Consider the following 72,089-nt stretch of genomic DNA (forward strand, 5'->3'; position numbering starts at 1 on the left):
TCTCTACCTCCACCGCCCACGACGAGGGAAACAGATGAAGAATGAACAACACAACAATAGTGGAATCTCTTTCCTCGTTAATGAGAAACAATAAATGCCCAAATTCCACGGCATATGGAGGAGTTCAGGCTGGGAGGCGTTCAAAGCGGCCTGGCGGTCCTCTGCCATATGGTGTCACTAATTGCTGTTTTTCACTGCCACAACATTCAGGTACAAAAATAGAGAGGGAAGAGAGGGGGGGGGACTGCACCAAAACTAGGACGCAAGTTTGTGTTTGGATTAATAGCGAGGAAAAGCAAGGAATAGTAAGGAGCATTTTGTGTTATCAAGTCATTATGGGGAGGATTTCATTTTGATTCAAGAGTGAAGAATGTCCTCTTTTGACAGAGAGGAAGAGAGAGAGGTAATCAGATCTTGTGGGACAGAAACTACAGGAAAACACAGGTAATGAGTACACTAGATGAAGGCCAATTTTCACCTGAACACAAGAATGCAACTGATCTGAGGACACTTATTACATTACACTGACTAGATCTACGCAGTGGTATTTGGGATTGTAACAAGGACATTACTTATAGAACAAGGAAAGCATTGGTCTAGTTGAAAGAGGTTCACATGGCAAAAAATATATAATTTTAAATTGGAATTACCAAATTACATATTTGTTTTCTTACCATAAAAGAAGTCTATGGACAAGGACAATCCATACTTTGGTTATTTATCTAGCTACAGTGAACAACCTCTAACTGAAAGCATACTGACCAAAAATTGCCCCTGGATTTCATACATTTCAATCATCTCTAAGTAAGTTCAAACAAGTTATAGAGCTCCACTACCATCTAGTTTTAGTCTCTCTCAAATTATTTGGCCATGACATTTTTTAAATACTAAATCGGGGAAGACAAATGTTTGGTTAGACAATGCTAGCTATTAGGAGCATTTTGTGCTGTGATTATGGCACTACGACTGCCAATGGCCCCTTCTAGCACTACGACTGCCAATGGCCCCTTCTAGCACTACGACTGCCAATGGCCCCTGGCTGAGCATAGATTACTTTCTCCTGCTAGGACTGGTGGATAGATGATTCACTTACTTAGTCAAATGTATTTGTTGCAAGTTGCTTTGGATAAAAAAAAATAAAAAAAAGTCTATTAGCGGTTGGTGACAGTGCTATCAGATAAACAATATGTGGATTGTAGTCTGTCCTTGTTTATAGATTGTAGTCTGTCCTTGTTTATAGATTGTAGTCTGTCCTTGTTTATAAGGTTCATATTGCTTTTTTTTATAAGGTTTATATTGCTTTCAAGGTAAGGAAAGAAATATATGATTTTATCATTCGGGTGAACTATCCCTTTAGAAAGGCAATAGATAGAGAGAGTAGATTGAAGACAAACACAAATACGTTCTGGACTGCAAACCCAGTCTTCTCCAGATCTACTGACAGAGGGAAATAAACTCTGAAATGCTCTTTGATTCATACTGAAAGTCTCAAAGGTTCAAACATACCTTCATCTCACCTCTCAAAGGAAACAAATGAGAAACAGAGAATATCAAACCAGATGTCATGTCAAAATTAGATATGTTACCTCTCTGTAAATAAGATATCAAAATGAAAACAATTACTCATCAATACACAAGATTACATAGTCAAGATTACATAGTCAAGATTACATAGTCAAGATTACATTACAGTCAGCTGCTCGGAGCGGGAACGAACAACCACAGCGCTTTGATACCTGAGACAAGGAAGAACATCAAAATGAAATCCAATTCATTTGTACACTGCCAGATGACACTAATACATCCATCTGTATAGCTGAGTCATTTGAATTCCATCTAATCATGATCCTCTGACAGGTGAAGCTATCTATAATAGCATCACAGTACGATACGATACAATATAATGCCATATGATATGATATGATGTATGATAGCATGTGATATGTGAGTACTTTATTTACGGCAATCAGGGCAATTCATTTAGTGCTCGGAGAGGGTTACATTGTTGCGTTAAAGTGGAGGCTGAGACATGTAAGGGGATTGAGGTGGTATCTCTACAAAACACTGTATCTGTAAGGGGCAAACTATAGCAACAAGGCCTCTCTTATTTGTAAATGCTCTATGCCTCACGGCACCAACAACTGAACAGTGTGAGTTGTTTGCTGAATGAAAGAAGATAAAGCTTTTACTTAACTGGTGTCATAACACACCGACACAGCCGAAAACCATCTCCTGCACGCCTATTATCAGAACAAGTCGCGCTTCGAGTGAAATTACATTACAGTTCATGTGTTCCCCCATAGGCAGCAATGGACTGCTATGTGATTTATGAACACAGAGACGGACAGCGCTCTTTAAGCACAACTTCTTTATAAATACCTCATTGGTTTCTATTAGATAAGCTGGGAACTCATAAAGGTTTAGAAGTGGAAGATATAAGTCAGTAAAAGTGAGTATTGACCTTCCAGGTGTGGAGACCTACTCCAACCTCTTTAAAACAGCAATTGGATTGAACATCACCATATTTCTCCTAAACAAATGACTCAATTTATTCAGCGTGTGAAGGACTTAATTATCATGAATTAGTTACCTGCAGTAATTTAAGGCACTGTGTGTGTGAATTTGTTTGATTTGCTCTGATGTTAATGTGTCGCTGTGAATATGAATTACCTTAATGGGAAGATAAGAAATCTAAAATCAGAGCCTGAACCGACAGCGCAGAGCCACACAGATTAGCTGAACAGTGATGCAAGAGTGCCATGTGGTGAGGGATGCTGCGACTAGCTCTGTTAAAAACTGCCACCTCTGAAGCCACACAGGGCACAGCCATATTGGATCTCTCCAGCACCAGTGTCACCTGACTCTCCTACTACCTTAATAGGGCCATCAATCTGTTCCTGACACAGAGTTGGGAGTGTTAGGGACCAGCGAACATTCTGCAGCACCGGCTCCAAAGGCGACAGCAGCTCTGAGTCATGAGAGAACACATTAAATAGTGTGTGTGTGTGTGTGTGTGTGTGTGTGTGTGTGTGTGTGTGTGTGTGTGTGCGTGCCTGCGTGTGTGCGTGCGTGCGTGCGTGCGTGCCTGCGTGCGTGTGCATGTGCATGTGCGTGTGCGTGTGCGTGTGCATGTGTATGTGCATGTGTATGTGCATCTGTGTGTCATGATGGTGATGATGCTGTGATGAACAGCAGTGTTTACAGTTCGACAGTACTGATAGAGAGAGTTAGTAAACGTGTACTAATATGAACATGATCATGAATGAGGGAGAAGCGTGGTGGCTATTCATCCACATGGTACGTGTAGTAAGCTGCTAATATCATAGTCCACATGGCCATAATCAGACACTGTCAGCAGCAGTCCATCTGCACAGAGGAGAGATGAGAGGGGAGAATAGCCTTCACCCTGTCAGCTCCTTGGAGGATTATCTTAACCACTGTCTGCCTCTACACACACACACAGGCTGCCAGGGAGGCAGGCAGGCAGGTGGGCAGGCGGGCACACACACACACACACTCACACACACACACATAGGATGGAAACATGCAAACATTGTGGTACATACAATGTAGTGAAATACAGTACACGTACACACACTGGCACAAACACACACACACACACACACACACACACACAGACACACACATACATACAGTACACACACACACACACACAAATTAACCGACAAACAGATATCCCTTCTCTTACACACACACACACACACACACACATACATACAATTCATTCATTCAATAAAGTCCATTCATTCATTCATTCATTCATTCATTCATTTATTCATTCATTCATTCACATACACACACACAATGTCTCCTGGACATTACATATAGGCTGGCATACGCAGAGAATACTACTACTGTACTTTCCCCTGCACTGCAGATGAATCAATGGATGTACTTATGTCACATTAGTTCAGACAGATCAACACACGCACACTCACACACAGACACACACGCACACACGCACGCGCACACACACACACACACGCAGACGTGTAAACACAGACACACAAGCATGCATACATCCTTCATCAGAGACTAAAACTCCATCTAAGTTGACCTTCACCACTCTGCACTAGACATAACCTCATTGACGGCACCCTCCAAATACCTGCCTTGAGATTTAGCAAATTTCTGATTTTACATATTAGATGTTCTTACGATTTTAGCATCTGTGCTGCACAGATGATAAATACTGTATTCAGTAAGTTTACAATGACACGAAAACAATGTTGGAATCTAAGCACAGTAGACAGTACAGTAGCATACCTTTAAATCAATGCACTTATTGCTGTGTCATCCTTCCACCTTGACAGTGGGTCACCTTTAGAAGCACTGCGAAACTGAGCAGGAGAATGAATGAGTAAGCAGGAAGCACGTACCTTGCAGTCTCTGCATCACGTTGGCGATATCCCTGGCCGATCGCCCGTGGTGCCTAGGTGAGGATGCCATACAGCAGCCCTCCTGGGGGTCAGTCAAGTTACACTCTCTCCTGATCAGTCTGTCTCCTCCTCCAGAGGTTTACGGTGCTGATCAGGAACCAGATCTGAGAGTTGCTGCAGTAGACTCAGTCTCCAAACTCACTGGAGGCTATGCAGCCTGATCTGTTTCCATGTTGCTGTATTCCCCTCAACTAGTCATCCCTGTTCTAGCAGTAAGCTGCAACCTCTTACTCTCTCAAGCTCCTCCCCTGTCTGGGGTGTGTGTGTATGCGTATATGTGTGGAAGTGTGCATGTGTGTGTGTTTTTCTCACTCTGCCCCCTCCCTCCCGCTCACTCTCTCTCTCCTGCAGAGAGGCTAGCTTGCTGGTCTGTGTGCACTGCCACCTGGTGTCCAATCAAAGTGAGGCTCTTATGGAGCTGCTTGAGGTGATCGGGCCAATGGCAGACTGGATCTTTTGCCCTACTCGTTGATCTAGGCAGTTGAAGTGTGTGTGTGTGTGTGTGTGTGTGTGTGTGTGTGTGTGTGTGCGTGCGTGTGCGTGTGTGTGTGAGTGAGTGTACATGAGAGAGTGTACTGCATGTGTGTGTGTGTGTGGCTCGACCCTGAGATGGAGAGCTTGTGTGTGCGTGTGTGCGTGCGCGTGTGTGTGTGTGTGTGTCATCCCAGCACGTGGTTGTGTTGTGTTAACTGGTTGTGTTTCTATTCAGTGGATCGATGTTGTTTTAAATGCAGGAGGGAAGTGAGATGCGGCACGAAATGCCTAATCCCATTAGACAGACCCTTTCATCACGGCGGAGATGCTCTCAGGAGTATGAAAGAGACATGACAGGAACAACATAGTGGTCTGCTTGTAGCATGTCGCCAGAGATGGCTGTCTGTCCAGTGGAGCAGGTTACTCACTGGTGTGTGGATGAGAGAGAGAGACAAACTGATTGCGTCATCACTTAGCAACTGTTATCTGTTATGTAGCATAAGGAATCTGACACTGAGCTTCAGTGCAGTGCTCTGTCTTTCAGGAAACAAATGACTGAGATAATCAATCTCGGGGCAGGGTTGCGCGAAGCCCACAGATCAGGTCGCTCAGGTCCACAGCCCACATATCGACTGACCCATACACCGGTCCCACGGCCCACAGATCGACCGGCCCACCGGGAATTGTCCCGGTGCTCCAGATGGCCGGTCCACTACTATTGCTACCAAAAGTATTTCTAGTTTCTTTTGAAGCGTTCCTAATGAAGTGTTGAGAGAATATTCCACTTTGGGCACCCAACTGGTGGGGCCCTCATGACCTCTGACCTCATCACCACTGAGCTACCAAAGTAATGGTGAAAATTGTACCAGGGAAAAACAATGTTCAAGGGGCTTCCTCTTCCAAGTGTAACTTGAGAATGTGGGAATATCTCCCCCCCCTACCCCCACACACTTCCAGAACAGTACACCACTGGTATGCAGAGCATTTAGGAAAACTCAGTCTTCAATTCAAGCGGTTAAGTAGGATTTTTTTCAAGTCACTAATGGCTTACATTTAGGTGTGTTCACTCCTCAAAGTGAATAAACTTAATTAGACAGTCCAATAAGGGGCAGGCTAGAGTGATTGTGATTTGGTTCATTTATAAATGTACAACACCATGAAGTTAATTAATTAATTCAGCCTAAAGTGATTTGGTCAGTTAGTTCCAGTGTTTTTTTTTGCTATACCTCGTGTAAACCTTCTCTTTCACAATTCAGATAATTCAAACTGCATGTGTACAAAATATGTGTACAGTTAATAACAGAGTTATTTGAAAAGGCGAAAGTGTCGTGGGATTTGGATATACCGCAGACAGCCGGAGTTGCTGACTCCCGCATTTGAACGCAGCAGCGAGGCGCGGGGTGACCTCTACCAAGCTGGAGCCAACAGGGAGGGGGAGGAGGAGGAGGGAGACTGCAGTCTGCAGGGGATGGGAAGGGAATGAGCAGAAAGAAACACAGAGGTCGAGGGGAATCTTCGAGCTTAAAGGACATTTGTAGCCAAAACCAACGTCGAAATCCGTCTCTCTTATCTTATCAGCGCACACCCAGCGCGCTCTTGCACGCACAAAGCCCACTCGCGGTATACTCACTGGTAATCTCCGACACGCGCCGTCAGCACTTTGCTGAAATCTTATTAGAAAGTTCTCGTCGCAAACATGCACCTCAGAATCAACCCCTTTTCCGTAATAACATCTCAGACAAAAATGACAAACGGCGGACTAGCCTACTACACGTGGGCGTAATTACTTAGTGCAGTTTACCATCTCATTTCCATATCTCCCTCCCTACATGTCGTCAGTCAATGTAATCAGGCTATTTTATTTGCCAACCGTTTGGTTCTAGTTGAATAGGCCAACAAACAACGGAATAATTGTATATGGATGAATTGTACTTTTATATTACAGTATGTTGTTTAGGGATAAATATCCAGAATACTTGACACTGCAAGTTCTGCTCTTTGTTGTCATCGGTGCAAGGCAGCAAGCATCATGGGGTTATCATGCCATCTGCTGTCCAATACCAAGACATTTGAAGAAAGCTCACTAGGATTGGTCAACAAAGCTCGTGTTATGAGCCTGTGACCATTATGAACCATGCCTGAAGACATAATGAAAATCTCACTCTTTTCTTTAACAAGAATAGCATGGTCACATCCCATTGGCTTTAATATGTATTCAGACCCTAGGTCTCCTGCCTTCTGGAAGGACATATTTCCTCTCTCAAGTGCTTTAACCTACAAAGGAGCACCACAGTGTCACCTTTCTCAAAGAATATAATATAGGCACGTATGCAATCATGCATATCGGTAGTCTTAAGATTCACACTACCTCGTACCTGAGCAGTACCTACCATTTTGGAAATGGTTAACATCCTGGTAAAATCCCTACTACTGACCCACACCCTGCATCTATCCATCACACTGGCTAAATACCTTTTAACGATACTAATCAGCATTGGCTCTGAACTTTAGCAGGAACATAAATACATTATTTTAAAGAACACCCCCACTCCTCCACGTGTACGTGGACAAACCCCCTGGTTTTACAGTCCCTTTGTGATTGAACAGGACACAACGCCTCTCTGCATATAGACTGACAGGGCGTAATGGGCGTTTGCTGGTTCCTCTGGACGGGTTGAAGACAGAGGGCAACAATGAGAGGAAGTCCCCGTCGAGGCCCAGCCCGCCCTGGGCTCTGCCAGTGGAGAGGCTGAGGAGGGTGGAGAGATCCAGAGGGCCGTCGGGCTCCACGTGTTCTCCCGTGGGCCGCATTCCAACATGAAGACGGCCTACCTTGCCTCCGCCCCTTGTTGACTCCACCTTGAAAATATTGAGAGGGTTTCGAAGGTGTGTAGGCTAATTACTCCTTACTTCTCATATAGTCTAGGCACGGTTAGCATTGTGTTTCTTCTTAACGTCAAGAAAGGGGGTTAGAAAGGGCACAATAAAGGTACATATGTAGCAAGTGTTGTGTTTAGGACGCAGCCGTGGTTCTCTCTATCTTATCGGATCCCAGTGTTTTTGCTGGACCTCTGCGCCTGAAGCTGGCCGATGCAGGCACCGCTGATCTGGCAGTGACTGTGGAAAGACTGAGGTTTCTTACAACAGCGGCTGGAAACCAGAGCCGGCTCTCAAATGCTCAAATAACCAAATATGTAAGACTTGTTTTGCACAGGACAATATAATCTTAGGATGTGTTTGTTGTATTAGTAAAAGTTGTCATTAGAGTTAGCCACCATCTGGCCATGTTGTTGGTTGCTCAGCCTCAGTTCAGACCCAAGATTGTTATTGAGGGTATAGCACTTGAAGGAGCAGTCGCCTGTGGTCGCTGTGGTGGAGCAGAGAAAATGAGGGAAAACTGTAATGTTTATCATTTTTGGAAAAAAACTATGAAACCTGAGATGGAAGCGGACTGTCCCATGACGAAAGCAAGGACAGGGGGGGTTCGGAGGCAAGTTTAGGGAGGTGATGATGGTCTGGCCTGGTCTGGGATGGGGAGGGGGGTGACTTTGTTTCTCATTAATCAAAACTAAAGGAAATGATGGGAGAGGAAGTGATTACAGCATTCCCCCTCACCCCTCCAGGAACTCTGTCCTGGACAGATAAGAGAGCCTGTTGCTAATTTTACGCAGAAAAGCAGGAAATGTGACAGTGAAGTTTTTCCGCTTCCACAAACAAGAGAGTCGGCCAGCCTGGCCTTGGAGGGAATCCTGTGTGGCTCTGAGCTGAGCTCTTCTGACTGAGAGAGAGAGAAAGAAGGAGAGAGAGAGGGAGAGAGGGAGAGGGAGAGAAGGATGGATGGATAGAGAAAGAGAGAGACAGTGAAAGTGAGTGAGGGAAGGAGGGAGAGGCAGGGAAAGAGGAATAGGAAGGGATAGACCGACAGACAGACACACAGACAGATAGACAGACAGACAGACAGACAGACAGACTGACTGAACAAGAGGCGAGAGGGAGGTATAGAAAGAAGAAAGAGAGAAAGAAAGAGAGAGAGAGAGAGACGGCCAGGAAGCCAAGGAGAGACTGGATGCGTAACTTTCTCTCCTCTTCTTCTCTGACACTGCAGAGAAAATTATGGCTGAAAACAACACAAATCTCTTTATGGAAATACTTCAGTCATTTGATGTTGGTGAGTTTTTTTCACACTCTCTCTCTCTCTCTCAGCTGCTTCTCTGTTGTGCTGTCTCTCTTGGCAGTGCTGTTTTCTTAGGAATTTCTGATTCTAATTCTAACTCAGTCATATGAGACCTTGAACTGAATAATTTCTGAGGTAACACCGCAGTCATCATATCTTATAGAACCATACAGAACTATATTTAAAGTGAGGGAAGGAGACATCAAATAAAATAAAATATTTCAGTCCTCTCTGTTTTTTTCACCCTCGGTCCTCTCAAATGCCATTTCCAGATGATCAGCGACTCGAGTCTGCTTTTCCCTCTTCCCAACAGAGGGAAATCTAAAAGTATGTAGAGGGAGCGGAGTTGGTTTACAATTCATAAAAATGAACCGTATCGAAAGGAAACTGATTTGTTTTTGCTGGCAGTGCTCCGCTCAGAAGTTTTTCTTCCTATTTAGCTATTGCATTCTCTCTCACAGGCACATAGGGGGACCATTGGTTCCTAGGGAGAAAGAAAGACACACAAAACACGTACTATCCTTCTCCTGTGGGAAAGCGATGCAATCAGTTGGCTGTCTCTGAGTCCCTGGAGGTCTCGCCCTCGTAAACACCACAGAGGAAGGGCTGTGATTATTTTGTTTCGGGTGTGTGTGTGTGTGGGGGGGGGGGGTTGCCATCTTGCCAGACTGTTGGCAGGCTTCATCGGGTCATAACAGAGGGGGGGGGTTGATATTAGAGTGGCGATACAGTGCAGATGAAATGCATTAGCTTAATGAAGTGCATTACTGACAGCTTTGATTAAGAAGGATATTGGGGGGGGGGTTTCATTGTAGCTATGGAACTAATGATTGATGGGGAATGACTTTTAACAGCCCACCTCTTACCCCTCTTGTTCAGAGGCCCCAGACTAACTTGTCTGCTGATTGATGTGGTAGAAATTAATTCTCAGGAGACCAGGATGTCAGATGGATACAGGTCTTTATTTATCATAACAAAAACCTGGAGTTGCTTCTATGTGTGAGAACTCATTAGCATTCCCTGCCCTCCTCCTCCCTCTCTCTCTCTCTCTCTCTCTCTCTCTCTCCTAGTCCCTCTGATCATAGCCTTCTGTGTATCCGTCGCGGTGGGCCTCCTCTTGGGGGCGCTAGTCTACGTGCTCCTGACCTGGATGTCCCGCCGCAGGGCCGGCTCGGCCAGCATCACCCGCCGCCCCCCTCGGCCATCGTCGTCCCGCACCTCGCCGCGCGCGCGCCCGGGCTTCAACCGCAACAGCAGCTACGACCGACGCAGCAACAACAGCCTGGTCAGCGCCGCCTTCAGCTTCCACCGCCAGCCCTCCTCCCCGGACCAGGCCGACCCCCTTGGGCGCAAGACCAGCTTCAGGGCCTCCACCTTCCACCCGCTCCTCCAGTGCAGCCAGATTGCCCGAGAGGCGGAAGAAGGGAGCCAGACCACGTTGCCTCGCACCCCGACTATGACCACCTCGGCCGGGTCGGCCCACCATAACGTGGCCCAGGCTGCCACCCCACCCAGGCCCGAGTCCTTCTGGAGCAGTAGTAGTCTGAGGGGGTTCCATGCTACTCAGACCCCACCTCCAGCATATGAGAGCATCATAAGGGCCTACCAGGAGACCTGCACCTGAGAGGAGTGAGGGATCCCAGTGTTTGGGCTGATATTGATTGACTGACTGACTGACTAAAGCCCTGGGTTATCAATGGGTTTGGTGATGGGGAGATGTTGGACTCTCGAGGGAAGAGATCTGCTGCCTATAATGTGTCTATGCTCTGAATGTGTGTCTTTCAGACAAATGTGTGTGTGTGTGTGTGTGTGTGTGTGTGTGTGTGTGTGTGTGTGTGTGTGTGTGTGTGTGGAGTGTGTAGTGGTTCTGGGGTTGTGAGAGAGGGAGAGGTGGCCTTGAAATTATGTTTATGTTCTGATTAGAAAGAGAGTCAGGGACTCAATTTGTTGTTGTATACAATGGTGTGTGTGTGTGTGTGTGTGTGTGTGTGTGTGTGTGTGTGTGCGTGTGTTTGTGTGTGTGTGTGTGTGTGTGTGTGTGTGTGTGTGTGTGTGTGTGTGTGTGTGTGTGTGTGTGTGTGTGTTCACGAGGATAATGCTTTTTTACATGACAAACCCCCCAATCGACACATGTAACTGGAGTGCTTTCAACTTGTAAAGTGGGATAGTTACCTGCTCTGGGTAGAATATCATGTCTGCATGCAGAGACACAAAGCATACAGGGTGGTGTACCACATCCTAGTTAATCTGCAAAACATCAATGATTGTTGTCATGTACCTGTCCTGTTTTGTAAAATATTTTGGTTGGAATTTACTGGACACTGATCATAGAATAAAAAGCTGAAAATGCTTGTATCGTTGGGGTTTTCTTTAGTGTCAATTGAAAATAGAAAATAGCTGTACAAAAATGCAACCATGGAAGAAAGCTGGGCTGTGTCCTCCCTTGATTATACCCTTCTGGTACAAACGGATACACCTCGGACTGACTCACTCTCGCTGTTTCCTGAGGAAGGGGTTCTTTCAGTGGGCTGAAATATAATGTCAGGACCCCAGGTGCCCAGTTACCAGATGTAACAGAGAACACCACACACATACACACACACACACACATTTTAACCATTTATTTATGTCCACATAGAAAAAAGACATAGAGGGACACAAATACTAACGTTGCAGTTACTACACAATCACAATTCATGGACCAGCGTCATAACTTTCTTTTGTTTTTTTACACATTTCAGGGGTACAAGTAGCAGCGTCTGCCAATTACAGCAGAGACAGAGCAGTACTTTGCAAGGCGTTTAGCCTTCTTTTTGGGCATCCCCAGTTGTTGGAGCCCTCTTACGACCAACCTGTGTGTATGTCCTAGGCTGCCAAATATGAACACAAGCAGTCTGCATCTGCACCCTAGTTCTGAGATGGTATTCAGGAGAGGTTGGTACTTAATGACCGTGGTCATGAAGGCTTCCTCTAGGCTAGGGTCAAATGTGCAGGCTACCTCCAGAACGAACACCTCTCTAGATACTTCATTGACAACAACAACATCTGGTGTATTGGCAGACAAATGTGTAAAAGTTGCTGGGTTACTGCAAAGATGGAACATGGTGGGATTGACACAGGAATGTTTGTACATTCTCACTGAGGTTGAAAAATTTGATATGTCCTTTACTATCAAGTCCACTATTCTATCATGACGTGCTATGTACATTCCCTTGTAAACATAACAGCCGTTCAAGATGTGAGACATTGACTCTGTGACCTGTTCAGTGGTGTGATGCAAACAATGAGGAGCCTGAGTAGGAAACCAGATAGATAGGTTGAGTCTAGTGGGAAGGACTTGTAGTCTAGCTTTTACTGTGAATGTGACAATGTCCTCATTGAGCGCGCTGTTCTTGAAGAATGAATGAGAGACAGAGTCAGGCCCGGATTAACCCCCGGGTGACCAGACTTGATGTGTGCCCCCACACACACACACACACACACACACACACACACACACACACACACACACACACACACACACACACACACACACACACACACACACACACACACACACACACACACACACACACACACACACACACACACACACACACACACACACACACACACACACACACACACACACACACACACACACACACACACACACACACACACACACACACACACACACACACACACACACACACACACACACACACACACACACACACACACACACACACACACACACACACACACACACACACACACACACACACACACACACACACACACACACACACACACACACACACACACACACACACACACACACACACACACACACACAGTTGGGCCTAATGCCGTGGTATAGCCTTTACACTGATGCTCAAATCTGAATGCAACTCACATCACAATGCAACACGACTTTCTAAATATAGGCTAATTATTTCCATCATAAATGGCCTGAGACTACATGCTAACAAAGGGGGGAAATGCACATACTGTATACTACAATAAAACAAGCTCAATACCAACCAAGTCCAATAACGACTGTTGCAGGCAAGAATAAGAACATATTTTCTGTCCGCATTAATGAAGCGTACTACAGGTATTATGGAAATAAACAGCGCCTCTCTCTTTGCCGCTCTGCTCACCTTCGTGATGCTGTATCAGACGTAGGCTATATCCCTGTGCATCACACAGTTTACCTCAGCCACAGCCTCATATTAGCCCCAAATAAGCAGAAGTAAGCCTTACCTTTAGCAGAACTTCTTTTTTCTTGATTTTACGCAGGCAAAGTCGTTTACTAAATCCTCAAAGTCCATCTCTTTGACCAACTCGGATTCAATTGCCAGCAGGGAATCTTATTCTTATCAGGCCTCTCTTATTGCACTATAGTTCTCTCTCAAAACGTTGTCAGTCCTACAACTCCATCTAGTACTGGACAGTGGTTTTAGAGTCCTGCTGATGTTCACATCCTTCTTTTTAAATATCCGGCTCCATCGGTGAGGGGATGCTGCACAAAACGCATACAATGACTGAAGTAGGTCAAAGAAATCACTCGCATCCTTACAGCTATTAATGCTGTTTACACCGACAACATGAAGGGAATGTCCAGCACAGGGCACGTAATGAATCAGGGGGTTTGCTTTTTGAAGATGCGCCTAACCCCAGGTCATGACATGAACCATTCTACTCCACATTCAGCAAGACTTGCTCCAGTGTGGCTGTGAATGGGCTCGCTCCCTCGCTCGCTCTGCTGCCCCCCCCCCCCTGTTAACTTCGGTGCTCATTTTAGGCCTAGGTGAAATAAAACAATTCCCAATTGTTGGGCCATTTTTAAGAGTGGCCGTATGTCTGGAGTCTTTGCCTTGCTTAATGTTTCGCTTGGCAGAGCCACTCAGTTGTCGCCTGTACATTTGGATTTCTTCGTTGATAGTTTGGCGGCACTGCGTCATCGCGCACTTGTCTGTGACTGGGGGGGGGGGGCACTTACACCGAACTCGCAATTATTTATCTTTTTATACATGATAGCCGAAATATAACCGTTAGTTTTGTACCTGTGTGGATGTCTTCCAGTAAATATAGCTTATATTTTAAAAATGTGCCCAAAATATTTTAAAGGTCTATTCATTGTCCGAATAATTTGGTGCCCCCCCCATTGGCTGGTGCCCCAGGGAGTTCACCCGATGCAATATATGGATAATCCGGGCTTGGACAGAGTGGTCAGCAGAGGGAAGACATGCAAGTTTTCCCTGAAGTTTTAGTCCAGTCCAGTGTTGCTGTTGTCGGTGTTGTTGTAGATCCAAGAGGGTTCGCCTGGCCCCTGCAGATGTTAGCAGGTGACTGTTTCCACCATATGAGGCAGTTGCCCTGACGTGAACGAGAGGGTCAGTTATAATGTCCTCTGAGACCCTCACGGTCCCAGAGTCCGGCCGCACCCACTCCAGGGACACTCCTGTTCGGATGCAGAGATCGTTCACACACACACACACACACACACACACACACACACACACACACACACACACACACACACACACACACACACACACACAGTATGATAAAAACAATTAACATAAACCATGCTCAAGCCCCTGAAACTGAAACACTTGACCACCAAATACATACTGCCAGACAGACTTCTGTCTGGTTCTGCTGCATATTGTGATTTCCTTTCAGGAGCATTACGGTAGTTGAAGTTTTGTAGAAAATCTTTTGCGTCTCTGCCTTGTTTACGGTAAGTGACGTATGCTTTAAGGGACGGTCGCTCCACCTCTGTTTATTTGTTTCCCAGCGCAGTCCGCTGTCAGTCGGAGGTTACTAGGGAGGAGAGAGAAAGAGTCCTCCAAACCTTCTAACTCTAAATAAACCTCCGCTATAAGGTAAACGTGTATAGTATCTAGCAAACAACTTGCTATATTCATAATAGACAACCCTTAGTGGTGTCATTCATTGATGCGAAGGCAGCTAAGGTTAGGTAACTGAGCTAATGGTTGAGTAGCTGTTCAGATGTTAGCCGTGAACACACAAACAGACCATCAGGTCATTTGTTTTGTTTTTATATTTCATGAGCAACTGGTTAATTGGGGAAATATGGAAGAGAAGAGTATAGTTAGCTGCAGCCCCGAAGATAACTTAAGAACTTCCTGTGTTTTGCAATGTAATTGTCAGTGTCTGAAAATCATGAATGAGATGGAATAAATGAAATGACCCTTTCAACATGCTGCACCACGTACACACACCACGATGAGGTTCATGTCAATGTGCTGTCATGCTGTCTTCATAGGACGTCTGCAAGTTGCATAACATGTACAAGTTACATAACATGTACTGTACACTGATGGAATTACTGCACAGAGAATGTAACCTAGGGTATCCAGAAAGTTTTGGGGGGAGTCACATTTTTACTTTTAAACACAAAGATACCTACTACATGTCACCACAAGCATATTTGTGGATTATGCCAGTAATAGTAGTCGTAGTAGTAGTAGTAGTTTAAACTGCATTCATTGTCGCAGGATTTTTCTGTTGTGTTTGTGTGTAGATAGAGGATGTCTGTGGCAGCGCTGCGTATGATCCGCTGTCGGAGACTCAGTACCACTGGCCCCGGAGTGAAGAAGGTGTTACCATGGAGGGACATCAGTAAGTTGTCCCTGGATGAGCCCCCTAAAAAATTACAATCAGTGTCAGAGTTACACTGGTGGACATGACCACTGTCTTTTATCCACGTGAAGGCAGATACTTGTCACACATGAAGGCCTAATGTGTGTTAATCTAGGCCTATGCCCTTGAACATCACTCATCATTATATCTCTCCTATTTTGTCTCCTTTTAGGGAGAATTGCAAAAGTGACCGGTGCAGTTGTGCTTGGGTAAGTCAAGTCTCAAACAACACAAATATTTGATTAAATGATCTGATGATCTGATCTGGTTGAACTCTATCTATCTATCTGTGTCTTCTCTCAGGGGCTGTGTTTTCATCACGTATGAAATGGTGACCTTGAACAAGGCGGTGACGATCGACACGCAGGCCATCCTGCAGGAGAAGCACAAGTCCTACATCTACCTGACGGCCACCACGCCCTCTAGAGAGCAGGAGAACCTTGGCACAGGTGCAGTACAGCATGTCGTTCACCTGGACTTTATGACAGGGAGGGGTCTTGTTCTCTGATAACGCCACTGAACATACAGTACATGACGTCGACATGGGATTCCTGGAAAAACAATGGAACTCTGAGACTCAATGTTTAGATATTGTATATTAATATAATATAGTATATGAATGTGTATATTATATGGTTGTTAAATATTCTGTATTTCCTCTCAACTTTACATTCAATCCAATGGCGTAAACGAACATTTGATGTAAACAAACATGCTGTATGTCCTAAAATGTTGTATTTGCCAATAGTTATAGTGCATGTTTTGAATGGCCGAGACTTTCACATGTGTCTGTGCAACAGTACCCACATTGGGTGCTTGTTGACCCATAGCAGCTGAGTTTTCCTCTATGAGCAAGGGTTGTTAAAAGGTTTATGTCAGCTCCAGGTGTCCAGAGATGACTCTCTTCCTTCCTTTCCTTCCGCTCCCCACCTCTCTCTCTTTCGCCTGCATAGGTCAGGCTGTCTGTTCCCTGCTCTCATTTCCACCGGTCAAGGCTGCAAAAAAACAGAGTTTTAAGCCAAGGCAGCTCGGGAATGGTTTAGAGAATCAGCTGTGAACACTTAAACACTTATAGCAGAACTAAATATATTGTAACCTAATTTACAGAATTATACTTAGTTACAAAATAAAGTACTGCTCCAAGGCATACCTTTATTTACAGACTAAGACAGTCTGACATCCTTTCAATCCTACAAACGTTGTCTGTCTTTAGTTTGTAAATAAAGGTACCGTGCCGTGGTGGAGCATTTGAGTGTGCGGGCCCTACTTGGATTGTGTACAGGAATAGCTTATTAGTCAGGTTTAAAGTATGCTGCGATGAAAAGCAACATATTTTCTACTTTCTTCTTTTTTGCTGTTTTACTTTGGATAAGATTCTGTAACCATGAAGTTTATTATTTTGGAACTGGGTGTGTTAAAAACATGGTAGTTACTGATTCTACCCTCCTCCACATGTTTGTTCCAGGGCTCACATATAAGGCCAGGAGAGAGCTTCACAAAGCAGCTCGAAGATTCCTGGAAATTTCCTCTAAGGTTCTTCTGAGGCCGTTGGATGGTGAGGAGGAGAACATTCTGATCGTTCTGGAAATGGAATGATCCTGACCAAAACAATAAACCTTTTCACGCACACACACACACACACACACACACACACACACACACACACACACACACACACACACACACATAGAATGCATGTGTAATGTACCACATGCTGTCTATTCTGATAGTACTGGAAAGCAGAAGTCAGTGAGGCGTTCGTTGGGTAAAGGTCAGGTGTGGAATTCAGACACACTCGGCTGCACGTCACTACTAGTTCTGTTTTTGAGCCACCGTGTACTGTACACCACAGGAAACACCTGCCCCTAGCTTCCTGTGTGTGTGTGTGTGTGTGCGCGCGCACGCGCGCACCGTCCGTCCGTGCGTGCTTGCGTGCGTGTCCATATGCATTCCTGTGGGTATGCATGTGCATATTATTGTTCTTCCATTGTGTTAGCCTGCTTCAGTCAGCGCCAGTCACAGGTGTGCTCTACCCTGACCCACCCTCCCCCCTCCTCATCCTCCTCCTCAGGGCTTACAGTGATGCAGACATTATAATGCCCTTCTGCCTTCTTTAAGAGGAGTGTGTAATGTGACATGTAGACATAATGCATAGTGGTTTACATCATGATGGTTCTAATATTAAACTGTTGACCTTTCGTGACCTTCCCGTTTGACACATGATAGCAGCCCAACTGATGATACCAGGTTTGCAATTCTGAAGTAAACTAATACATAATAATCTGTCCATAATAATATGTAGTTGTACAATAGTTAGGTGGTAGATGGACATTCTAGAATCTGTGTGACCCCTAATCACTTAAGTGTAGTTATATATGTGTTAGACCTAATATACTGTCAATGACAACCATGGATATTGATGATGATGATGATGATGATGATGATTGTGTGTGCGTGTGTCTGTTTGTCTGTCTGCCTGCCTGCGTGTGTGTGTGTGTGTGTGTGTGTGTGTCTGCCTGTGTGTGTGTGTGTGTGTGTGTGTGTGTGTGTGTCTCAGAGCACCTGGGTTACATGGATGCGGACCCCCACGAGGTTGCTCTGTGGGTGCTGCTGAAGAGGACACGCTCAGCCACCAAGGCTGTCAGACTGCAGGCTATACAGGACCTAGCAGACAACCCCCACTGGCAAGGTAATGCCCACAACCTTTGACCTTTCAACTCTCACCTTACATTTTACTCACCTCGGAACTTCACCTCTGAATGTTGACGTAACTGTCAACTATCACTATTCAGTATTAGAGATACTTTGTGCATATGTATGATTGTTTGTGCTATGTTGGAAAAATTGCAAAACCAGATTATTTAAAAAAACATAGAACACTACAACAAAAAACACATACTTTGTATGTAAGCAGTGGGTTTGATTATGATTGGTCCATCCCCCTGTCCGTCACAGACTACCAGTACCAGACAGCAGCCCAGGCCATAGACCAGCGGACGGCCCTGGGGTTGGCCCGCACCCATCAGGTGGACATGCGCTTCTTCCTGTCTCCGCCCATGCTTCCAGAGGTGGAGAATGTACGTACCTCTCTTGGCGAAATCTGGCGAAATAATATAGAGTCTGTGGAAGTTCTCACCTTTGTCTGTTTGTTCTACCGTAAGATGATCAATCTTTACTGTCGCAGAGGGGCAGAGTGTCTTGGACACCCAATAGTATGACATGTGATAGTATGTGTGTAGTTTGCGTCAGAGGTTTGTGTTTTACGGTGTGTGTGTGTGTGTGTGTGTGTGTGTGTGTGTGTGTGTGTGTGTGTGTGTGTTACCTCTGTTCAGGGTTTCTCAGTGGAGGATGGTCTGAGGCAGCTGTTGGCCACTCTTCCTCAGTCTGAGGTGGACAAGTGTGTTCAGTATTTCACTTCGCTCGCGTTGAGAGAGAGCAGCCAGTCCCTGGCCACACAGAGGGTAAGGTGCAAGCAAACACACTCTCTCTCTCACACACACACACACATACACATACACATACATACACATACATACACATACACACACTCCTGCATACACATACCATGTCTGGGCGATCAGGCAAACACACACCTGTCTAAGATGGAAAACTTGATCTTGATAAAAAAAGAAAAAATGTCATGTTGAAGACAGCAGCGCATATACAAATGTCAGGAAGATAGTCTTCCTCGTCATCATAGACCACAAGAAAATGTAAACAGGCTATAAAAGAGCAGGTCTTGAAGTTACTGGAACACCACATTGCAACAACAACAACAACAACAACAACTGCACAGGAGTGCCTACTGCACCGAAAGACTGCACTCTTGCTTCGTTCTCGCCTTCAAAATAGTAAACACAAGAGTTCTGGCGCTGTACCTTCTGGGGTTAACTGTCCATGGCTGCAGAGTTGAACCCGTCATCCGGCCCAGTGAGACCTTGTGACAACGGCAGACGTCTTACAGCTCTGTTGGCCACAGTGGAGAGACTGGAGGCCAGCCTGAATGCCAAAGAGACAGAGCTGATGTTCCCAAACCAAGTGTGAGCAGGATAGAATGAATGCCAGTCATCGCCTGCAGATCCCTGCAGTAAGCCCTGAGCCCAGCGAGAAGGCAGGATCAAAGCAGGAGAGACACAGCATCAGCCCCATACCTGGATCAAACCGTGGTGTAAGAAGAACGGCCGGGTCAGACCACTTCCTGCTGCTCAGGGGGCATATCCTGCCCACACAGGATACAGTTGGTGTGTGACCAAGCACAGGCCGGAACAGGTGGTACCTGGTACCATGACAACCCCAGGCCGTCCAACCCCAAACTGTGCAGAGTGGCCTAAGACCAGAAGTGGGCAGGAGAGAGAGACAATGCCAAGTTTGGAGTTTATATACTGTACCCTAGTCCTCTGTGGCTCAGTTGGTAGAGCATGGTGCTAACAACTCTTAGGTTGTGGGTTCGATTCCCGCTGGTAACCGATATATACTGAAAAATGTATGCACTCACTGCACTACACTGTAAGTCGCTTTGGATAAAAGCATCAGCTAAATGATGTATATTATTATTGCTGTATTCTAGGTTGAGAAGAATTGCCAGTTCAGACTCCACTGGATTCTGCTGATCTGTCACCAGCGCAGGGAAGGTTCAGCTTCATGAGCTTTTTCAATTATTAGGAACACGACTCCTCGCATCCTGGACTGGACTGCACTGGACTGTACTTATATAGCACCTTTATCCAAAGCGCTTTACAACGGCCTCTCATTCACCCATTCACACACACATTCACACACCGATGGCGGCAAGCTACCATGCATGCCGGCCCGCTCACTGGGAGCAATTTGGGGTTGCCCAAGGACACTTCGACATGTGGCCAGCCGGGGCTCGAACCGCCGACCTTGCGATCATTAGATGCCGGCTCTACCTCCTGCGCCACAGCCGCCCCCATGTATCCTCTCCTCCGTCCCCCACACGCAGTCTACATAAAAATGAAGATCTAGGTTCCTCTCCTTACATATTCTATGAATAATAATAATGTGTGTATTGGTCTTGTCGTTTCTTACTAGTCTAGTGCCATAAAGTTGTTAGTGATGATTTATAAGACATTGTAATTATTTATGTTATTGATACTATTCTATACTGAGTTTTCCTATTGTAATATTGTAATTCATTGCGTCGTACGCACACACACACACTGGCGTATCAAATAATGAAATAAATAGTTAAAACTAGATCTCTCTTACTTTCTTTTCTTTCACTTTCTTTCTTTGCACACACAGATTCTTTTCACATCCATTTTACATTGTACTCCCCTTCCCTCTGCTTTTTGCACATGCATATTTTGCACAATTATCAATTATCATGGTCTGCTCCTGGTGTTTTTGAACGCTTATTGTATGTGATGATTTTTTATGTCATGTGAAGCAAAGGCATAAAATGTACTGTTATATTGTCTTGTGTTTCAGGGGGGTCTGTGGTGTTTCGGTGGCAACGGGCTGCCCTACGCCCAGAGCCTCACCTCAGTCCCCTCTGAGAAGGTGGAGTCCTTCTGTCTACAGGCCCTGGTACAGCACTCCAAGGTGAGCCCCCTTATGTGGCAACGCTTCTGTAACTTTCCATGTTGATATTTCAGCCTTTATTGTCCAGTTATATGGAAATAATCTCTGTTACAGTCCTCAACAAAGACAAAATCATTAAGCCGATGCTCTTATGAAGACGTTGTATATCACTCTTATGTCTCTTCCCCAGGTCCAGAGTCACTGTGACCACATTGTGTCCAACGGGGGTCTGCAGCTCCTCCAGAGGGTCTACCAGCTCCGCCGCGACTCCCAGAAGATCCAGAGGAACATCGTACGCATCATCGGAAACCTGGCCCTCAACGACAGCATGCACCAGGCCATAGTCCAGTCAGGTGGGGGGGGCGTACTTCACTTCAGTGGAGTGTACACTTCAATGTCAGTGCACTCACTTTTTCAGGCTTACTATTCTACTATGGGTGATTTCCTCAATGCTGATTGGTGTCTTCAACACCTAGTCCTGGAGGACTGCAGTGTCTGCTGGTTCTTTTAGAATTGTTTCATTTATCTCCCTGATACAGCTTAGTCCCATTGACCTGAAACTTCCATTTACCAGTTTGCTTATTAATCACTCACCTGTAACCTGTAGCCCGTCAGTAGCCTGTCAGTAATATACTCGGCTACAGAGATGGTCACATGGTTTGATGTTTGCCACTGCAGGTTGGGTGTCTGTCCTGGCAGAGATGATGCAGTCTCCACACATCATGCAGGCGTCTCACGCCGCCCGTGCTCTGGCTAACCTGGACAGGGAGACGGTGAAGGAGAAATACCAAGACGGAGTCTATGTGTTACACCCACAGTGTCGGAGCAGGTAAACACCGCGACGACTTCAGTGACATTAGCTTACTTACAGAGCTCTTTATGTTCGTTCATTTATGTGTATCAGTGTATCGCTAGTTGAACTATCACTCAGTCAAATGAGTTGTCAAGTCTGCTTTCTCTGTTCATTTCATCCTCATAATTATTTCATGTACGCGTACAAAACAAAGTCTCTGTCTAGCTGTATATTTACCATATTCTCATTACCAACCCTCCGTTTGATGGATTGTTCCAGCCAGCCAATCAAAGCTGACGTCCTCTTCGTCCACGGGCTCCTGGGGGCGGCCTTTAAGACGTGGCGGCAGAAGGACTGTGACCTCACAGAGGAGGAGAAGGGGGTCACGGAGGACTACACAGAGTGCTGGCCCAAGGTAATACACCAGCCATCTGGATCTGTATGCTAACCTGACGAATACAGTGGTTACTCATTTACAACCATTCAGATCGGCCACTTTGCGTCTCTTTGTGGGTGGCGTCGTCATATTGGCAAACTTAGAATCTTCTTATTCCTCTCTCCCCTCCCCCCTGGGTCAGTCGTGGTTGGCTGCCGACTGCCCCAACCTAAGGGTTCTCTCTGTGGAGTACGACACCCACCTGAGTGACTGGAGAGCCAAGTGTCCTGCCGAGAACCAGAGGTGTGTGTGTGTGTGTGTGTGTGTGAGTGTGTGTGTGTGTGTGTGTCCTCTACATCCTTGTTGTGACCATGCTACTACATGCTTTTCCCATTGACCTTACGTTTACTCTTTGTATGTCTGTGTCTTCAGGAAGTCTCTGGCCTACAGGAGTCGAGAGCTGCTGAAGAAACTCAAGTCGGCAGGGGTAGGGGACAGGCCAGTGATCTGGGTTGCACATAGCATGGGAGGTAAGCTGTAAGCTGTAATACTCATGATCCCACTCTCTGGCCAGAAACATCTATTCTCTCATGTACAAGCAGTTAAGATGGACAAAAGAACAATGGTAGTAGACTTTCTCGAACCAATACTCTCCGTTTCTTTTGAAATGTCAAAGGATTAACAACAAATCTTCCACAGCATCGAATTCCATTTCAAATATTCTTTATACTTCTATAATGGTTGTTTCCTTCAGGGTTACTAGTGAAGAAGATGCTCCTGGACGCCTCGAAGGACCCGGACATGAGAGGCCTGATGAAGAACACAAAGGGCGTCATGTTCTACAGCGTGCCCCACCGCGGCACCTTCATGGCAGAGTACTCTGTCAACGTCAGATACCTACTCTTCCCCTCCATAGAGGTCCGGGAGCTCTGCAAGGGTGCGTACACCAGTTTGGGGTCTTGGACGCTAGGCCATTAAGAAAAACGATGGTGTTTTTTATGATAGCCAGGTCGGATCATAAGACAATATGACATTTTGCCGCCGAATTTAACATTGTTCAACTGTTCGATCAACTTCTTCTGTTAATATGTTGATATACTTTTCCTCTAATATCCCCTCCCAGACTCCCCTGCGTTGCGTGACCTGAACGAGAACTTCCTGAACATTGCTAAGGACAGGGAGTTCAAGGTGCTGAGCTTCGCAGAAACGCTACCTACCAACATCGGCCCCATGATTAAGATACTGGTGGTGCCAACACAGTCTGCAGGTAGGCAGACCTCACACAGGACATGCAAGGATAACATACCAGAACCATAATATGGCATCTATGAATCAGAATCAGAATTGCTTTCATTACATTGGGGTGCTGAGTACACAAGAGTACAATTCTTTGGCTCTGATTCCTCAACATTAACATTGCAGCATCAAGATACAGATCACAATACTGGTTGTGTATCACATACATTTCATTCATAAATACACAGAGGGAAGAGGGCATGAATAGATCACTTTGGTTTGTTATACAGTGAGCATACTGATGCTGATGATCATGCATTATTTACAGTAGGTTTCAGGATTATAGCTTAAAATTATTGTTTATCTGAATGTCTAACCACCTCAGGCCATAACCATCACCCCATTTCTAACCCAGAGACTACTCCTATTACCATCACCCCATTTCTAACCCAGAGACTACTCCTATTACCATCACCCCATTTCTAACCCAGAGACTACTCCTATTACCATCACCCCATTTCTAACCCAGAGACTACTCCTATTACCATCACCCCATTTCTAACCCAGAGACTACTCCTATTACCATCACCCCATTTCTAACCCAGAGACTACTCCTATTACCATCACCCCATTTCTAACCCAGAGACTACTCCTATTACCATCACCCCATTTCTAACCCAGAGACTACTCCTATTACCATCACCCCATTTCTAACCCAGAGACTACTCCTATTACCATCACCCCATTTCTAACCCAGAGACTACTCCTATTACCATCACCCCATTTCTAACCCAGAGACTACTCCTATTACCATCACCCCATTTCTAACCCAGAGACTACTCCTATTACCATCACCCCATTTCTAACCCAGAGACTACTCCTATTACCATCACCCCATTTCTAACCCAGCACCCCAACTCTAACCCAGAGACTACTCCTATTACCATCACCCCATTTCTAACCCAGAGACTACTCCTATTACCATCACCCCATTTCTAACCCAGCACCCCAACTCTAACCCAGAGACTACTCCTATTACCAGCAGCCCAACTCTAACCCAGAGACTACTCCTATTACCATCACCCCATTTCTAACCCAGCACCCCAACTCTAACCCAGAGACTACTCCTATTACCAGCAGCCCAACTCTAACCCAGAGACTACTCCTATTTCAGATCTGGGAATCGGGGACCTCATCCAGGTGGATGTGGATCACCTCAACATCTGCAAGCCTGATAAGAAAGACTCGTTCCTCTACAAGCGCAGCCTCCAGTTCATCCAGGATGCACTGCAGGGCTTCATCAGCCACTGAGGGGGCCTACTCTTCTTCAATGGGGGGGGGGGGGGGGTACAGGGTACGATGCCCACTGACCTAATGGAAACTTGACTGCCTCTCACTGTTGCCCATTCAAAGGAACAACCACACATGTGATGATAGTTTAGGATTTTTTTTGGTTGATTTTATGTATTTATGAAAAACCTTTTTGATTGGATAAAGAAAAGATCCATGGTGCTCTACTTCTCCAGCTATCATTAACTTCATCCTTTTAGATGTCACTCACCAGTATTGAAAGGTTTTAAAGATCATCTTGACAATGTTTACAGGTAGTTTAAAGTTGGAAGAATGCACAGGATATTGCTTTTCTTCCCTTTTTGATCCTTGTTCCTTGTCAAGTAGAGGTTTTAACTTTGCATATTATGTACTGCACTTACTGTACTTTACACAGAAGGCACTTAACTGCCCAGCAGGTCACATTATGAATTCATGACTTGAGTGGTTTGTAAAAAGTTTACTATTTTATTTAATTATTTTACTTTAACTCAGAGCTGTATAACAGAATTGCCTTTCCATGTGCCATACCCAGTTATCCTCATAAGCCTTACCTCAGGTGCATGACTTAAAAACAGGTTTATCAATATTTATTATATTGAACTGGATTATAACACTTGCTCAACAACTCAATATTCTAGTTTATAGCAATTCAACATATTTGTCTCTGTAACAGATGTGCCGGTTACATTTGCAATTTTATTTGACTTGAAATGTTGTCTCGTATGCATTGCATTGCCAATAATTTCCATGTCAAATAAACCTGTGTAAAATAAATATAGCTGTGCAAAAGACTAACCTGCCTTTAATTTGTTGTTATTTCTAATTGTATCATATACAATACACACATTTCTGGGCTGACTGATGACTTTCTTCTTCTTCTTTTTTAAACGACTCAATTAGCTCGCTATTTTTGTCCCTCGTCGTACACACTACATCCCATGATGCTTTTCGCTGAGTCGTGACGTTACATAGGTTCTTATTTGTTGACTTCCAGAAGCTGCTGCTCCTACCCAGCTAAGCACTGTAAGTGTTCCACATATTCAGGCGTATATGTGATCTATTAGGATTCATTAGCAGGTTTGCATCGACAACCAGATGCATTTGGCAGACTAAACACAAAGAGGCTGTTAGCTACACGGCTAACGTTAGCTTTAGTCAGCTCGCTAAAGCAGTAAAACAACATTGTTTCATTGTATCAAGTCATTGTAAGCCTCATTATTGGTCATCAACTCCGCGTTGAACAGACAGTACTTTACTTTATTGTCAGCCTGTGTGATAATCAATCGCATGCATTGCTGCGCGTTTCAGATCTTTTTAATGCTGATTACTGTGGTTGCTATTGTAACAACTGATGTATGAAATGGTTGTAACTCCTTTTCAGGTTCCGTTGGTGGTTTGGGGTTGTTGATAAGTCTAGTCGATCCACAAAGCAAGCTGACAACATGGTGAACGTACTGAAAGGTGTTCTTGTTGAATGGTACGTAGATGTATGCCCAACTTTCTATACTATTACTTTTTAAAGTAATTCTTCCTTCATCTAGCACTGTAACTGGCTGCCAATGGTCATGGCATAGATTACTTTTTCTTATGATGACTGATGGACAGATTATTCACTTACTTGGACAAATGTGTTGTAAGTCGCTTTGGATAAAAGTATCTGCTAAATCCCCAAAATGTAAATGTAAACTTAGTAGTAATCAGAGTCAGTTATGAGGTCTGTATACCAGTATATGTGGCTCTGAGAATAGTGTTGATCACAAATCAGTTGTGAAAGGGTTTGCTCTTTGCTGTTATGGTTTTTGCAAATACGACTGTGTTTTCGAGTTTTTTATTTATTGTTATTACGTTTGGGCTATTATTACTGCAGGCATACAGTTATTAGTAATATCAGATAGAAACCCATCACTCAATCGTCAGAATGCATGGTAGGCCTATGTGTTCTGAGGATTGGTCTACTTACCAAACGCAATTGTGCCCTCATTATTGATTGATGTGTTCAGGATTTCCATCTCAATCCATCTCTTGTCTCCTCTGTTTGCAGTGACCCTGCCATGAAGCAGTTTCTGCTGTACCTTGATGAAACGTCCGCCCTTGGGAAGAAATTCATCATCCAGGACCTTGACGACACACACGTTTTCATTTTAGCCGAGGTGGTCCACACACTCCAGGAGAGAGTCGGGGAGCTGATGGATCAAAACTCGTTCCCCTTCACGCAGAAATAAAGATGAAACGACACTTCTGAAATAGAATAATGTTCGTTTATTTACAGACATTCAACTTTTGTTTAGTGAAAACATTTGTATTTATACGGTTTGCCTTTTGCAGCTGCACACAAGATGTAACAAGCTTGTGACGAAGCCTTTCGGTTCCAGTTATATGGGGTGATTGAAGGGATTTGATCCCTCACACCTGGGCCACACAGTGTGTGTGCGTTTCATTTCGGTGCCCATGTTAACAGGTCAGAGCAGCCACACAGCCCACTTGAGCCATCGTCTCATGCTGTGTGGCTGCTCTAACCTGTTAACATGGGTGCCGAAATGACGCCCATGCGCTGCTGAGGTAGAGGTGTCCGGTGTGACCCAGGCGTGAAACGTGAGCTCTTTTTTTGTCGTATTATCTACTGATGATGGTTAAATTTGACATTTGTGACAGCAGCTGGTGAAACCGCTAACAAGTCGGCATCCGATTTGGCAACCTGACTTTTATTCTGAAAAATGAAAATAAATGTTAATGTTGTTGAAAATCAATGACACACTAATGGATTCGATGATTAATCCCCACTAATCCCTAGTTAGTGTAGAGTAGTGGGGATTACTCATCAAATCCATTGCATTGCAATATTTTGGCTTGACTAGCGATTGTGTCATTTATTTTCAATAAGTTACATGTATTTACACTTCAGAATAAAGGTCTGAACGTTTTGATTGGTTGCTGACTTGTTCCCAGTTTCACCAGCTGCTGTCACATAATATGGTCAATGTGTGAATACAGATGGCCTATTCCATGATGACTGTGTAATTATGCTTCAGCCTTGCCTGCACAACTCTGTACTTCAGTTCACCCATTCTAATGATGCGCAAATACATTTATTATTGACACCCCTGGTAAAGATGAGTAAAAAGGGTTATTTAAAAAAAAAATGCACCTTTTGATGAATTAGCTTAATGTCACACTGACAAAAAAAATAAACATCCAAATGTATTCTATACTGTGTCATTATGAATACCCTTTGTCAAACAGTGTAATATAAACATTTGCATTTATTTCAATCTGCTGTCCAATAAAGACTAGATTTGTAGGCCCTGAGTATACATCATGACATACAAGCAAATAAAAGATGTAATAATTCATACACCCGTAATTTAATATCCCACTACCTCTCTCCATCCTAACATATAACATATATTAATGGTATCAAAGATTTCCATTAATTTCAGCAAGAATGCTTCACTCGAAATGTCAACGTGTCCGCTGCAAGTTTTTTGTCACGCTAGCGGTTTTCGGGTACTAGTTTAACGTAAATGGAAACTAATCAAACATGATATGGGCAGCGATATTTGAAGTCTGTTAATATTACTGTGTATACCTCTACCACCCTGGGTACGAACACTTTGCTCGGCTGCCCTCGAAGACGCGGTTCAGGACCATGTTCGCAAGGACAAAGAGACTGAAGCTCAGCTTCTACCCCAGGGCCATCTGAACACAGCAAAGACCTAGGTTCTGGGCCCTGGACAGTCTGGGCGGATTGATGGCAGCTGCTGGATTGAAATCAGGTGTAGTGCTGAGGCACAAATGTGTACATTTCAAGCCTGCAAACTGCGACACTTTAAATGAATGTGCAATAACACTATGTGCAATATGGCAACCCTAGGGTACATAAGGTTCAGAGAATAGGAAATGTTAGAATAGGTATAGCATAGCATAGAGTACAGCACACAGTGTTTTATTTGTATAGTATAGTATAGTGGATAGTGTACATAGCCTTTATTTATGTAAACCAGCTCCTTTCCCTTCTTTTTTTTTCTTTCCTAGCACCAGGGGAGCCACCCCTCCCAAATTTCGTTGTTTGGTACCTGTACTATATCAATGACAATAAAGACAATTCATTCATTCAACTTTGTCCGACTCCAAACCAACATCCATCCACCTCTCAGTTTGTTGACGTTAGATTTGCGCTCTCTGCTGGAAACGATACGTACTGTTTCTAAATAAAGATTATTACCTCTTTATTCCAGAGAGAGGCGATCACGGGTTGTCGGAAAAACGGCTGTTATCGCTAGTAGCCTGAGTTACAGAGAAGTTACGGTTTGGCAAGATATGTGCAGACTAGAAAGCAATGGTCGAAAACAATATCGCTGATGGAGTACAACATTGAAATGCTATTTGGTGGAGAAAAAAAAGATGAAAAGATTAGGTCCCGCTATATTGCTCAGGCTGCACTACAGCGTCTATTCACAGGCGCGATCCCACTACTGAGCGGCACGGGGGCTTTGGCCTGCTCCGTTTCCGGCCTGGGCCGGTGCACCCCTCCTTAGACGACCTGGTGGTCCCGGGCTCCCCCAGGAGCACCATATCGATACCGAACTTAGTGCGGACACCCGATCGGCATAGTGCACTGCAGCTCAGAACTCCTGAGCTCAAACGATCCGCCAACCTCAGCCTCCCAGCAGCTTGGATTACAGGCGCACGCCACTGCATATCGATACCGAACTTAGTGCGGACACCCGATCGGCATAGTGCACTGCAGCTCAGAACTCCTGAGCTCAAACGATCCGCCAACCTCAGCCTCCCAGCAGCTTGGATTACAGGCGCACGCCACTGCACCCGGCGAGAGAAGGAGAGACTTTCAGGGCTTTTGAGGTTCAAAATCGTGACGTCACCACGTGCATTCCTAGTGGCCTGTGTCCTCCAGTGGACACAGGCGGAATTGCAATTGTTACATTGCTGGTTGTGCACGAGTTGAAAGTTCAGTCTCATCTCAGTGTCATCTGATGACAGTCAGCTAACGGGAGGAACGGACAACCATCATGGATGAGTTTCAGACTGAAGAGGAGGTAAACTAGGTGGATTGCGGAGTTGAACTAAAACAGCAACGCCGTAAACGTTACACCCAGTCATGCGTTTGACAGAACTTGACGCAAACGACGTTTTGAAATGTAACCCCAAACAAACGTTAGTCAGCTAGCTAGTAATGCTAACCTCAACCCTAGCTAGATGTTTTTCTTAGATACTGTTTGCTTTTGAAGCGGACTTATTTTAGTTATCTGCCATGATGCGGTAACGTTAGCTAAAATAGCATTATTTGTTTGCTATTTGTATTTCAAGATGCTTGTGTGCTTCCATAGAAGGTTGGGTACAGCTTAGCGACATGTTAACTGCTTTCTTTTGTCTCTGTCTGTCTGTCTGCGCTGCCTGCAAGACTGCCTTTGTCGTGGATGAAGTGACCACCATCATCAGGGAGGTAATTCTTGTCAATTAAGTTGGATATGCAATAGTAAAATGCAAGCAAACGGCTGCATTTGCAGACTTTTATAGCAGTGATTGGTAAGATATGTTAGCTTGCTAGCTAACGAAACTCTCCCTAGCAACATGTTGCTAAGGACATCAGAGTGAGGTCGTCGGTTGCTACCCAGCCATAGATGGGCTGCGTTCGTAAATTCGCTCTGAGAGCGCCGGACGCACACTGGGTTTGACGTCACAAAGGACCAAGTAATTTGATTGGACGAGAGGCGTTCCATGAGTGCTGATCAAGATTCCAGTGCGTATTTACGAACGCAGCCATGATTTCTATAGAATGTTTTGGTCTGAACAGCGTGTAGTAATACAGTTGCAGTTACCAACTATGCTATATATATGTATGTGTTATTCTGTCTTTCAGTCAGTAGAAGGAGCCATTGGAGGAAATGCCTACCAACATAGCAGAGTGAACCAATGGACCACCAATGTAGTAGAGCAGTGCCTGAGTCAACTCAGCAAGCTGGGCAAGCCTTTCAAGTACATTGGTATGTATGAAGAATCACACGATGGCTGTTCCTGATGTCCTGAATGCAATGAAAACTAGAGAAAATACAGGATGTGCTATATACAGCCTTTCCAGCAGTGGTGGAGGGATTACATCTCTGAGGCTTCATCTCAGGTTAAATCTTACAATGCAAAAACGTTCCGAAAAAAGATATATCGCCACACAACCTTCATTGATGCTTCCTATACGTACTGAATTGCCGTTTCACTGTTATGCCCCTGAATTATGTCTTTTGTCTTTTCACATGATGGATGTGTAAACATTTATCTCTTTTGACAGTGACCTGTGTTATCATGCAGAAGAATGGGGCCGGTCTGCAGACAGCCAGCTCCTGCTTCTGGGACAACACGACTGATGGTGCGAATCTCTCACACACACACGCACGCACGCACGCACGCACGCACGCACGCACACACACACACACACACACACACACACACACACACACACACACACACACACACACACACACACACACACACACACACACACACACACACACACACACACACACACACAGTCTCTCTGTAATGCGGGGTACACACATAAGGAGTTTTTGGCCGGTTTTGGCACGATTTTCGGATGTCTGAAAACGACAGAAAACGCCCGGTTATCAGATGGATCTTAAGCGGGGTACACACATACGGATTTTCTGCGATTTCAGTGATTTTCGGATGTCTGAAAACAACAGAAAACGCCCGGTTATCAGATGGATCTTAACATTTTCCTATAACAGAATCCTGGGGTGTGAGGTGTGTTAAGAGTCAATCTCTCCCGGCAACCTGCTCGGAAAATGGGCGTGGCCGGCAATTGCAAATGTGAAATGTGTTCAATACTTCCGACCAGAAATCATAGGGTTGCCAGATTGTTTGGTGGAATTAGCGGTTTTAGACTGTGGTTAGTGTACCGATAGTGGCCTGTAGGGGCGCTATACCAGCTACTGCATGTTGAATGTACAACGTGACCAATAAAGCAGTTTGATGAATGGCGACCAAGTGTGTGTGTGCACATTGATACATGGTACCAGGAGTGGGGTGACACTAGCCTACAAAGATGAATAACATTCGGTCGCCGGACGAGTTGAAGTTAAGTGGAAATGTCCACGAGAACTGGAAAGCTTTCAAGCAAAGTTTTGAGCTGTACGTGTTGGCAATCGGTCTGGAAGAGGCGAAACATGAACGTCGAAGGGTAGCACTGCTTCTCACAGTGGCAGGCAGAGCCGCGAGGGACGTTTTCAACACGTTTCGGTTTCCTGAGGGCGATGACCAAAAGTATGCAGCAGTGCTAGCAAAGTTTGAGGAATATTGCACACCTAGGAAAAATGAGACGTACGAACGGTATGTTTTTCGCAACAGAGTACAGGCCGAGTCAGAATCCATTGAACAGTTTGTCACGGACTTGCGTCTGAAAAGCCAGTCGTGCAACTTTGGCACATTGTGTGACTCGCTAATAAGGGATCAGGTCGTCATCGGCGTTGTCGACAAGAAGGTGAGAATGCAACTGCTCAGAGAATCCAATTTGAGCCTGGAGAAGGCAGTACAAATCTGCCAGGCGTCAGAGAGCGCCAAGATGCAGCTCAAGTCATTCGAGCCCGAACCAGCATCGGTGGACGCGGTGCATGAGAGAGTGCATGAGAGGGCCGCTAGCAGGTGGAACAGCAAAGGAAAGTCCCGCGCGCCCAGGCCCACAAAGGACACAGACTGTGACAGATGCGGGGGCAGACATGCAGCGAATAACTGCCCGGCTTACGGTGTGGACTGTCGCAAATGCGGTAGGAAGAATCACTACGCCCGATGCTGCCTGTCAAAGAAAGTACAGGTGGTGCAACAAGGCAGCGACACGACCGACACAGACGAGGATGACGAGAAGTGGTTCGTGGGAACTGTGGAGAACGAGGACAATAAGGAGGAGTGGATAGCCAATCTGGAAATCAATGGAACGACAATTCCTCTGAAATTGGACACGGGGGCTCAGGTGAACATACTGACGATGAAAGACTTTAATAAACTGTACAAGAAGCCAAAAGTGCATGTGAAAAAGGTTAATCTGAGAACGTACAATGATGAACCGATTCCTACAAAAGGGGTATGTAGGGTCACACTGTCAAGGAAAGGGCACTCTGTTAATGCTATGTTTGTGTTGGTTGAGGGTGATAGACAGACCATATTAGGTCTGAAATCCTGTGAGAGATTGGGCCTCATCAAAAGAGTGCATGTAATTGACAGGTCTGTAGTGACACCTAGTGGTGCAGCTGAGGAACAGCATGAGACTGTAGCTGACACAGAAAAAATAAGGAAGCAATATAGAGACGTCTTCGGTGGTATAGGATGCCTACCTGGGCAGTACAGAATCCAGTTAAAAGCAAATGCGGAACCTGTCATCCACCCGGCAAGGAAGGTGCCGGTGACCCTTAAAGCTAGGCTGAAAGCAGAACTACAAGCCCTTATAGAGAAGGGCATAGTGAGGAAAGTAGAGGAACCGACTGAGTGGGTCAGTTCTCTGGTGATAGTTGAGAAAAAGAATGGTGACTTGAGGCTCTGTATAGACCCAAAAGACCTGAATAAGTGGATCAAAAGAGAACACTACAAACTACCAACTAACTCAGACATAACTAATGCTATGGCAGGCGCGCGTTTCTTTTCTAAGTTAGACGCATCATCAGGGTTCTATCAGATCGTTCTAGACGAAGACAGCTCCAAACTGTGTACCTTTAACACACCATTTGGAAGGCATTGCTTTCTCCGCTTACCGTTTGGGATATGCTCAGCTCCAGAGGTGTTCCACAAAACAGTGCAGCAGCTGTTTGATGGTATGGAGGGTGTGGGTGTGTTTATTGACGACATAGTGGTCTGGGGCACAACAAAAGAAGAACACGACGAGAGGCTACGCGGGGTGCTAGAACAAGCACGTAAAGCAGGGCTTAAACTGAACAAGTCGAAATGTGAGTTTGGGGTGACAGAGGTTACTTACCTAGGTGACAAGTTGTCCGCGGAAGGGATACAGCCTGATCCAGAGAAAATAAGGGCAATAGTAGAGATGCCAGCGCCAAAAGATAAAACAGACCTGCAAAGAGCATTAGGGTTAGTCAACTACATGGGGAAGTTCATACCAAATCTGTCTGCAAGCTCAAAGGCCCTCCGTAGTCTACTGGAAAAGCAAAACGAATGGCAGTGGGAACACGAACATGCAAATGAGTGGGAGGTGTTAAAGGCCAACCTGATCAAAGAGCCGGTGTTAAAGTACTATGATGTTGACAAACCGGTCAAAGTCTCTACTGATGCATCCAAAGAGGGTCTCGGAGCGGTGCTGCTCCAACGACACGGCACAGAATGGTTTCCCGTCGCTTACGCATCCCGAACGATGTCATCTGCAGAGCGCAACTATGCGCAAATTGAGAAAGAGACATTAGGCGCGGTTTTCGGATGTGAAAAGTTCCATGAATATATCTACGGCAGGGAAATAATACTAGAGACTGATCACAAGCCGCTTATTGCCATTTCCAGAAAGCCACTTGGAGATGCACCGCCACGCATCCAGCGTCTCATGTTACGGCTACAGAAGTACCACATGACGCTCGAGTTCACTCCAGGAAAGTACTTAATAGTGGCAGACGCTCTCAGCAGAGCGAGTTTGAGTGACACGGGCCCGAGCAGCACCGAGCAGGAGGTGCAAATCCATGTGGACTGTGTGAAGGCCCAGCTGCCTGCATCAAATGAGAAATGGGCCCAGTTCGCGCAGGAAACAGCAAGCGACAGAGAGTTGCAGGAGGTCATAGCGGCCATCCTCTCACCAGGAGATGAGGCCAGGATACTGCCAAGTCCGTATCGTCACACTAGAGATGAACTGACAGTGATCGACGGGGTACTCCTTAAAGGTAACAAAATAGTAGTTCCCGGCTCCATGAGACCAGAGATGGCTAAGTTAGCACATGAGGGCCATTTGGGAATAGAGAAAAGCAAGAGGCGGGCTCGTGAGGTACTGTTTTGGCCATACATGAACAGAGATATTGAGACTGTAGTACAGCGATGTGGGATTTGCCAACAGCATAGATATATGCAGCCTAGAGAGCCGCTTCTGCCTCATAGCAAACCAACCGAGCCATGGGAAAAAGTAGGTGCAGACTTATTTCAGCTGAAAGGGAGAGACTATTTAATCATAGTGGACTACCATTCAAACTATCCAGAGTATGCGCTGTTGTCTGATACCACAGCAAAGCAAGTGATCGCTCATTCTAAGTCTATTTTCGCAAGGCACGGTATTCCAGTGACTTTAGTAAGTGATAATGGGCCGCAGTTTAGCTGCCAGGAGTTCGCAGAGTTCGGAAAACAGTATGGATTCAAGCATGTAACCTCAAGCCCACTGTACCCGCAGTCAAATGGTCTAGCGGAAAAGGGAGTGCAAATCGTGAAACGACTGCTAAGGAAAGCAGCGGAAGCGGGTGAGGACCCGTACCTGGCAGTCCTCAACTACAGAGCATCACCGCTGGAAGGTGGCCGCTCACCAGCAGAGTTGCTGATGAACAGGAGGCTCAAGACAAAGCTGCCGTCAGCAGAGCACCTGCTCCAGCGCGCTGACCACCGCACACAGAGAGAGCACCGGTCCACACAGAGAGAGGACCGGTCCAAACGTGCCTATGACAAAAGAGCACGGCCCTTGGGACCTCTTGAACGAGAGGACCTAGTGAGAGTCAGATGCGAAGGAAGATGGGGACCGGTCGCACAGGTCCTTAAAGAGACTGCTCCAAGATCATACGAGGTACTTACCGAGAATGGCAATACAATCCGCAGGAACCGGAGACACCTGTTGAAGATTCCACGCCCAGAACCACAGCCTGCAGAGAATGGCAATGACAGGGAGACTCCGGGAGAGCAAATAGAAGGGGGGCATACTCAATCAGACACGGACAGCCCTCCTGTCGAGTCACCCTCCCCTGGGGTGGAGCGGGTTCAAAGGCCGAGTAGGTCCATTGTCAAACCTAGGAGACTTGTAGAGGAGTGCTAATAACACGCACAGAAAGGGTGGGTTTATTATTTTTATTTAATTTTTTATTGCGGACTTGGAGTTCTGTTCTCAGGGTCATTACTGTTTGTTTCTGGACTCAGGTTATTTGTGAATTGATGCTGTATGGTTCCATTACAGTTTGTTTTCAATGAAAAAAAAAAAAAAAAAAAAAGGGAAGAGTTAAGAGAAGTGTAATAATTGTACTGTTTAGAGTACCGTTACATTGTTTATTTGTACAAGCTGGAGAGTACATCTTGAGAATTCTAGTACGTATGCTAAGCTATAGATATAGACTTGTAATATCTGTGAACTGTTATTCTCTGAGATCAACTTCATCTTAATCCTTAGAAAAAGGGAGATGTACCGATAGTGGCCTGTAGGGGCGCTATACCAGCTACTGCATGTTGAATGTACAACGTGACCAATAAAGCAGTTTGATGAATGGCGACCAAGTGTGTGTGTGCACATTGATACAGTTAGGGTGGAAAATGTCATTCCCATCTGGCAACCCTGCTCGCCAATCAAGAAGCGAGCTGACTTCGTCTTAATAATAATAACTTTATTTGTATAGCGCTTTTCCTGCAAACGTTGCGGCTCAAAGTGCTTTAATCATTATATAATCTTCATTTAATTATTTGGTAATTTAAAGGCAATATTAAAAGGATGGGTTCACGCGAGATTTCTGGCTTGGGGAACGAGACTCTAGACTAGAGAGTCTGGAATCTGTCGTTCCCCACGCCCATTTTCCGAGCAGGTTGAGAGTTGATTGACAATTGAAGAGAATTGACTCTTAACACACCTCACACCCCAGGATTTTGTTATAGGAAAATGTTAAGATCCATCTGATAACCGGGCGTTTTCTGTTGTTTTCAGACATCCGAAAATCGCTGAAATCGCAGAAAATCCGTATGTGTGTACCCCGCTCAAGGCTGTTCAATCCAAGATTTTGTTTCTTCATGTGTGGGGTCTGTCTCAGATAAGATGTCGGTTAAGATTTTGAAAATCCTTATGTGTGTACCAGGCTTTACTCGGCCATCATTTGGTTTTATTGTGTCTTTGATCGCCAGGAAGCTGCACAGTGAGATGGGAAAACAAGTCCATGTACTGTATCATCAGTGTCTTCGGCCTGGCCATCTGAACCTGCATTCAACATCCACATTGAATGACATAGTTTTTTTTCTTCTATGAATGGACTTTACTGTGTTTCCTCTCCATCCAAACTGATTGTAGGCAACAGCCCATTTGACCAAAGTATTTCTACTGCCTCTAAAAAGTGTTAACGGTTACTGTGTATTTTGTTTGTTTTTTCGTATTTTATGAGGACCAATTTGTCATAATAGGATTTGTTAGTGACCTTTGAATAAATTATTCCATGTTTTCACTGTTTGATATTTACTTAACGAGTTATTGACACTCAATTATATTAAATGCCACTACAACACAATTGGGCCAATTCAATGTAGAGTTAAGCAATCAACACAAAGTACACAATACACAAACATTTCATAAATCAGTTTTTTAATGAATACTTTGCTGGATACACAACAGTGCCTTATTTACATGTGATATTTACAGTGTTGCTTGATAATTAGACATGTTTTATAGTCCCTCTATCCCATAGACCCCAGTTCTAACTCCAATAAACCTTTTACACATCACCACAATCATCTCCCCATGAGCCACAAGTATATCAATTTAAATAATCTCCATCACAAACATTCACATCAAAAGTCTTTTTACAAGATTTTGTCAAGACAGCAGTCAACATTTAGGGAGAAAACCTGCCCTTGGTATGAAAGTGAAGTGAAAACAAGGCACAATCTTCATTGGTGTACATACACCCACCAGCCACTTCATTAGGTACACCTTTTCAACTGCTCATTAACCTAGGTGTACCTAAAGTGGCTGGTGCGTGTATTTGGGAGATCAGGATACCAGTGGCAATTCTTTTTAACACATGAATAACAAGCATTCATAAATTCAATCCAGACTGAAAATGGCATGAAGTAGTGATGAGCCTGTTAAACTGTACATTATTACATTGAGTTATCCATAAGGACATTGAGTGCAGAAACTAAAAGCTAAGTGTTATGCCACAAGGAAAATTATTTAATGGAAATGTAAAAATCTCACAAGACATGACAATGTGTTTTTTTTTTTTTTTTTACATATATAAATAAGTGTGCTGGTTGGAGGATAAGAATCAAAGGATCAAAGGAGAATAATAATAATATTCCTCTATTGCTTCTTCAGGAATGCAAAATCTGATGACAACTTAAATCTTACAAATAGAGCAAGCAATAACAATACAGTATCAATTGCCATCACTAAGGCAACAATAAATTAAATTCAGACAACAGGAGTGCAATCATAAAGCTGCTTTATGAAGGGAATGGAATTGGTAAAGTAGTGGGTAAACTGTACCTATGGTAAATCATACCAACTCAAGGCTCTCAACTAAAGGTTATGTGGTGATAACACATCTGGGGAAAGGGGGTATTCAGAAAACTATTCTATCAATGTCGATATGGATTCCTCATTCTCTTAACCAAGCAGAGTTAAGACTGGTTAATCGTTTGTCTTTTTCTGATCTTTTAAATGCTTTTAACTGGGATAAAACAGTAGTACAGTGTTTTCTGAATAACCACCAATATACCCAGAATGTCAGAGAGCTTAATAGAATGGCACAACCAACACATTTCAAGCACACCAAAAAAAATACAGTAGTGGTTTTAACACTAGAAATAAAATAAAAAAACATTCGATTTTCAGCATAAATAAGAAATCCCATGATCAATATTGGCACTCTTCCCTTTTACGGAAATCTTCATCTAGAACCACTCAGAAATGAAGAAATGCAGGTCATAAAAACCAAAGGACATAACGGTGGAGAGAATGGAGAGTGGTTGCGTTTGTGAGGCTAACTGACAGTTTCCCTCTCATCCTCTGGGAGTTGGAAACCATGAAATTCTAAGATGAAACATCTTCTGACCTCATCTGCATACCTTTAATTGCAATTACATTCAGAATACACAACTCAGTTTTCCATCTAAAAATATATTTATGTACAGTTACAGTATATTACTATTTGCATTACCTTTGCAAATACTCCCTATTTACATTACATATGGTGGTTCGTTGTATGTGCTGCCTAGATGCTTCCATCAGGGTGACAGTAGAGCGGGTGGATGCACCAACCAGGGATCAGATCAGTCGCTGTCAGTCTCGTCCTGGTACTTGGCTGTTGCTTTGATGGCACGGCCATTTTGCAAAGGCATTTCCTCGTAATCGCTCCTTCATAGAAGAGGAGAAAGAGAAATATCTATCAACGTTTTGAACAGATGATGGAAAGGTTTGGAAAAGCTTAGTAAGGGAGGGACTTTGGTAATTAGAATAATCAGGGTATATACAGGAATCTTGAGGTTAATTTCAATACCTTTCTAAGACTTTTTAAAGACTGTGTCAATATTTTTCCAGACCTCACCGTCACTTCGAGCTGTAACCGTTGACATCAGTGACACCTTTAACCTAACAGTTTTAGTTTGCAATAGACTAGACCACTGTCATACAACAGAATTTCCGGTTCATCTTTGTTTTTTAATAAAATTAATAAATTCACGAACTTTTACTCAAAGTTTTTAGGACTCAAACTCTTTGGACAGAGTCTAATTCAGAAAAATACCTACAAAATTCAAGACCTCATAAAATCGTGATAAGACTTTTTAATACTTATTAAGGGTCTTAAATTTTCCCCAAATTGATTTATCAACTTTTAATACTTTTCAAGACACCGCGGATACCCTGAATAATGTATAATGAAAAAGTAACCCAGGACAATGAATATTGACGTGACTACTTACCCGTATATAACTTCATCATCTGAGTCATTTAGCATGGAGAAAGCAGGATTATCCTTCAACTGGGAGTCTATGATATAAGAGAATGATTGATTGATTGAAAGATTAGTTAACTCAGCATTTATCATATTTACATTTTAGGAAACTATGAACAGAAAAAAGCAAGAGGGTGTATGCTAAAACTAAGTATACAACATTCAATGGATTTTCCTTATGCTTCACTTACCATAAATGGCATTTTTCGAGGGGGAATACACAAAGGCTAATGTGTAGAGGTAAAAGTTGAGTAAACCATAGAAGGAAAGAAATTCGGCTGGTGTGTCTGGAATTAAGGAGTGTATCTTATTAAGAAGAGAGAAAATCATCTGAGATGACATTGGTCAAAATAAGAGTCCTGTGGCCTGGGGTGGTTCAGTGGTCTAGCACCACAGCCTACAGTTCCCGACACATATGTCCATGTCGGCAAGGGTTCGAATCCAGCCCATGCCCTTCTGACAGACCCTCTCCCCTCCTCACTATCCTGTCTTTCTCCACTGTCTCTATCGAATAAAAATTAAAAATATAAGCCACACTCAAGAAAATAACCTTACCCTACCCTACTGACCGCAGCATTCATAACAGAAGATCAAACATTGACAAAAACACATTATACGAAAAGGATATAGTTTTGGTAGTGGGTAGACAGCTCAGCCACAAAGTTGTCTTGCAGAGCCTTGGCACCGAACCTCAGGTAGAGTATGACCATGCTGGAGGGACAGGCAGGAGAGGGGAGTGTTTAGAGGCAGGACAGGGCAATGGCACATTGTATTGCCGTTGTGTACGAAATAAATGTGCTATACAAATGAAGTTTGAGTTTGATTAAATTAGCCACAGATATTGTGAACTGTGTTTTCATTCAGAAGTTAAAATGGAGGAATGGATACAGTATGAGAACCATGGTCATTCATCACAGGAGGTTACCCATTGCTTCTGACCAAAAATGGTCAGACCGAATGTTTGTGATACACTTTCACACAGGCTGTTGCACAATGCACAACGTCAAGGCACCATGAGTAGAGGAAATACAAAGAAACAGTGAATAAACGTCCAGTGAGATCGCACCTTATTACCAGGACCACAAACGTCAGGGCGGTCAGAAACTTCAGCCGGAGATCTGTTGATCAAGTTCAGACCACGCATACAAATCAATATTCAGGATATTAGGATAGGCAATATGAAAGTAGGTATAATACATGTGAATCATGTTACCTGTGTAAGGCATGTTTTTGAGCTCCGAACAGGCTCTGACGATGAGGAAGATCAGATACAGGATGTAAAGAGTCACCACTACCAGGAAGAAGATCTTCATGCCCTGGAAGAACGACAGAGAAGTGAAACCACTACCCTTTGATGAATGTCCACCATGTTGAAGCTAAGCACTAAACAGATGCTTTTGAAACAGCCTCCAAATGTAATCTCATAGACGCAAAATGTGCCTGGCAATAATATTTATAGATATTTAAAAACAATGTGTTGTAGGTGAGGGTCTCACTCACCTGGAAGTTAGCGATGTCCACTTTGTACAGGTAGGTGGGATCCTGCAGTTCATTCACCCTGTGGAAAGAAAAGGTAGCTTATAAAAAGAAAAAAATGATTCAGTTTTCTGCCACTTTGACTGCCGATGGCACTTGTTCTTATCAAAGGTTTTACTTTCGATGATTGATGTACAGTTGATTCACTTACTTGGACAAATGTACTTATTGTAAGTTGCTTTGCATTGAAGCGTCTGCTAAATTACTTACTAAACGTAATCGTAATCATCTACTTCTCTGACCACAGATGTTGTCATTTGTATATTTGACAGAGATTGGTTGGACAGAGTTCAGAGTTTCTTACGTTTGCCATATACCTAACGTCACCGCAGAGAGCCACAGAAGACCTACGATGACTAGCTTGGGCAGGTAGAACGTCAGAAACTTCCTCTCTCCCTAAAATAGCAAATGAAGAAAACCAGAGGGTAGAGGGTTAGAGGGTTAGGGGAAACTATAGAAGTTATACCATGGTATTTACCTAGCAACAATACTTTGATTGGCTACAAAATGAAGTGTCATCATTTATGCATATTGGGTGAATAAACCGGTCACTCGTAGCACTGTAGAAGGTCAGTCACCCCTAAGCGCTAAATAAGTTAAACCCACCTGGACCCGGATGCCGTGGTAGACACACAGCCAGAAGAGCAGCAGAGAACACAGGAAGAGGGCCTGGAAGAAGGCGTCCAGAGTCCCCGGGAACCAGCTGTTCACCAGGAACGACAGCGGGAAAAACGGATCTGAAACACACCAATCCACACCAATCAAAACACAGTTGACATCTCAAAGCCTTTAAAAAGGTACACACTGAAACACATTCAAGTTACATAGGACTTTGTAAGTTGCGATATATGTTGAACAGCGCAATGGAAGATTGAAGATTCTGTACATGGTCTGGGGAAGGAGTGGATCTCCCTGTGCATCAGGGTTTCCGTTAGAAAAATTTGCCGTCGGACATCGTGTCCGGGAAGAATTCGATTTACCGGACAAACGTGATATATTCCGGTCATCATATTAAAATATAATTATTATTTTTTTTTTCAAAATCATATTTTTTTTTTCTCCAAATCTAATATAGCTGTTTGTCGCGGTGATTACTGTTGTGTAGCGGCCTATATATGCCATTTAATGTCTATTTCTCATCCGATACGATTAGATGCGAGCTATATAATATATAATAATATAACATGATTTGACGCATGCGCGCTATGCCATGCGTCAAATCCAGCGCTGAACGGGTCCAGCGCTGAACGGGCGCCTCACTGGGAACTGAACAGACAGCATCGATCAATGAACGGACTCCACATTACGTTAACTGAAGTTTGTTAAATTGTTTGGGATTAATGTGAGTTTTCTATTTTCTCTTTACAGTTTTACCCTTTTTTTTTTTTAAATCAATAAAACAACGTCATTTCTATAAGTCTCGCTGGTTGGGAAGGCATTTCGTTTAGTTCGGGAGTATGACAATGGGAAGAACATAACTGTTTATTGAGAAACAATTGATAGGCAGTCTGGGATACGTATATAAAGAAATACCACAATGTCTAGATGTATAACATTTTATTGAACAGTAACAGTGCAAGCATGTAGGCTACGGGGAACAGGGATTTTGGTCAGTAGGTCCTTTGTACAGAGGGCGTTTCTCTCCGACAACGCGTTCCCAGGTACCATGGAAGTCATAGGTAGTCCAGCACACTGACAGAGAGACAGACAGACAGACAGACAGACAGACAGACAGACAGATAGACAGACAGACAGACAGACAGACAGTCAGCTTACTTCTACCCTTTTGAGTGGAATTACTCCTTTAATTAGCTGTTAGCCATCTCAAAGCCCCCTGAGCTGCTCGTCAACACTGAGAATAGACCACATTATAGAAACCAAAACACCGTTTTTTAAATCCACAGGGAATAACCGAGAGTGTAAGGAAAGGCACACCCAGCGCTGTCAGTGGTGGGGAGACTTGAAGTGGCTTTGCTTGATTTCCATCACAGATTCAAGGATTGAAACACTGATGAAAATAGGGAGTAATAGTGATGGGATTATCTTAGATTATTTTAGATTAGATTAGATTAGATTAGGTGAGATTCAACTTTATTGTCATTGCAGAGTACAAGTACCAGACAACAAAATGCAGTTTAGCATCTAACCAGAAGTGCAAATAGTGATATAAAAACAAACACTTAACTTTCGGGGAAACTGCTAAAATAAAATAAATTAAATAAATTAAAAAAGAAAGCGACTATTAGCACCGCCGAATGACAACAAACGTATGAGTAATGAGTAAAACAATGTCACTTTTATAGTATGTTGTTTAACTTGCCGTTCGGTCGCCATGGCTCTGGTGTGTGTAGCAGCTTCAGCTAGCTGGCTGGAAACTTCTAGGGGTGCGTTCGTAAACACGCTCTGAGAGCGCCGGAGCGCACGCTGGCTTCGATGTCACAGAGCGACCGAGTCGTTCGATTGGACGAGAGGCGTTCCGCGAGTGCTGATCGGATTTCCAGAGCGTGTTTACGAACGCACCCAGCCAGCTTTAGCGAATTGTATTCAAAGGGAATTATTTTCACCGGACAATATGTCCGACGACTTTTCAATTTGTCGGACTTCACCAAATTTTACCGGACAAAGACCGGTAATTGCCGGTTAACGGAAACCCAGCTGTGCATGTGTGTGTTGTGTGTATGTGTGTGTGTGTGTGTGTGTGTGTGTGTGTGTGTGTGTGTGTGTGTGTGTAATGAATAACACATTCCTAACAGTCTGATCCTATGGCAAATAAAGCATTGGATCGAACAGCCTCACCATTATACAGTAGGAGCAGAGGTAGCAGGATGGACATCCACTTCTGCTCAATGCCCCAGTCCCTCATGGAGAACTTCCTCAGCGAGTGGGCAAACATGCACTGCAACACAAACAACAGCACAAATGAGGACGGATGGACAGATGGACACACACATACACACACACACCAAAGAAGACAAGGTCACTTACCGTCACCATGAAGGTCAAAACCACAAAGACGAAACGGAACCATATTTCCACTTGTGAGAACGAGGGATTATACGTCTTCCACTGAGAAAGAAAACAAGAAAGAGGGGGGAGGGGAGGGGAGAGAAGAGAGAGAGAGTCAGTTGAGAGAGGAAAAGCAAATGTGTCACTGATCAAGTGAACTCCAAAGCCACCCTATGTAGCAGTACTATAGGTAGATATGCATTTTCAGACACAACCAGCCGACAGATTAAACAATTTGATATTTGCCACCGGTGTTCAGGGCTCACCATGAAGTTGACCTTGATGTCGTATGTGACGTTCTCCAGGCCTTTGAAGCTGACGTTGATACTGTACTGGGTGTAGTTCAGGTAACCCAGGTGCACCACGATGATCTCATCACAGGTCTATAAGAGGAGACAGGTGGGAGGGAGAGGAGGAGAGATACTGGTTCGATACTAAATGCTACATCAATGAGAGATCTATAGGCATGTGTAGCACTGATGTAGCATTTAGCACAACCAACATCAACAATACATTTCAAACACATACAGCTTTATATAAAACAACAACTTTACATGTAGGCCATTCAGCAAAAGATCTAAAACGTCATTAAGTACATATCAAGTCATTTCAAGTGAGACTGCTAGACTTTAGACTCTCCATTGACCTGTTTATCGACTGTATGGGTGATAACAGACTTATTGATGTGTCAGACTGTCGGACTGACAAACTGATGGATACATGGATGGGTCTAAGTATTGAATGACACTCACATCGCCGCAGTGCAGAGTACGTGACTTCTGGTGCACGTTGTTGCTGATGTGCATGATGCTAGCGTCCTGCATCACTCCCTTCAGCTCCACGTTGATCTCAAAGTTCTGCTGGAAGTCCACCACTGACAACCACCAAAAAAGACAACACACCATGAACTAAGAGACAACAAAAGTCTTGTGAACAATAACAAAATAATATAAATATACAACCTTTATATTGCATGGAAAGGGTCACAGTAATGTGATATCTCACCATTGCTGTGTTCCACCTGCATCACACACGTGAGCCAGAGTTGCTGGTTGTAGGTGGTGAGGGGCGGGGACTTGAGATTGAATGGGCCGGTCTGAAGTCAAAGATCACAACATATTCAGGTCTAGTGGATAGTGAGTTGGACTGGTGATCGTTAGGTTGTGAGTTTAAATCCCGCCTGAAACAACACCACCACTGGTGTGCCCTTGAGTAAAGGCACTTATCCCTCAGTTAGGCCTACTCCAGGGGGAATGTCCCTGTAATTCGTAATTGTAAATTGCTTTGGATTAAAAGCGTCTGCTAAAAAAAAAAAAGTGTTACCACTAGAAAATAAAACTGAAATCATCAGTATGTTACCGTAACAATTTGCACTGTGCATGACTGACAACATCTCACCTATCCCAAATCAACACCTAACAACTTCTACCTTGACCATAAGACACTTTTTTACAGAGTCGTTTAAATCGCCTGGCCTATACAGTAGACTATTTTCAAGTTTCGGACAGTTTTCCTTCTATCCGCGTTTTCAGGTGTACAAGATGTGAGTAGATAGAGAGGAAAGAGGGTTGATTGGGATTGGGCAAAAGACGTTTACAACTTTTACTGTTGTGTACCCCTGCCTCGAAAAAATGTGAAAGCATCCGGTTGGTGCACTCATAAAGGCCAATTCTGACCTACAAAAACAGCAATGCCAGTTAAAGCACATTCCTTGCTCTCCAGACAACACATGATTTTCTCCTCCTGCAAGTCTTACCTTTATAGAGTGATTTCTGGCTAGCAGTACGTCACCATTGGATGTAGTCTCTTCGATTATTTTAGGACCTGCAAAAGGAAAGAAAGCAAATTAATCAATAATTTGAGTATCCACATCTGTCCAAACCAATTATGAAAGCTATATTACCCAGAAATAAATTGCTTACAGCAAATCTTTTACTGTGGAGCTATTGCCTTTACAACATTCCTTTCTCTCTGGACACATGTAATGTTACCAACAATAAGAAACTATCGAGTGACCATAGAGCTTACTAGACATTACAAAGAGAGAGAGAGAGAGGAGATGGGTGGGGGAATGTAGGATTTCCTTGCAGGCCGAACTGATAAGAGCAGTATTGTGGCCAAAACTATGTCATTCTGTACACAGTCTGTCATCAATATTTCATTATGTGGCCGGGATCAGGATTTCTGCAAGAGTCACACACTCTCTCACCGTCCCCTTTTTCTGACTAGCTGCTTCACAGCAAACACATACAGTAGTCTGGGTTAGCATAGCTTGATAGCATAATCAATAAACAGATAGACTGGAATGACCGTCAGCTTTGAGGTTATTGAAGATAACACACTTGCACATACATTTTTACATTACATTTTAACCATCTAGCAGACACTTTTATCCGAAGCGATTTACAATTACAGATTACAGGGACAGTCTCCCTGGAGTAACTCAAGGGAACACTAGTGGTGGTGTTCCCAGGTGGGATTTGAACTCATGACCTTCTGATTGATCACCAGTCCAACTCGCTATCCACTACTAGGCCAACATTACCCTACTACATAGCACATATGTGTCTATCTGTGTTGGTTATTGATTAGGCTAGAACAGAAGGTAATAATAATAGGCTAGAATTAGGTTACACTAGATCTAGTCTAGATTAGGGCTAGAAGGTTAACCTGCCATCTCAACGTACTCTCTACATACCTGCTATGCCAATGAAGACTGTGAGGCCAAAGCAGATCAAGAAGACCACAAAGACCAAAACAAAGTGTCTTTTGGAGAGTGTGTACAGCCGCATGGGGGCCAACCTGGGACAGGGAGGAACATCGTCATCGTGTTAAAATAAACCGTGCTTATACACATGATGTCATATCAAATGTGTTTATTAGAGCCATGTGTAGATCCTCTTGTAGAACTGGTTTCACTGGACAACACACACAGAGAGAGAGAGAGAGAGAGAGAGAGAGAGAGAGAGAGAGAGAGAGAGAGAGAGAGAGAGAGAGAGAGAGAGAGAGAGAGAGAGAGAGAGAGAGAGAGAGAGAGAGAGAGAGAGTCTGTGGTCATTCTGGCTGCACCATAAATTCTAGCCATCCATGCAATATTAAACGCTAGCTGCTCTTTACCAGGCGCGGCTTGTCTGGCACTTCACCAATGAACCACGTCAGCTAGTCTTGAGACGTGACTGAGTAACAAACCCATGTGCCGAAAGAAACAAAAATCCACTCTAACTAATAAACCAGCTGCAGACATGATAGTTATAGTTAGTCGTGTAAATGAGCTGTGCTACCAGATGGCTTAGTTATCAACATTGGCAGACAAGGAACCCTGAAGTTTCGACAAAGCAAAGCGCACTGAAATACGTTAGTGGCAGCAATAGATCTATGTTATAGATATAGCTTTGAAATCATGAACTTACAAATCCATTTCGTCGGATTTCTCACTCTTGATGGCGAGATCAAATTAAACAAATGTCCAGGTAAAAAATCCACATCCGTATACGTCAGACTATGCGACAACTGAAATGCTACGTCTTTGAATTGGGCGGAACGTGGGTGGGGGCTGAGAGCAAGGAGGAGGGGAGGAGGTGCGGAGGGGGCTGAGAGCAAGGAGGAGGGGAGGAGGTGCGGAGGGGGCTGAGAGCAAGGAGGAGGGGAGGAGGTGAGGAGGGGGCTGAGAGCAAGGAGGAGGGGAGGAGGGGGCTGAGAGCAAGGAGGAGGGGAGGAGGTGAGGAGGTGGCTGAGAGCAAGGAGGAGGTGAGGAGGTGGCTGAGAGCAAGGAGGAGGGGAGGAGGTGAGGAGGGGGCTGAGAGCAAGGAGGAGGGGAGGAGGGGGCTGAGAGCAAGGAGGAGGGGAGGAGGTGAGGAGGTGGCTGAGAGCAAGGAGGAGGGGAGGAGGTGCGGAGGGGGCTGAGAGCAAGGAGGAGGGGAGGAGGGGGCTGAGAGCAAGGAGGAGGGGAGGAGGTGAGGAGGTGGCTGAGAGCAAGGAGGAGGGGAGGAGGGGGCTGAGAGCAAGGAGGAGGGGAGGAGGTGAGGAGGTGACTGAGAGCAAGGAGGAGGGGAGGAGGTGCGGAGGGGGCTGAGAGCAAGGAGGAGGGGAGGAGGTGTGGAGGTGGCTGAGAGCAAGGAGGAGGGGAGGAGGTGGCTGAGAGCAAGAAGGAGGGGAGGAGGTGCGGAGGGGGCTGAGAGCAAGGGGGAGGGGAGGAGGGGGCTGAGAGCAAGGAGGAGGGGAGGAGGTGAGGAGGTGGCTGAGAGCAAGGAGGAGGGGAGGAGGTGCGGAGGGGGCTGAGAGCAAGGGGGAGGGGAGGAGGTGGGGAGGGGGCTGAGAGCAAGGGGGAGGGGAGGAGGTGCGGAGGGGGCTGAGAGCAAGGAGGAGGGGAGGAGGTGGGGAGGGGGCTGAGAGCAAGGGGGAGGGGAGGAGGTGCGGTGTCGTTGCGAGCAGGGTTGCCAGATGGGGCTACTGCCGAATGGGCTACTTTTGATCACACTGGGACGGAAAAAAAGCATTTAGGCGGTATCAAAATGTCAGTGCCTGAAAGTTACAAAATGCGTGAAGTTAAAAACACACACCCTAGTAGCTACATAGGCTACAATGTGCTCTTTTTTTTATTATTATTTTTTTTACAAACATCATTGGCAACAGACATACAGTTTAGGGGCAGGAGATGGGCACCTGCCCAATAGTAATTAGCGGGTTTCTGACAATACAATACATATATTATAGGTTTTGAATTGTTTTTTTTGTGGATTTAGCGTTTGTGACTGTGGTTGGGCTGGACATTGTCAGTCCCATCTGGCAACCCTGGATGAGGTGCGGAGTCCCTGCGAGCGCAACTGTCAGATTGTCATCCGTGCATTTTAGCTCTATGACTCTAGCCTGGTGAAAACAAAAGACTAAATAAAAACCTGATGAAATCTAAATGTCCAATTTTCCACAGAACATTTGCGAAAAGTTTACAAGGCCCACCACGAATAAGCCCAAAAAACGATTGCCTACAGTTCGGCCTGAGGTGAGGAGTAGGTCTGTCTGTCCTGTATTTTGTCCCCTCTCCTGCCCCAACACTTGTTGGCTTGTGTGAATCGGGGGTGGGGCTCAGCCCACCCAAACTAGGCCTATTTGAGGACCTGTCCTTCATTACTCTCGCCTAGATTAAAACTGCTTGAGAAATAGCCTACATGTCTCAATATCATTTGGATTGTATTTGTTAACGCAGCTACTGGTGGGGGAGCACTCTAGCTACCATTTAAAGTCAGGCAAGATATAATAAATCATGAAACATCTAAATAATACATAAAAAACATAGACAATATGAGGATTATCTGATGAATGTGAATAGCGCACCTTCATGACCGATTGCGCCAATGTTCACTGAGCATAGGTTTAATAACATCAGTAGGCTGGCTGATCTATCTCTATAATGAGATTAACAATGGTCATTCGTTAAAATGTCGTTTAAATGTCACATATCAACATAAACACTGAACAATATTGATGCACCCAACAAAGCCTAGTCTCGTGTTCAATTCAGAAATGTTCTTCAATGTAGCATAATTAATATTATATATATATATATATATATAGACAATATGTAATAATATATACATATATATATATGTATATAGTATTCTTTAATATTAGCGCAATGGCTATATTTACCTATAAAATCGATCGTCTCGATAAGGTGTAAGGTCTTCCTTTAATTCGTTATAGGCCTCCTGTATCTTCTTACAAAAATATTTCAGCTCGCTAAACAGAGGGTTTTCTAAGCCGGAGTAGTCGGTATCCATCCTGCCCGTGTCTGGTCCCTGAAAATGGCGATGGGGAAATAATGCGCAGCCTTTACAAAACAAACGCCGGTATCTCTCTCTTTTGTGTTCTCTCGTTTAATTGAAAGTGCATACAAAGCTGTTTTGTTTGTGCACAGGTCCAAAGAAAAGCACTAAAAAACCGAAGAGGGGGGCGGCGGAAGCGCACATACACACATACACTCACACACACACACACACACACACACACACACACACACACACACACACACACACACACACACGCACACACACACACACACACACACACACACACACACACGCGCACACGCACACACACACACACACACACACACACACACACACACGCACACACACACACACACACGCACACACACACGCATAATACATTATACTGCTAGGGTGAGGAGGGTCACGTGGATAGGATTCAGCACCAAGGAGAGAGACTTCTGTAGCCTGTGATATAGGCTCTACCTATTACCGACTCCCCTATAGCCTATTTGTTTATGTTATATAGTTTTCCACATAGTTATTTTGAAAAATTGCCTTGGTCTACTACGTGATCTGAACTCTTCGGTACATAATTCCACATGGAAACTGTGTGTAGGCAAACCTAAACAATTCTGTGTTGGGATAACTAGGCTACTGGGATAGGATTGAAGTGGGAAATATCAGAGGGTATAAGGCAACAATATATTTGTTGGGATATTCGTTTTTGGGTATTTTCACTTTCAGTCCCTTTCCGCCAATATTTGTGAGCGGTTTGAACACAGTCCTTTTTAAGTGAACTAAGAGGTGACAAAAGTACAAGAAAACACTCCTTCTGTTTGAGTTTTCTTGCTGGTCCATTTCAGCAGTGATGAGGTCAATGAGGTTTTTAATTTAAAACAATATATATAGTCAACACACCGATACATTGTGTATGTCAATTACCTCTGTTTCGGGCTCCATGACTGGATTCTGCATCAGGCCTCAAATCATCTGATTTGAGGTCCGGTTCCCTTCGGTCCTCAAGATATGATCATATCAGCCATCAGTGAACCTTGCTAGATGTGACTTTAAACGAGGTAGGAAAGTGTAATGAACACAGAAGAGATGAAGACAGAGATGTTAGAGATGTCCAGGGATCCATCCTCTTCCAGACTGTGTAGTACATCATAATAATTCTGTAAAGAATGATTCTGTAAAGAAAACACTCTTATACTCATTGTTATGCACACTTTTCCCAGATATGTAGCTTCCACATCCATGCCTCGAGTGGTAAACATGGTCCGCGCAATGTCAAGCTTCTCCACACCCTGGTCACCTCTCACCCTTTGAGATATACAATTTGGAAATTACTATCTACTTGTAATATTAATATTGCTTGAAAGATTCAATTCAATCTGTCAAATATAATTCATATCAGTGGCGGCTGGCCGATAGAGGGCGCTGGGGCGCCGCCCCCACCTTCACTTCCTAGTTGCGATTTGTAAAAGTTTTTTTTTTAAATAAACATTGTTTATTCACAAAATGCGTCTGATATTCTGTCGGCGCCTATCAGCATTCATTAAAAATCCTCCAATACAATAAACATTTTATCTGTGTGTGTGTAAAATTCACTGTTAAAATACATAGGGGGAGGAGTCGGGGCGCCGGCCGAATGCAAGTCTATAGCAGGCCAAATACTTTTCGCTTACACGTGAGCTGTAGCAGCGCTCCAATTGGCTGTCTCCTATTTCTCGGCCGGGGCGCAAAAATTGCGCCCTGAATATCCGGTTGTATAGCAGAAAATGCATATGCTGAGGACTTCCGACTTCCGGGGCAGCATGGATTGAACGCACGCACGACTGCTCTCCTAACAAATTACGTTTTTTACAATGTAAGGAGGATTTATTTCTGTAAACAAATTTAACAAATGGATTAGAAGGAGGCATCTTTTGTTCCTAACTTGAGGATATTGCAACTGGACCTATTACCGAAGTCAAACTTATCTCGTTTGTGGTCGCAATCTCTGCACCGGCTGTTTGTTGATTGTTTGATATAGGTTACTCAAGTTGTATGGCTGCTGGCAGCAGAGAGTTAAGAAATCTAAGAAGCGATCTAAAACAAAAAGTTACGGTGATGGACCGCGGAGAACTTGCATCAATTATGAGAGAAGTCATACGTGAAGAGCTTGACTCCGCATTTGATCTGAAACTTAAACCAATTAAAGAATGTCTGGATTCACTCCGCAAGGATATGATTTCCAATACGACCAAGGTAAAGGACCTGGAAACAGCCGCTAACGAGACGGAACGCCGTCTAACTGATATCGAACAAAAACGTTCTCAATCACAGTCGGATAATGTCACTGAAACAGAAAAGTTAACAGATTGAAGCACGTAGCCGCAGTTTTAATATTCGAGTGTTGGGACTGCCTGAAGACAGTGAGAAAGGCAATCCCACTGCTTTTATGAATTCCCTGTTATGCGACGTGTTTGGTGCCGACAAGCTGGGACCTCAACCCCGCGGGAGGCTAACGTGAGGTATGGGCTGTTATTTCCACGCAAGCTGATTGTCACATTTGCTAACAACACTGCCTCCTTCACGGACCACAGAGAGGCCATGGCACACTACATCCAGGTAATTAAACCAACTCTATAATCCTGACTACATCAATGGCTAACATCAATACCTGAACAACAGCCCACTATATGGGCAATGTGACAGTAGACAATGTAATGAATCCTGGATTGATGGAGATGCCTATAGGCTACGTGACATTTAATTGGAGTCCCTGACTATGACGAATATATGATATGTATATATGAATAACAATTGATATGGATCAATTTATACCTCTTATTAGATTATAAATACTCTGGCTGTTTTGTTTACCTTTTGGTTGACAGCAAAAGGGAGAGAGGAGGATAGAGAGGGAGAGAAGGAGAGAGAGAGCAGGATGGTGTCAGCACACCAGAGAGAGAGAGAGCAAGAACCAGGTGAGAAAGTGGACAGGTAGTCAAGACCACATAAGTAAGTAGCCTTGAGAACCGATGGTTCTCGAGCCTAATGGCCCATAGGGAAGGAGCCTATCTCCTGTTTCCGTAGCGTGAGGCGGCTTAATGTACAAGTTAGTACACCCCCTGGACATGACGCTGGTATGTCGCAGGGTCTTACCCCCTTGGGGGGGGTCCATGCCACCCCCCCAAGGCAGCAAACCTAGGGGAAACACTATTATTCTCATGCTAAAATCGACTGTAAATCCAGATTTTAAAGTTGATATTCTTCCCCGTGGAGCATGCCCCCATAACCTGTGCCCCACCCAAATGTTTTAGCACCAGCCGCCACTGATTCATATCTGTCAAATACAATTCAATCAGTCAAATACAATTCAGTTTGTGCTCATATTCAATTCAATCTGTCAAATACAATTACATTTCTGCTGGCACTATAATGGCTACATATAATAATATACATACAATAATACACAATAATAGTATACATAATATACTTGGCCACTCCTCTAGAGACCCGCTCAGCTCCCGGCTCTGTCTTTTTATGCCTACTGCCAGAGTCCCAGAGTCCTGAGCGGTACAGGTAATCAGCGCTGATTGCGAGCCTGAGGTAGGTTTACCACTATTTATATAAATTAGATACAATTAGATACTCGGAATTTGGTCGATTTGCATTGTTCTACAGAGGTCATTCTCTTTTTGTTCTCTAGGCATTGGCCTATCCACTGCAAAGTTTTGACAAGTCTTGTTGATTCAAAAGGAACTTGAGGGTTTTATGGCCTCTATAGTATCTGCTCTGGGTCTTGAGAAAGAAAGGCAGCTGTTGAAGTTGTTCTCGGACCCTGTACGACTTCACCTGGAGCCGGTTGCACCACGTCTTACTAAGTACAAACTAACCCTAGTTATAGCGTAAGTATTTACTAAATCAAGATTTAGTCACTACTAAACTTGAATGGGTTGCACCAACCACACTAGTTATGACGTAGACCGTAGTAACTACTAAATATTTATACATACCCCTAAAGCAGTGGAGGCTCCTCCATAGAGGTGGAGGATGCCTGGCCTCCCCAATAATTTGAGAGAAGAGAGAGAGATTTAAAAAAGCAATAATTATATTTATTTTATTTATTTATTTATTTAACATATTATATGATATTAATATTATTTCCGTTTTGTTCATAAATCTGAATTTTTCCATGGCTAAAACCCAATATTGCAATTGTAAAGCACCTACAGGCCAGAATCCCTATCCGTTTCTATTGAAGGAGGCCAGGCCTCCTGTCGGAAAGTCCAGGCCTCCTGTCGGAAAGTGGTTTCTCATAGAAGTCAATGTAATGCAATTTTTTTCATGGCAATAATGATTGGCCAAATCACTGAAAATGGGTGGGCACAGGAGGCCTGGCCTCACCATGCATTGAGTCCAGGGCTGAAAGATTGACATTTTGTTCGTCCAATCACATGAACGCCAGTCACTTCAGTGCAGGACACGCTAGAACACCCATGGCTATTATCCCTGAAAATAATAGCTCATTTGGCCAAATACTTTTGCTTAAAATGACCTCGGAAGTCGGCGAGATTCTGGCGCGATTTATACATCGAATAGGTAGACAACATTTAGGATTTATTGAACAGTTTTATTTTTAATATTAATAATTAATAATTGTATGTAGTATGTTGTGGTGAATGTTGTGAGCCTGAGCAGAAGGGACAATAATAAGATATGAGTGGCTCTTGGCCACTTAAATATTTTCAAAGTAGCTCTCAGATGAAAAAAGGTTGGAGACCCCTGCTTTATGCTGATACATGCCTGCCATCTAGTGGACATTTAAGGGTACGACCAGGTAGGGGGATATTGCTTGTAACACAATCCTCATTCCTTCTCTCTCTCTAACCTAATCCCCATAGTAACCTTCATAATTCAGTTCTAGATATGTATTTTCTTTATGTGGCTAACACAACTCCAATTAAACTGCTTCATAAAGTTAAAGTTAATAAATGTATAGTAATAATCACTTTAATAGTAATGACTTTGTTGTTTACTATCAGGGAGGGAGGGAGAATGGATGACCATCTTTCTTCAGTAGGCCTACCATTTATAGCTCATGTATATTTCTAATGATTCATTATATATCTTGTACATGATTCTTGTTATGATTCTTGTATATGATTCTTGTATATGATTCTTGTATATGATTCTTGTTATGATTACATTTCTATTGGGATATTGCCTCAGGCATAGCTGTAAACATGCTTAGCTACTATATTTGTTGCTGTAATCGCAGTTGCTTCTAGCTATGATATTTTTAAGACCACTTATCTAGTTACACAATCTTCAGCATAACAAGTTCATAACATATGAAAAATGCACAAGCAAAAGGAATGGAATCCAAATAATGTTTTATTCACGGTGGACAGCAGCTCCGGCCAAGGCTGTTTGCAGTTGTGTGCGTCCTCTGGAGGAGTCGTTACAGCCGCCACTGTGCCGGGCGCTAGAGACAGGAGAGAGAGTTCATATGAGCTTCACCAGGCCTATAGCTACAGAATAGAATACTTTATTAGTTTAGTTAGTATGTCATTGGTCTATGTGTTCTATGTGTTGACTTACCTCTGTGGGTCCATCGTTGTGAAGATGGTTACAGGGTCTCGTTGGACGGAGACCGTCTGCCTGGAGAGCAGCTCAGCAGCCCAAGGCTCTTCACAGATGTGCGCATCCTCTGGAGGAGGGAACGCTTCTGTTTCTTTGAAGCTCCGCTCTCCTCACAAGGCGTTGTCTCAGCTGTCACTGGGCTGGCCGCTAGAGAGAGGAGAGAGAGTTCATATGAGCTTCACCAGGCCTATAGCTACAGAATAGAATACTTCATTAATTTGGTTAGTATGTCCTTGGTCTATGTGTTCTACATGTTGACTTACCTCTGTTGTGTCCATCGTCGTGGGCAACCTCGATGCCCTCCTGTCCTGGGGCTGGAAGCTGGACACCTACCTTTATATCCTCCTGTCCTGGAGCTGGAGGCTGGAGACCAACCTTGATGTCCTCCAGTCCTGGGGCTGGAGGCTGGGCATCAACCTGGTTGGTCCTCTTGCACTATATCAGTTGTTACAGAAGAAGAATCAATGACAGAACATATCTCTTAAAATCCCATTATTCCTACAACAACAATGCATAGCTTGTCTGCTGTCTTATGATAAACTGGTAAGACTTTACCTTTACATTACATTTCCTTAATGTGAAATTATGTGGAATGTGGCTCTCTTATAAATTCACTGTATATTTCTGTTTTACCTTGACCTTGCGCTTCATCATTGAAAGGAATTTTCTGAATTTTCTGAACTTCTTCCCACTAGCATCCCTCTGAGGCTGTGTGACCGAGGCTGTGGAGGTGTCGGATCCCATTGATAGGGCCATCACCTGGTTGACCTGGTTGACCAGGGCCCTGGAGAACAGATCCACTGTGTCGTTGTAGATCTCTGAAGAGCTGGTGGACAGCAGGCTCTTGTGGCTGGAGTCTCTGGTCGGGGCGTTGCTGTTGGAAGCTTCCACCTCCATGCTCCATGATGATCCGCACCCTGATGAGGGAGGGACGATCAGTTGAAGAAGCAAACGCTTCACCGACTCCTCCACAAAGGCGGAGACCACCTCACTGCACACCATCGCACGCTTCTCTGCCGGTGGCCGTTTGTACAGAACACTGTCCGACACACTGGTCTCAACGGCCACTGGCAGACTGCTGTGGAGTGACATCAGCTCCTGGAGTCTGTCCACAAGGGCGATGGTCAGGGTGCGGATCCCCCCCTGGGACAGCAGCTCCTCCCGTCTGGTGAGGTCAGCTCCGAGAGAGGTGACCTCTTCAAGAACCATTGGGTCCATGTGGTCCATCAGGACTTGCACCACGTCGGCCATCCGCTGTTTGGAGTCACCGACGGAATCCTCCGGCACAGACTCGTCAGAGCTGCTTCTGACGACGGGGAAACGGCTTTCTGCTGGAAGCTCTGTGGGAGGCTGACATGTGAGACTACCCTCACTACACACCCTCTCTACATTCTCCAGCAGAGATCCTACAGCACTGTGCCATTGCTGTAGCTCCACTGAGGTCTCCATTTCCCCTGACTGTGCCTCCATGTCACCCTGAATGGCGACCAGGATCTGGCTAATGCTGTCTCTAGCCTCAGCCATCGATGCACTCTGCTCAGAGGCATGCATCTCACGCAGAGTGAAGAACTCCTTCAGCTTCCTCTTCAGATCTCTGCAGATGGTCTGCGCTGTAGACCACAGTCTCAGCTCCGACACACCATTAGACACACTGGGACCAGCTGAGGACTCCTCGTCCTGAAACAGGCTCTTCACACTGTTCACAACTATGCCGACGAGGTCTAATGCTGACGAGTCAGCACTGGCAGGTGACAGAGAGGAGGAGGTAGTTGACCCAGAGTGGTGGGAAGAACTGAGGGAGCATCTCTCTGATCTCATGAGAACATCCCTCACTTTCTCAGTGGCTTGACTCTGAAAGTCCTCCTTGGACAGTTCGCTCACGACTGCCTTCTGAGACACGCACAAACTCTCTGATGAGGAGGAGGAGGAGGAGTACTCCCATAACCATGTTAACACGTCCTCCACAAACTCGCAGGCAGCGAGGGATTCATCAGACGCCGTTGGTCCAGCGGAGGCTGTCCTCTCGTCTTCTGTCTTATAAAAGACGAGAATCTCGCTCAGAACCTCTTTGGTGGTGTGGTCGAGTTCGAGCTGGCTCACCGGAGGGCTCTGGAGAGCCAGCATCGGTCGAGAGCATTCACTCTGACTTCTACGCAGCTCTACTCCAACCAGTGAGTTGGATGGAAACATCGGCTCACTGCGAGAAGACTCCGCTTTTACCAGAGTAGATCCATGGATGAATCTATCCTGGTCTGAGGGCAGTTTACTCTTCTGGCTTGTGCCTTTAAAAGACACCAGCCGCGCGTAAAACGCTCTCAGCCTTCTCTGAAGCCTCTGAACTAGGGTCAGGGCAACAGGCAGAGACTCCTCCTTTGAAGCACCAGACCCAGCTGAGTGAGTGATAGACCTTATGTCTGCCACAAACTCATCAACAATATCTGAGGCCTCCTCCATGTTTATATCTATAGATATAAGATAAGCTAAGATAAGATAGCTATAAGATAAGCAATTCCGGCTCAGAATTGCACTCACGGCCTTGGTGGCTTCAGAGTGAAACGGACTCCTGAGGTGTCCCACACTGCCAGAGGAGGACACGCGTCTATGCGGCGCTCCAGCAGAGGATCCGTCCTCATCAGAGACAGAGCTGATCGTGCTGATCTTCTCTGCCAACTGTCTGAGCATGTCAGCTGCCCCCTGATCAGCTGTGCTGCAGGACTCCACCGTCTCAACGATGGCAGTCATGACTTCTGCCGCCACTGGCCCCAGGTCGGTCTTAGAGGTCGTGACCTTGACCTTTGGCACCACTGGTTTGGTGATCCCCAACTCCCGGAGCTTGGTGCACACCACGTGCAACATCCTCCTAGCCGCGGACATGGTGGTGTCCCTGTCGCAGACTATGGGGGTGGACTTCTCTGACCTTGATAAGGAGATTATCAAGGAGACGTCAGAGTTCACCTGCTTCAGGACGTCTCTCACCACAGGTCTGGTCAGATCAAATGAGCCAGAGGAGACGGAGCCCAGTGATTGGAGGATGGTGTCCTCTGTGATCCCAAAGTGGACCTGGAGTGGATCATCCAGGGGGGGGGATCCTCCGGACACACACTGCCGCAAAGTCTGGGAACTTCAAAATAAAGACAAATATGACATTCAATTCAATCGAATGCAACTTTATCAATCCCTGGGGGATAAAAGCATAAGAGTTATCACATTGGTGGCTCACATCAGACTCTGATGTACAGGAGAGGGATTTGACTTTTTACAGTACGTTGTTACTCATTCTGATTATTGTTGGTATTTTGTCTATGGCCAAAACATTTCATCACCCAAAAAATCATTGTATTATCAGCATTGATAAAGTCCAACACTTAAACTGTGCAACAAACATTTGGTTCTAAAACAAAACAAAGTAAAACAAATAAAAGAGCTTAGTGTGGGTTTACCCCCTGATTTAAGTTATTTGTGATGTTATGATCATTGTAGTCATAGAGGCGTGGCTGTGATTATAGCATACCTCGCAGAGGAAGACCTTGATGTGCTGGTCTCCCACTCAGTGTCTGAGTGGCAGGGGGACTGGGCCTCTCCTTCCTCCAGGGAGGTGGTGGAGGAGAGCCCTGACCCACTCTGAGAGACTGCAGCCTCCCTGGCCTTACTCAGCTCTATGACCCGCTGAAGAGTCGGGAGGAGGACCTCTATGGCCATGTTGGCGATTATTTTCACAATCCTCCGACCCGTGAAGTCAAGCTTTGCCTTGGTCATCTGTGTTCATTCAAAAGAGAGTGAAGAATTAGTCAGTGTTCAGCTTAAAGAAGGTAATCATTTCGATTCACTGATTCACAACACAAACAATGACTGGTATGGTATGCCTGCTAACTCTGAAGTCAGACACATATCAAATACACTTACAGGGTCTCTCATGCCGTCGTGGATCACCGTCCACTGCCTGGTGAAGAAACAAGTCAACATTTTCAGTTGTTTGGTCTTGGCTCACACTTGTTGTACTGCTTATGCGCAGGGTGCAAAATATTGGGTGTGTATAGAAACATAAGGAGCATAGATACAGTAGAGCGCATAATACTTACTCATCACTAAGACCCTTCATGAAGGTCATCAGGATGGGGAAGGAGGCCTGATCAGCTGTGTTGATGTTTAACGCACCAACCACACCTTCCTCCGCCAGCAGCTTCATTACTGCTTCTCTGTCCTTACACTTCGTTCCGGAAGCGGAGGACATCACAGAAGGAGCTAAAAGAACCAAACAGAGAGGATTCTGGGGTTTTATTGCCACCTATGACATATAGTCTGTAGTACATTAAGACAATCAATGGTTGTGTTACAATATTCACACTAGCATACCATGATGGAGTCATTTCCCAGCCTTGCATTCATAATGAATGTTAGTATGTGGATATTGGAATGATGTTCAAGTCATTATCATTGTCTGTGATTGGATGTTTAATGGAATGAAAGAAAATGTTTCTTCTCATCAAACAAGTCTTCAAATAGTCAACATAGGGACTTTTACAGGGAGAAGTAAACAGAAAACCCTCTCACCTGCATCAGTGTTGGAGCTCTTCTTAAGGCCCTTGCCGCTCTTCCTATCGCTCTTGGCGCACTTCTTAGTGCTCTTAGAGGCCTTGTTGGCTCTCTTGGCCCTCTTCATGCCAAACATCTGCAACACAACAGAGTTCAGATCAACATTCTGGTCAACTTGTTACGTGAAGTCAAAGTAGCTTCAGACGGGATCACATAAAAACAGATTAAAAAGACAATCAGTCAGAAGGCGACAGCAAAAGGCTTGTTCTGTTCACGTTAGGATAAGACCTGGGTGTACAGACTTGTTCTGTTCATGTTAGGATAAGACCTGGGTGTACAGGCTTGTTATGTTCATGTTAGGATAAGACCTGGGTGTACAGGCTTGTTCTGTTCATGTTAGGATGGGGCCTGGGTGTACAGGCTTGTTCTGTTCATGTTAGGATGGGGCCTGGGTGTACAGACTTGTCCTGTTCATGTTAGGATAAGACCTGGGTGTACAGGCTTGTTCTGTTCATGTTAGGATGGGGCCTGGGTGTACAGACTTGTTCTGTTCATGTTAGGATGGGGCCTGGGTGTACAGGCTTGTCCTGTTCATGTTAGGATGGGGCCTGGGTGTACAGACTTGTTCTGTTCATGTTAGGATGGGGCCTGGGTGTACAGGCTTGTTCTGTTCATGTTAGGATGGGGCCTGGGTGTACAGCCCTTTGACAGGACACACAGTATAATGGAAATCAGAGATACATCAAACGATCTGACCCAACCCCAGGGGTTAAGTGTTATATGTGCTATACTATACTACTCTTCTTGACAGTGCTATATAGGCCTATTACACTCAGTATTGCCAGATGGGGCGGGTTACCGCCGATTGGGCTACTTTTGATAACACTGGGCTGGAAGAAAAGCATTTGGGCGGGTTTTAGACTGGAAATTGACAATCCCATCTGGCAACCCTGATTACACTTGACCGTGCTAGTTTGCACGTGTCGTCACGGCATAAGGGGAACGCCCACCTGGCGAAACAAAACTGCCTGCCAGCTATTTTATCAGGTTTTTACCAAGTAATTAGTTGTTTGACAAAATGCTGGATAGTTGCTATGCAATCGGGTGCACTAACCGACGAGGAGACGACCCTGGGTTGTGCTTCTACAGAATTCCCTCAGAAAAAGAAAACCCAGAGAGAAGATTGTGGATTTGTGCTATTAGACGTGTCTCGATCAGTCCCTGTGGAGGGCAAACCATCAAAGTACACACACGTCTCTGCAGCGAACATTTCAAAGATAAGCTCAAGTTAACTGATTATTTTAATTATTTACGTACTTTAGCCACTTTACGCTATTATACTGAGCCAATTACCACTATTGTCATTGTTCATATTGTATTCCACCCCTGTACATTGTACCGCACATTTCAAATCTTTTATCTGGTATTTTTGGTATAGATAGTTATTTTTTAATCTTGTGTCTGTACATATATTGGATTGACTGTACATATAATCCATGTCTGTACATATATTGGATTGACACTAAAGCTGACTTTGACTTTGACTAGCCTAGTTATTCTATTTGTAGTCATTATCTTTGCATAATCGTTCTGACATGGTTTGTTTTTGTGGACGCTACCAGCTTGGAGTTGGTTGTGTAGGTGCTTTAGCTAGCTAGCTAACATTAGCATTATTGACCCATCCTGATGGAAAAAACAGATAAGTGTCTGTACTTTCGTACGCTTTCATCCTGGCGGCAGTGTGAGGGGAAGGATTCTCCACCAGATATATGTAAACATCACCGAACTGCATCTCTGGCAGCGACTTCGCTGTTTTTACTGATTGAAATACTGCGGCGGGTGCTCTATATGGATCGCAATTCGCAAGTGTCCAAAATGTGTAGTTTGTTGACATATCTTTGTTTTTCTTCTTTTGAGAGGTGATCTAATTAATCGTTGCTTGAAACAGGTGGGAAAATGACAGGTCGCCAGGGCTCTGCGCCAGTCACATGACTGCAAACTATGAATAGGCGTATTGCTCTTGACAGTGCTTTCAAATAGGTATTCTTACCGTTTGTTGGTTTCTTTGACTCTTGGTTTCTTTTGGTTTCTTTTGACTCTCAATCTTCTCAATCTTCTCGTTGTTTTATTATACAACGTGACATATCAGATGTCTACCAAGTTGTGATTGATGACAAGACGCACCGTGGTTTCATAGTGGTACACTCTAATTAATACGTCATAATACATTGTGCGTCTACAAGTGGCCCGCCGAGGACATTTTTATTTTTTTATGAAAATAAAAAATGATATTTAAAATAAATACTTTATTTATGACTGTCTTGTATCACGTTGGTTATTACATATTAAGGGTTTTAACCATTCCGTTTTTGTTTGTTTTTACGACATTTATTTTTATTTTGATTTTTGATTTTTATTTTGATAGGCAGCAGACAAAGCTGGTCCCGCTGATGCAGGCAAAAAGGAAAGTTCTAGACGAGGTGAAATCATGTCTGTGATCTGAAAAAATCTGTCTGGATGCCAAATGCATTTTGTTGTCACTGTACTTGTACTGCCAATGACAATTAAATGTAATCTGAAATTGACAGCGCTGTAAATAGTGTTATTCTTACACAATACATTGCATCCACTTAATATAACTTAGGCTACTGTTGGTGAGCTTACTAATTGCACATGACATATGGGGCATTTTTTTATACGGTGCCTTTTCCGTCCCCAGTACTAAATCATGTTGTATTTTGTCTAAATTTGGACAAATACTAATTCCATTATTCCAACAATGAATAGGCTTATTACTCTTGACAGTGCTTTCAAATAGGTATTCTTACCTTTCTTGGTTTCTTTTGGTTTCTTTTGACTCTCAATCTTCTCAATCTTCTCGTTGTTTTATTATACAACGTGACATATCAGATGTCTACCAAGTTGTGATTGATGACAAGACGCACCGTGGTTTTATAGTGGTACACTCTAATATACGTCATAATACATTGTGCGAGATGTGTTGTGCCTCCTAATCCGACACGCCCCCGTGAGCCTCGTTCTGGCGCCCCCTCCCGGCCGGATTGAGTGGGCCGGATCTCTGGCTCTGTTTGCAGCAGGTGTGGGCTATTACGTTTCAGCCCAGCTGTCCCAATCACCACCTGGACAGCCGCCTACTTAACCCTGCTACAGACGGAGATCCAACGCTTGGACATAACTTTCTGTATGGACCCCCTCTGACTACTCTCATCTGGATTTCCCTCCCTGGCTCGACCCCTGGACTCCCCTCTGGACTACTCTCTCATGGATCACTCTCCCTGGCCCGAAAAGGATCTCGGACTTTGCTCACTAGGGTAGTATCGCAGCACATAATACAACACCCTTGACCTCATACACGCACACACACATAGTATAATTACACACCCCATAACTATCGCCTGCATCACACATTATGTTTATTTTTCCACTAGTTAGTGTAGGGCCTATTTCTTTGTTTATATAATCCATAATAAATCATTATATATTCTCCTGGCCTCTGTCTCTGTTTCTCTGGGGTTCCACCACATTTGGCTTTTCCAGTTTCAAGGTGTGCATAACAGTATGTCCAAGCCATTATGAGCCAAGGTGGAACTCCAGAGAACAAGGGTGGTTCCCCGGGTATTGGGGTTCTCCCATTAGTCGTAGATTTACGCAGAGAGGTAAATAGCCATGCTACGCAACTTACCAGTCTGCAGGCCGAGCTCCAGAAGGCCTTCCCCACGGTCCAAGGCCAGATAGCCGTACTGGAGAATACCACCCGTGCCACCGTCGGGGCTGTAAATAGTCTCGAGACGAAGATGGACGCCCTGTCCGGGTCTCTCGCCTCCATCCAGCGTTCTCTGGACCTTATCGCCGCTGGCAGCAGACCACCCCCTGACACGAGTTCCATATCTGGGCAGATGACTAATCCCCCGGTCGATCCTGTGAACCCCGTTTCGCTCTATCCTCCTGTCGCTCACTGGGAACCCAGGTTAGTCAGCCCCGCTCCATTCCATGGTGACTTTGATTGTTGTCGGGGTTTTCTGACCCAGTGCGAATTAGTATTTACGCACCAGCCTTCCAAGTACTCCTCCGACGGGGCCAAGGTAGCGTTTATCATGTCTCTACTCGCTGACAAAGCGCTCAAATGGGCCATAGCCGCTGTCGGGAGCAGTTCAAGATACTCCACGGATTACCCCCTGTTTAAAGCGGAGTTCCGGTTCGTGTTCGACCACCCCCAGGACGGGCAGGATGTAACCGGCCGCTTGTTAGCCATCTCCCAGGGTTCCCGCTCTGTAGCCGAGTACATGGTCGAGTTCCGTACTCTAGCCACGGAGACAGGCTGGAATGACGGAGCCCTCCTCAGCCTTTTCCACAAGGGGTTACATGATTCCATCAAGGACCTGTTGGTGCGCGACGATCCCGGCACCCTTAATGAGCTGATTACCCTGGCCCTTAGGATGGATGCACGCCTCCAGGTACGACGCACCGACCGCGTCCAGCGAGCTGTCACGCGCCCCACTACCGATCGCGCCGGAACGACCCCGCCCCCTTCTCTGCCCATGCTGCCTCCTCTCGTGGCTACTTCCGGGGCTGGGGAGCCCATGGAGATCGGCCGCTCTCGGCTCTCGCGAGAGGAGCGAGAACGGAGGCTTCTCAACAAGCAGTGCCTGTACTGCGGCAAGGAGGGGCACATCATCCGGGCGTGTCCTGTCCGGCCAAAAGACCCAGCTCACCAGTAGGGGGCATACTGGTGAGCAACACCTCTCTCTCTCAGCCCCAGGTCACCCCCAGTCGCCTATTCCCTGCCACTCTCACCTGGGGGAAGGACACCCTGTCTGTCAGCGCCCTCATCGACTCCGGGGCTGATGGTTGTCTAATCGATGAAAACTTAGTCCACCAGGCGGGCATCCCCCTAGTCCTTCTAGACCGCCCCATCATGCCTAGGGCCATTGATGGCCGTTCCCTAGGAACTATCACCCACACCACTGGGCTTATATCTCTTACGATCTCTGGGAATCATACCGAGGAGATCCGGTTCTTTGTCCTTCAGATCCCCACGTCTCCCCTGGTGCTGGGTAGACCCTGGCTCGAGAGACATGAACCTCACATCTCCTGGGCTTCGGGCCAGATCCTAGGCTGGAGAGGTACGTGTTACGCCTCCTGCCTTCGCTCCGCCCTGTCTCCCTCTAGCGACCCCAAGTCTAAGATCACTCCGCCTGACCTCACCGGGGTTCCTCACATCTACCACGACCTAGCCCAGGTGTTCAGCAAGGACGAGGCACTCTCCCTTCCACCCCATCGCCCGTATGACTGTCCTATAGACCTCCTGCCTGGTGCCACCCTTCCTAAAGGTAGACTTTACAGCCTCTCACTCCCTGAAAAGGAGGCGATGCGTAACTACATTACGGAGTCCATCAACTCTGGTATCATCCAGCCCTCCTCCTCTCCCCTCGCGGCTGGATTCTTCTTCGTATCCAAGAAGGACGGTGGGCTCAGACCTTGCATTGATTTTCGGGCTCTGAATGACATTTCTGTAAAGAACCGTTATCCCCTTCCCCTCATTAGCTCCACCTTCGAACCCCTCACCCATGCCAAGGTATTCACCAAGCTGGACCTACGTAACGCCTACCATCTAGTCCGCATCAGGGAGGGGGACGAGTGGAAGACCGGGTTTAACACCCACCTCGGCCATTTTGAATACCGCGTCATGCCTTTTGGTCTATCTAATGCCCCTGCTATTTTCCAGGCCCTGGTCAACGATGTCCTTCGGGACATGTTAAACATTTTTGTTGTTGTGTACCTTGACGACATTCTTATTTTTTCTCGGTCCGTGGAGGAGCACCACCAGCACGTCCGGCTAGTCCTGCAGAGGCTCCTGGAGAACCGCTTATTCGTGAAGGGGGAGAAGTGCGTTTTCCACACCAGCTCGGTCACCTACCTGGGTAATGTGGTGGAGGACGGACAGATGCGGGCGGACCCTGCCAAGGTCAAGGCCGTTGTGGAGTGGCCTCAGCCCACGGACCGGACCCAACTTAGACGCTTCCTGGGGTTCGCGGGATTTGTGAGGCGGTTCATTAAAGGGTTCAGCCAGGTCGCAGCGCCGCTCACTGCGCTTACCTCCACCTCACGGCCCTTCTGCTGGACCGCCGCTGCTGAGACCGCTTTCGGCACACTAAAACACCTGTTCTCCTCCGCGCCAGTGCTGATCCACCCCGACCCCGAGAGACAGTTCATCGTAGAGGTAGATGCTTCGGACACGGGGATCGGGGGGGTCCTCTCTCAACGGTCGGGGGAGGACCAGAAGATACACCCTTGCGCCTACTTCTCTCGGCGCTACGAACCCGCGGCCCAAAATTACGACGTGGGCAACAAGGAGCTGCTGGCGGTTCACGAGGCCCTGAGGGAGTGGAGACACTGGCTGGAGGGAGCCAAACTACCGTTCCTGGTGTGGTCTGACCATAGGAACCTCACTTACCTTGGGTCCGCCAAGAGGCTCAACTCTCGACAAGCCCGCTGGGCTCTTTTTTTTAGTCGTTTCGACTTCACCCTTACCTACCGTCCCGGCTCCAAGAACGTCAAAGCTGATGCTCTCTCCCGCCAGTTCCCCAAGGCGGATTCGGGTGTCGCTGAGGGGCGAGATACCATCCTGTCCCCGTCCCGGGTGGTGGGGTTCGTAACCTGGCCCGTCGAGGCTTTGGTGAGACAGGCTCAGCGGGCCGAACCAGACCCTAGGACCGGACCCCCTAACCGTTTGTTTGTGCCTACAGCTGTCCGAGCCAGGGTGTTGGAGTGGGGCCACTCCAGCTGCTTCGCTTGCCACCCCGGCGAGCGGCGGACGGCGGCATTCATCGGGAGGAGGTTCTGGTGGCCCAATCTCAGGGGGGACACCAGGGAGTTTGTGGCCGCCTGTACGGTGTGCGCCCGTAGTAAGGCCTCCCATCGGCCTCCTGCGGGTCTCCTGCAGCCTCTCCCGGTGCCCAGCCGACCGTGGTCGCACATCGCCGTGGACTTTGTTACTGGGCTCCCTGTCTCCCAGGGGTGCGACACCATTCTCACCATCGTGGACCGGTTCTCCAAGGCGGTCCACTTCGTTCCCCTCCCGAAACTGCCCACAGCGGCCGAGACGGCGGACCTCCTAACTCTCCACGTCGTACGCCTCCACGGGATCCCCTCGGATGTGGTTTCTGACCGGGGCCCCCAGTTCGTCTCCAAGGTCTGGCGGGCCTTCTGCAGAGGCATTGGGGCCACCACCAGTCTCACCTCCGGGTACCACCCTCAGTCCAATGGGCAGGCCGAGCGGGCCAACCAGGCTCTGGAAGCCGCTCTCCGATGTGTCTCCGCCCACAATCCCTCCTCCTGGGCGAAATACCTGCCGTGGGTGGAGTACTCCCTCAACACTATGGAGAGCGCCGCCACTGGTATGTCCCCATTCGAATGTTCCCTGGGTTACCAACCCCCTCTGTTTCCCCAACAGGAGCTGGAGGTGGCGGTCCCAACCACCAGGGCCCATCTCCGCCGGTGTCGCAACGTGTGGAGGACCGCCAGGGCGGCGTTGCTCCGCGCCACCGAGCGCGCCCGGCGGAGCGCGAACCGGCGGAGGGTGCCGGCCCCTGACTACCAGCCAGGTCAGAGGGTTTGGCTGTTGGCCCGGGACCTGCCCCTCCAGACCTCCCAAACCTCCACCCGGAAACTCAACCCCCGGTACGTTGGTCCCTATCCCGTGGACCGTATCGTCAACCCCACGGCGGTACGTTTGACCCTTCCTCCCTCCCTCAAAATTCACCCGGTGTTCCATGTCTCCCAGCTTAAACCTGTGGCCGCCAGCCCTTTGTCTTCCCCCAGCCCGGCTCCGCCGCCGCCCCGTGTCCTGGATGATGGGGACCCGGTATGGACGGTAAACAAACTACTGGAGGTCCGCCGCCGGGGTCGCGGGTTTCAATACCTAGTGGACTGGGTTGGCTACGGGCCCGAGGACCGGACTTGGGTGCCTGCGTCCTATCTCGCCGACCCGTCCTTATTGGAGGATTTCTACCGAGCCAACCCCGGGGCCCTGGGTCCGTCGTCCGGTGCCTCCCCTGAGGAAGGGGGTACTGTTGTGCCTCCTAATCCGACACGCCCCCGTGAGCCTCGTTCTGGCGCCCCCTCCCGGCCGGATTGAGTGGGCCGGATCTCTGGCTCTGTTTGCAGCAGGTGTGGGCTATTACGTTTCAGCCCAGCTGTCCCAATCACCACCTGGACAGCCGCCTACTTAACCCTGCTACAGACGGAGATCCAACGCTTGGACATAACTTTCTGTATGGACCCCCTCTGACTACTCTCATCTGGATTTCCCTCCCTGGCTCGACCCCTGGACTCCCCTCTGGACTACTCTCTCATGGATCACTCTCCCTGGCCCGAAAAGGATCTCGGACTTTGCTCACTAGGGTAGTATCGCAGCACATAATACAACACCCTTGACCTCATACACGCACACACACATAGTATAATTACACACCCCATAACTATCGCCTGCATCACACATTATGTTTATTTTTCCACTAGTTAGTGTAGGGCCTATTTCTTTGTTTATATAATCCATAATAAATCATTATATATTCTCCTGGCCTCTGTCTCTGTTTCTCTGGGGTTCCACCACATTTGGCTTTTCCAGTTTCAAGGTGTGCATAACAAGATGTCACACATCAGTGGCGGCCAATCAGATTAGAGCATCTACAGGTGGCCCGCCGAGGACATTTTTTTTTTTTTTTTTTTATGAAAATAAAAAACGATATTTAAAATAAATACTTTATTTATGACTGTCTTGTATCACGTTGGTTATTACATATTAAGGGTTTTAACCATTCCGTTTTTGTTTGTTTTTAAACGACAAAAAATATTTTTTGATTTTGATAGGCAGCAGACAAAGCTGGTCCCGCTGATGCAGGCAAAAAGGAAAGTTCTAGACGAGGTGAAATCTTTCATGTCATTTCTGTCAAATACCTTCGAATATGACTTGACAAAAAGTGCCACCGTTTGTGACAGATTTGGACTTGACAGAAGACAATTTGAGGAAGAGTTGATGGAGGTGCGTGCGATGGATTGTCACTTGGGTCCCAAATGTACCATTGGCGAGAAAGTCTGCTAGCATGATGTGTAGGTTGAGCCGAAAATGAATGAATGAATGAATGAATGAATGAATGGTCTTTATTGTCATTGATATAGTACAGGTACCAAACAACGAAATTTGGGAGGGGGGGCTCCCCTGGTGCTAAAAACTAAAAACAAGAAGGGAAAAGAGCTGGTTTACATAAATAAAGGCTATGTACACACTATCCACTATACTATACAAATAAAACACTGTGCTGTACTCTATGCTATGCTATACCTATTCTAATAGGTATATTATTATATATATATTATATTATTTCCTATCTCTGAACCTTATGTACCCGAGGGTTGTCATATTGCACATAGTGTTATTGCACATTCATTTAAAGTGTCGCAGTTTGCAGGTTTGAAATGTTCACAGTTGTGTTTCAGTATTGCACTTGATTTCAATCTAGTAGCTGCCATCAAATTGTCTAGATTGTCCAGGGCCTAGAACCTAGGTCTTTGCTGTGTTCAGGGCCTGAATGGCCCTGGGGTAGAAGCTGAGCTTCAGTCTGTTTGTCCTTGCGAACATGGTCCTGAACCGCCTGTCCGAGGGCAGCCGAGCAAAGTGTTCGTACTCAGGGTGGGATGGGTCTCTGGAGATCTTGGAGGCCTTCCTGAGGCAGCGTGTGTTGTACAGCTCTTCCAGAGAGGGGAGGGGGGCGCCGGTGATCTTCTGGGCCGATCTCACGACTCTCTGTAGCGCATTCCTCTCTGCGGCTGTGCAGCTGGAGAACCACACGCAGATGCAGTAGGTGAGGATGCTCTCCACTGCGCAGCGGTAGAAGGTCACAAGCATCTCCTGTCCGATGTGGTCTTTCCTGAGGACTCTCAGGAAGTAGAGCCGCTGTTGTGCCTCCTTGATGATGGCTGCTGTGTTGATCTTCCAGGACAGGTCATCCTGTATGTGCACCCCAGTGGAGGCTCCTCCATAGAGGTGGAGGAGGCCTGGCCTCCCCAATAATTTGAGAGAAGAGAGAGAGATTTAAAAAAGCAATAATTATATTTATTTTATTTATTTAACATATTATATTATATTAATATTATTTCCGTTTTGTTCATAAATCTGAATTTTTCCATGGCTTAAACCCAATATTGCAATTGTAAAGCACCTACAGGCCAGAATCCCTATCCGTTTCTATTGAAGGAGGCCAGGCCTCCTGTCGGAAAGTCCAGGCCTCCTGTCGGAAAGTGGTTTCTCATAGAAGTCAATGTAATGCAATTTTTTTCATGGCAATAATGATTGGCCAAATCACTGAAAATGGGTGGGCACAGGAGGCCTGGCCTCACCATGCATTGAGTCCAGGGCTGAAAGATTGACATTTTGTTCGTCCAATCACATGAACGCCAGTCACTTCAGTGCAGGACACGCTAGAACACCCATGGCTATTATCCCTGAAAATAATAGCTCATTTGGCCAAATACTTTTGCTTAAAATGACCTCGGAAGTCGGCGAGATTCTGGCGCGATTTATACATCGAATAGGTAGACAACATTTAGGATTTATTGAACAGTTTTATTTTTAATATTAATAATTAATAATTGTATGTAGTATGTTGTGGTGAATGTTGTGAGCCTGAGCAGAAGGGACAATAATAAGATATGAGTGGCTCTTGGCCACTTAAATATTTTCAAAGTAGCTCTCAGATGAAAAAAGGTTGGAGACCCCTGCTTTATGCTGATACATGCCTGCCATCTAGTGGACATTTAAGGGTACGACCAGGTAGGGGGATATTGCTTGTAACACAATCCTCATTCCTTCTCTCTCTCTAACCTAATCCCCATAGTAACCTTCATAATTCAGTTCTAGATATGTATTTTCTTTATGTGGCTAACACAACTCCAATTAAACTGCTTCATAAAGTTAAAGTTAATAAATGTATAGTAATAATCACTTTAATAGTAATGACTTTGTTGTTTACTATCAGGGAGGGAGGGAGAATGGATGACCATCTTTCTTCAGTAGGCCTACCATTTATAGCTCATGTATATTTCTAATGATTCATTATATATCTTGTACATGATTCTTGTTATGATTCTTGTATATGATTCTTGTATATGATTCTTGTATATGATTCTTGTTATGATTACATTTCTATTGGGATATTGCCTCAGGCATAGCTGTAAACATGCTTAGCTACTATATTTGTTGCTGTAATCGCAGTTGCTTCTAGCTATGATATTTTTAAGACCACTTATCTAGTTACACAATCTTCAGCATAACAAGTTCATAACATATGAAAAATGCACAAGCAAAAGGAATGGAATCCAAATAATGTTTTATTCACGGTGGACAGCAGCTCCGGCCAAGGCTGTTTGCAGTTGTGTGCGTCCTCTGGAGGAGTCGTTACAGCCGCCACTGTGCCGGGCGCTAGAGACAGGAGAGAGAGTTCATATGAGCTTCACCAGGCCTATAGCTACAGAATAGAATACTTTATTAGTTTAGTTAGTATGTCATTGGTCTATGTGTTCTATGTGTTGACTTACCTCTGTGGGTCCATCGTTGTGAAGATGGTTACAGG

At 45.3% G+C, this 72,089-nt stretch overlaps 6 protein-coding genes across 6 annotated transcripts in view; 4 read left to right on the plus strand and 2 right to left on the minus strand.

Moving 5' to 3' along the window:
- Positions 1-4,470, minus strand: part of syne1a (spectrin repeat containing, nuclear envelope 1a) — a gene marked incomplete at its 5' end in the record, with an annotated part of 196,473 nt that extends 192,003 nt beyond the window's left edge. Inside the window, 1 exon segment of the mRNA XM_080536159.1 lies at positions 4,401-4,470. Coding sequence (XP_080392285.1) covers positions 4,401-4,470 — 70 coding nt within the window.
- A 4,406-nt stretch (positions 4,471-8,876) lies between these two features.
- On the plus strand, positions 8,877-10,732 carry myct1a (myc target 1a; the record flags this gene model as incomplete). Its single annotated transcript, XM_080550502.1, has 2 exons — positions 8,877-9,102; positions 10,179-10,732. The coding sequence occupies exons 1-2, from the start codon at positions 9,048-9,050 to the stop codon at positions 10,730-10,732; spliced, it is 609 nt and encodes a 202-aa protein (XP_080406628.1). The 5' UTR covers positions 8,877-9,047.
- A 4,160-nt stretch (positions 10,733-14,892) lies between these two features.
- serac1 (serine active site containing 1) lies at positions 14,893-25,025 on the plus strand (the record flags this gene model as incomplete). The annotated part of the gene is made up of 17 exons (XM_080533194.1): positions 14,893-14,984; positions 15,647-15,744; positions 15,938-15,974; positions 16,069-16,214; positions 17,231-17,320; positions 18,323-18,454; positions 18,721-18,842; positions 19,098-19,226; positions 21,217-21,330; positions 21,500-21,662; positions 21,988-22,138; positions 22,382-22,517; positions 22,681-22,781; positions 22,911-23,008; positions 23,233-23,415; positions 23,602-23,745; positions 24,889-25,025. The coding sequence occupies exons 2-17, from the start codon at positions 15,654-15,656 to the stop codon at positions 25,023-25,025; spliced, it is 1,974 nt and encodes a 657-aa protein (XP_080389320.1). The 5' UTR covers positions 14,893-14,984; positions 15,647-15,653.
- A 998-nt stretch (positions 25,026-26,023) lies between these two features.
- On the plus strand, positions 26,024-27,519 carry gtf2h5 (general transcription factor IIH, polypeptide 5). Its single transcript, XM_080537685.1, has 3 exons — positions 26,024-26,069; positions 26,428-26,523; positions 27,088-27,519. Exons 2-3 carry the CDS (start codon positions 26,489-26,491, stop codon positions 27,266-27,268), a joined length of 216 nt encoding a protein of 71 aa, XP_080393811.1. The 5' UTR covers positions 26,024-26,069; positions 26,428-26,488; the 3' UTR covers positions 27,269-27,519.
- Positions 27,520-30,027: 2,508 nt separating this feature from the next.
- dynlt1b (dynein light chain Tctex-type 1b) lies at positions 30,028-37,435 on the plus strand. The gene is made up of 5 exons (XM_080532420.1): positions 30,028-30,100; positions 30,466-30,507; positions 30,925-31,048; positions 31,348-31,425; positions 37,137-37,435. Exons 1-5 carry the CDS (start codon positions 30,074-30,076, stop codon positions 37,205-37,207), a joined length of 342 nt encoding a protein of 113 aa, XP_080388546.1. The 5' UTR covers positions 30,028-30,073; the 3' UTR covers positions 37,208-37,435.
- Positions 37,436-39,278: 1,843 nt separating this feature from the next.
- Positions 39,279-50,280, minus strand: tmem181 (transmembrane protein 181; the record flags this gene model as incomplete). Its single annotated transcript, XM_080539130.1, has 17 exons — positions 39,279-39,363; positions 39,930-39,996; positions 40,153-40,239; positions 40,590-40,672; positions 41,028-41,079; positions 41,175-41,277; positions 41,462-41,519; positions 41,802-41,893; positions 42,104-42,234; positions 44,294-44,393; positions 44,483-44,563; positions 44,770-44,886; positions 45,256-45,377; positions 45,509-45,599; positions 46,260-46,327; positions 47,202-47,305; positions 50,150-50,280. 17 exons carry the CDS (start codon positions 50,278-50,280, stop codon positions 39,279-39,281), a joined length of 1,572 nt encoding a protein of 523 aa, XP_080395256.1.
- Positions 50,281-72,089: the final 21,809 nt, after the last annotated feature.

This window comes from Nansenia antarctica, assembly GCF_963989245.1.
Source record: "Nansenia antarctica genome assembly, chromosome: 1".
NCBI lineage: Eukaryota > Metazoa > Chordata > Actinopteri > Argentiniformes > Microstomatidae > Nansenia > Nansenia antarctica.

What these genes read in the sequence shown, in the direction of transcription:
- gtf2h5 (XM_080537685.1), top strand. Translation starts at nt 26,489, where the DNA reads ATGGTGAACGTACTGAAAGGTGTTCTTGTTGAATG. An exon ending in AAAGGTGTTCTTGTTGAATG is followed by an intron (nt 26,524 to 27,087) that starts GTACGTAGATGT and finishes CTCTGTTTGCAG; the next exon opens with TGACCCTGCCATGAAGCAGT.
- dynlt1b (XM_080532420.1), top strand. Translation starts at nt 30,074, where the DNA reads ATGGATGAGTTTCAGACTGAAGAGGAG. An exon ending in AGTTTCAGACTGAAGAGGAG is followed by an intron (nt 30,101 to 30,465) that starts GTAAACTAGGTG and finishes GCTGCCTGCAAG; the next exon opens with ACTGCCTTTGTCGTGGATGA. An exon ending in CTGGGACAACACGACTGATG is followed by an intron (nt 31,426 to 37,136) that starts GTGCGAATCTCT and finishes TTTGATCGCCAG; the next exon opens with GAAGCTGCACAGTGAGATGG.